Source organism: Podarcis raffonei, chromosome 2, assembly GCF_027172205.1.
Source record: "Podarcis raffonei isolate rPodRaf1 chromosome 2, rPodRaf1.pri, whole genome shotgun sequence".
Taxonomy (NCBI): domain Eukaryota; kingdom Metazoa; phylum Chordata; class Lepidosauria; order Squamata; family Lacertidae; genus Podarcis; species Podarcis raffonei.
Genome location: NC_070603.1, coordinates 39,072,455 through 39,133,267, shown reverse-complemented (window position 1 = coordinate 39,133,267; position 60,813 = coordinate 39,072,455). Strand labels below are relative to the sequence as shown.

The 60,813-nt window shown below is 41.6% G+C and overlaps 1 protein-coding gene and 1 long non-coding RNA gene across 3 annotated transcripts; one reads left to right on the top strand and one right to left on the bottom strand.

Moving 5' to 3' along the window:
- Positions 1 to 5,427: 5,427 nt before the first annotated feature.
- LOC128407573 (myosin-3) lies at positions 5,428 to 38,401 on the top strand. 2 transcript variants are annotated; one of them, XM_053376084.1, is made up of 41 exons: positions 5,428 to 5,734; positions 6,031 to 6,091; positions 9,771 to 9,982; positions 10,447 to 10,590; positions 10,672 to 10,828; positions 11,028 to 11,055; positions 11,165 to 11,279; positions 13,049 to 13,141; positions 14,244 to 14,307; positions 14,387 to 14,485; positions 14,696 to 14,799; positions 14,875 to 15,013; positions 15,327 to 15,445; positions 16,140 to 16,289; positions 16,678 to 16,848; positions 18,101 to 18,410; positions 18,937 to 19,016; positions 19,615 to 19,702; positions 19,789 to 19,906; positions 20,304 to 20,427; positions 20,508 to 20,644; positions 21,821 to 22,076; positions 23,437 to 23,679; positions 23,984 to 24,160; positions 24,719 to 24,864; positions 24,952 to 25,042; positions 26,531 to 26,920; positions 27,287 to 27,413; positions 28,805 to 28,923; positions 29,818 to 30,014; positions 30,536 to 30,719; positions 31,991 to 32,156; positions 33,294 to 33,418; positions 33,813 to 34,121; positions 34,348 to 34,551; positions 34,776 to 34,901; positions 36,121 to 36,291; positions 36,399 to 36,503; positions 36,587 to 36,682; positions 36,804 to 36,941; positions 38,243 to 38,401. In XM_053376084.1, the coding sequence occupies exons 3-41, from the start codon at positions 9,779 to 9,781 to the stop codon at positions 38,264 to 38,266; spliced, it is 5,838 nt and encodes a 1,945-aa protein (XP_053232059.1). In that variant the 5' UTR covers positions 5,428 to 5,734; positions 6,031 to 6,091; positions 9,771 to 9,778; the 3' UTR covers positions 38,267 to 38,401. The 2 variants fall into 2 exon arrangements, with proteins under 2 accessions (XP_053232059.1, XP_053232058.1); XM_053376083.1 differs by lacking the exon at positions 5,428 to 5,734 and having other exon boundaries at positions 6,021 to 6,091.
- Positions 19,768 to 50,633, bottom strand: LOC128407579 (uncharacterized). Its single transcript, XR_008328836.1, has 7 exons — positions 50,465 to 50,633; positions 49,824 to 49,929; positions 46,047 to 46,205; positions 36,557 to 36,657; positions 35,998 to 36,171; positions 22,276 to 22,443; positions 19,768 to 19,855 (listed from the first exon to the last, which is right to left on the bottom strand). It is a non-coding gene; the product is annotated as an uncharacterized LOC128407579 (long non-coding RNA).
- Positions 50,634 to 60,813: the final 10,180 nt, after the last annotated feature.

Genomic DNA, 60,813 nt, shown 5'->3' with positions numbered 1-60,813 from the left:
TCTAGTACCATTTAACACATAATACAGGATAAAATCTACTAAAATATTATCATTTTCTGTCTCTGTATAATGTAATTATTATTTTTTTAAGACTAACTTTTATGCATAAGAGCCTAGTATCATTCACAACATTTTACAGTTAGAGGCTCTTTAGATCTATTTTTCTCTTTTCAGTAAGGCTGTATAAGATACTTGAAATGTGATTAATTGAAACACAGTAATAGTTCCAATTGAGTTTTGTAAGGTATCCAATGATTTAGGAGACTGTGAAGGATTAAAAAAACCCCTAAATTTAGAACTGCTTGATTAAAAGTAAATTATTCAGCAGAGTTTCGATCACTTCTAAGATAATAGCAAGTACCCTGATCTATAGATGAATGAACTTGCTCAAACCATTTGGGTTGTGTTATGTAGGATTATGTAGACAACTTTTGTCTTGTTGCTACTATTCCGTGGCACACCTTTCAAGTAGTTTCACAAGGTATTCAGTTCCTACACTGAAGGCAGTGTCACATAGGAATGAATGGGGAACCTACATGTAGATCAAAATGTGCAATTGCTGCATGTTTACACCATTGTACATTGAAGCACAGAACTAGATATAAATAAAACCATTAACATCAATGGTTTTGTTTGCTGAATTGCATAGACAATCAGAGATAACGAATACCGACTGCGGGGATGGCTGGCAGGAGCCTGTCCTACCTGGCCCTCCCCCCGCCTCCCAGTCAGCCACTGATTGGCCAGCCGAAAAGGAGGCGGAGTGACGGCCAGTGAGCGATGGGGTGTCACCCAGGTTTGGGAAGCCCACACCAGGTCACAAACCCCACCCACCGCTTAGATGGGTGAGCGGTAGTTTTGTATATATAGGAATTTTGAAATGCAAGAAACAGACTTTAGACTGATCTGTAATGGTTGTGGGGCATGGAGAATCTCATTTTAAGTCAGACTGTTTAACTAGATTAGGTATTTAGACTTACATTTCTTCTTCTGCTACTGCTTGGAATTAATACAGCTCACAGCTATTCTTTATAACAAGGGATAGACAACATGGGGTTCTCCAGATATTGTTGGGGTCCTCCAGATATTGACTCCAACTCCCATCTTCCACAGCCGATATGACCAATGTCAGGGATGATGGGAACTGTTGTCTAACATCATCTGGAGGGCACCAAATTGGCCAATGCCCTCTTAATTTAACAAATATGGATCTGAGGCTGAGAGAAAGAGTGATTTATTTAAGGCAGAGATGGAGGTAAACCCAGGTTCCTTCCACCCTCACTCTCATGATATAAACAGGCTTGTGGTATGATCCTAAGAGCTGTCCCATTGCCACAGAAGTGCAACATCACGTAATAGCACATAATGCCAGTTTTGGAATTCCAAGCACATGACACCAGCACTAATGTTGAAGGGTGCCAGTCCCATTTAGTAAACAGGTCTAAACCGACTTAAATCCCTCATAACATTTTTAGGACTGCAGTCGTAATAGTTCAATGTCATCTAAAGAAACATACTGGGCAAATACTTTGCTCCATCCATTTATCTGTGAATTTTTCATCTTGTTCTCTTTAGGTGGCTTGTTTAAAACAGGAATGGCTAACTATTGGTGTAAGGACTTCTCTGGCACCCAAAGCATTTGCCCCCTGACATATTACTCTAAAAGACCTTATTGCTTGGAGCTGACAACTTCAGGTGGAGTTGATTTGTGCACTAGAATAAATGTCTGGCTCCCAGATAAAACTTTGCTCTAACTTTAAGATCCAGAAGCTGAGCTCCTCTGGTGCATATTAATCACATAGTTAGAATAGAAGACACTTCAAATAACACAGAATTCACAGCAGATGAACAGCAGTTGCTTACCATGTAATAGTTTTGGATACAGGCAATAATGAAGTATTGCTGAGCCAAGGGGTCCTGGTCCTTAATGGCTGTGGCCAAGGTCTGTTGCTGAGTTCTCTTCTCTAATATTTGCTGCCCAATGGGTAACATTAACCTACTAGAAAAAAGAAGGGAGGGGTGAGGGAGCCTTAATTTGCAAAAGCAGCTCTTTGGAACCCAGATCTGTGGCTGCTGCCTGCTTGTTCTTCTATGTGGTGGGAAAGCCCCCATGTTCCCTTTCTCTCCAACCCTCGAAATCACCCTGCAAAATTCTTGTCCTCGTGCTTGAAGCCTAGCATAAAATGGATGCTTCTGGAACATCTCAACTTTCCATGGACACCTAATACAAACAAGGCAGTACATTCAAAAGACGCTTAACCATGGAAGGCTGCTGCTAAAAAAAGACAAGAGCTCATTCTCCTGGCTTAGAGAGGATTCTAAGAATTCATTTTTCATGAGAGATGGGGCTGTTTATTGACCATTCTTCAGTGACCTCGAGTGAAAGAGAAGACAGCTTGCTGCTCACTCTACCTGGAGCTGGATGGAAGTGACTCTAGGCTCTAGGCTACATCCCTACAATCTATAGTTTCTTCACCTGCCTCAGATACAAGCCACCATGTTGGTTAAATGGAAACTGCACAGCTCTTTGATGTCTCAAAGCAGGACTGCAATGTTGAATGCAGCCCCTGACTAAATGTTAAGGCTCAAGGTAGAATTCACATGAAGGCGAGGAAGAGTGAGGTATGCAAAGCTGGGAGATTGTATTCTGTATGAGTATCAATGGATTCCTGATGAGCTCTGCACTCATCTGCCAATACAGTGGTACCTCAGGTTAAGAACTTAATTCGTTCTGGAGGTCCGTGCTTGACCTGAAACTGTTCTTAACCTGAGGTACTATTTCTGGGTTAGCGGAGTTTGTAACCTGAAGCGTCTGTAACCCGAGGTACCACTGTATACTATTGTTATGTTTAGCTTTATAGCCCATGTTATTGCTAAAATAGCTTTGGCCTACATAGGAAGTTTTACCAAGTTCCCAGGTTGAAGCAGTACAGAAAGCAGTACAGATGCTTCTGAAGCATTTCTGCTTCCCACAGCATACATCTTACAATGAGGTATTTCCTCTGGAAAATGCAGTTAGTGCAGAATGCTCCAGTACTATTGCTTACAGGAGTGAAGCTATCAGCATATTATACCTGAGCTCAAAGGGATGCGAGTGGCACTGGGGTCACTGAGCCTCTGGGGCTTGCCGATCAGAACGTCAGCAGTTCGAATCTGTGTGACAGGGTGAGCTCCCGTTGCTCTGTCCCAACTTCTGCCAACCTAGTAGTTTGAAAACATACCAATGCAAGTAGATAAATAGGTACCACTGCAGCGGCAAGGTAAATGGAGCTTCTGTGTGCTCTGGCACTTGTCATGGTGGTCCTCCGTGCACCAGTAGCTGTTTAGTCATGCTGGCCACATGACCTGGAAAGCTGTCTGTGGACAAACGCTGGCTGCCTCGGCCTGCAAAGTGAGATGAGCGCTGCACCCTATAGTTGCCTTTGACTGGACCTAACCATCCAGGGGTCTATTACGTTTTACCTTTTCCTTACCTGAGCTCAAATATCTAAACTGGCTGTCAGTTTGCCACCAGGCTGAGTTCAAGTGTTACCACTGGTACATAAAGCTCATAATGGATTGGGACCAGTTACCTTGAGGAATAGCCTTACCCCATATGAGCTGACTCACTTTGACCTACCAAACTTGCACTGCTGTGTTGGTCAGGAGTCATGCCTTTAGTGTGGCAGTACCTGTGCTTTGGAACTCTCTGATTATTGACAATAGGCAGGGGCCATCATTGTATTCTTTTAGATGCCTACTGAAAACATTTCTATTTTGGCGGGCCTATTAAGACACATGATCGGTTACATGTTTGATTGTTTTAAACATTTTTAACAGTTTTAAAATGTTTTAACTATGCTTTCATTTTATTTTTAACTGTATTTTTTATTACAGATGTATCCTTTCTTCAGCAGGAAGGGCAGGATATAGATTTGATAGGTAAATAAGTAATGCTTTGGATTCTGTTTACACGCCTTTTGAAAATAGCTCCTTAAACTATAATTCCACACAATTCATTATTGCAATAAAGACTAGGAACTCCCTCCCTCCCCTGCAAATAAAAGTGACTAATTTAAATATATTTATATATTCCATTGGCAGGAGCTGGGAAGGGGGCTCTGGAAAGCGTATCACATATCATGAGCCTTGATAGCAGATTTAAAACGGTTTTTGATTGTGATATGCTTCAAATTTCTCCTACAAAATTTATCCCACAAGATAGGTAGAATATAAATTTTTAAAACAAGTAATTCAAAAGCAGTATGGGTCTGGAACCCCACTTTCTGTTAAGTGGATGACTAGCTTGGGAGTGTCCCTGCTTTAAGATACTTGCCCTTTGTTTCTCATTAGTATGTTTTGATTTACACGACGTCTGCTTTCATCAGCTGTTACCGATTCCCTCTTTGGTAGCATAGCTTTAATTCTTTGGCATGCTGCTTAGGAGGTCATGCCTGTTCAGGACAGTGGCAAGCTGATGATAAACCCTTAAGGATAAGGACAAAAGTGTCAGAGACGATAACTAGATCTTTGTTAAATATTAAGGACCTGTTCTCCTGACCTGGGATGTTGCAGGTCTTTCTTTGTTCATTCAGGGGATTCATATTTCATTTTTGACCAAAGTCCTTAAACTCTCTCCATACAAAATTCTGGCCTTTGACAGTTAAACTATTTTGTTTTGTAGAATCCACCATTTTTGTTGCTGAATCTATACTTCATTTTTGTTGGAATGGTATTACCTGTTTTTATAACTCTTTATACAGTTTCAACCTGCCCTGGTGAAGGGCAGACAATAAATCTTACAAAGCAAGTAAGAAGGGTCTTCAAAATGGCTTGCAATTATTTATTCCTGTCTTGACTTCACTTTTTATTCAGTCACTCTTTCAAAGCTTGCCCTTCTGTACCTTCTTACCCCTCTTCCCTTTTAACACAGAAAGGGAGTTAAGTCCCTTGTAGCACAGCCTACACCATTGTAATCATGCGAGCAGGACCAATTGGGATGGCAGAAAGACCCACATGATCTCCCTCAACCAGATGGAGCATATAGTCACACACACTTTCCTGCACTTTGTTTGTGTGTGTGAATGGACACATGACCATCTATGCTTAATTCCCAGTGTTCTGTTTTCTTACTGTCATTTTTACCTGAGGCTTTGCTTAGGCAAAACAAAAAAGAAGAGTTTTTTTAGTGTCAACATTCCTGCTGATAGTGGATGCTTCTTCACACATTACTCCAGGAAAATACATGTTTCCACATATAGGTTCAAACTGCAGTCAAATGCATGTATGAATATATATTGCACATGTGTTTGGGGAATCTCAAATGTTGCATTTTAGTGCCTAAAATGTAACTGATTCTTAAAATGTAATTGATAAAATAGCTGTTTGCCAGGCTACTAAAATGCAAGTATATTTGCAGGATTTGATCCAATAAGAGCGCCAGATGGAAAAACTGCCACAAACTCTCTTTTTTAAAGGGATCAAACACCAGATCTCTCCTGCACTGGCATTACTTCCCAAGTTTAAAGAAATGGTTAGCTTCCATTCCAAAGTATCACAACTGATAAATAATGACTAAACTTGGTCATTTCTATTAATACATTTTCTGAGGGTAAATAAGTGTATAAGTGGCAAGCAGGCTTTAGGACCAGTCTCTGATTTCCAAATATAGAGAGGGGTTGAGCTAAGAGAAGAATCACAGCCTATAAAAGCTGGAGGAGATGAAAGGCTTACTGGTGGCTGCGAGCTGTGAGAGGTAAGTTTGATAATCAGTCTCTCTCCCTCCATCCTCATCCCCTACCCCCTTCCCTCCTGCAATATGGGCAACATACTCCAGAGCTTCCCACTTTGGGAGAGATCTCAGGGCAACCAAGTGTTAATTTAGACAATAAGGGCAGCTATACTTTAGCTGAGCTTAAAGGCACTTTGCTCTGAGGAGGAATTTTAGGGGGAAGAGGGTCCATTTCTGTAATGTATTTTGAGATTCTAAAAAATTCTCAGCTGTTGAGGATACTGGACTCATGAATGCTTACGCTGTCTGCTCCTTTCTAGATTAGACGTCTTATTTCATCCAGTTCCTTTCTTCTTTCTGTTGGGAGTGGAAAATAAAAAGGTGAGAAGTCAAGGTGTGGCGCTATGTGTCCCACCCCTACCCCATCTCCCAAATTACAGTTATTGATACTTTTTGTGTGATGCAATTTCATTTCCTCAATCAGTCTGCTGTGGAGTGATAATAACTGCAGTGCTTCTGTGCTTGTGTATTGAGGAGAGGGAAAGTACCTCTCTATACTTCGACTTTCCTGCCTGCAAATTGTGGGTGAAGGAATGACATTCTAAGAAATAGGTGGACCATTTCTTGGAAAAACCAATCTCCCATGCACTTCTGTTATCATTTTCCAGCATTCAGTATTTGACGAAGAGTCTTACGGCATCTTAAAGATGAACTAATTTAAAATGGCATGAAGTTTTATGGACTACAATCTACTTCATCAGATGCATGAAGTGTTATCTTGAGTTATACGTGTATATACACATGAGTTGGGATGAGGGGGTTGTGTAAAGTGAGGTCAGAGAGAAATAAAATGTAGAAAAGTACTTAGTTACTTAGGTTTTTTTAGTATACCACCCTTTACCTGTTCGCAGCAGAAAATTACATTATAAAAAACACAAAATGCATAATGAAAATAAGAACAAAAACAAATCAATAATCCCCCCTCCCACCACACATTTAAAAGGGCATCAGATAAATAACAGTTCTCAATGACCCTGACATCTGTGAGCCAATTAACACATGTATTGTGCTACAAAAAAATCCTTTGTCTCAGTTCAGTTCACAAGTGATAGTCAATGTTTGTCACATTCAGAGTAGACCCACAGAAGTCAATGGGACTACTCCTTTCCAAATGAAAATGTTGATAAATTGTAATTCATTGGTTTCACACAGCACTCTCCCTTTGAAGGTATTTTGCTCTAGGATGACTACTTTAAGAACTTTTGCAGTGTCTTTGAAGGCTGAAATGTACCCTCATTCTTTCACAGGCCTTAGGTGGTAGGTCTATATACTGACATTCAGATAGCACCCCTACCAAAAACAGCTACTTAGCAGCAACAACAGCCCATATTAAAAAGATACTGACATAGAAAGCAGCCCCTTTGGCAGATCCAGATGCCTTGGGTAGCTGAGCTGGTAGAGAATAATAATAATAATAATAATAATAATAATAATAATAATAATAATAATAATAATTTATTTGTACCCCGCCCATCTGGCTGGGTTTCCCCAGCCACTCTGGGCAGTTTCCAACAAAGATTAAAAATACATTAAAATGTCACACATTAAAAGCTTCCCTAAAGAGGGCTGCCTCTTAATCATGGGTTCGAGCCCCACATCGGGTAAAAGATTCTTGCATTGCAGGGGGATGGACTAGAGGACTCTCGTAGTCCCTTCCAGCTCTACAATTCTATGATTCTATTGCTCTCTGCATATCTACTCCGGAAACACTATCGCAGGACCTAATAATGTCACCCACAACTTCAGGGTTTCATTCGCCCCCACATCTGCTAAGGTGATATGTGTCATCATCTGCCCACAATGCCCATCTGCATTTTACAAATAGGCCAGTCCCTGAATTACAATACATCAGGCACTTGAACATTATCACTTGTGGATGGAAGCGAAACAAATAATGTTTAGGTTTTTATGTGTTCACTGGCTTACCATTGCCAGGATGTCTGTGTCATTGTGAACTATTATGTGAATTACCATTGTTAAGTATAAATAATTGTCACTATCTATACTTCTTCTGCATTTCATTTCTCTCTGACCTCACCTTTACAATCCTCCCCACAAACACACACACACACACACCTCCCTATAAGTAAGGAGAACACTTCACGCCTCTGCTGAAGTGGACTGTGATCTTTGAAAGCTTATCGCCAATAAATGTGTTAGTCTTTTAAGCAGCCACAACACTCCGTTGTTTCACTGCAATAGAGGAACATGGCTACTCCTCCGGAAGACGTTTAGTATGATCTCTTTCCCTAATCTGTCATCATCAGAAGCAGCAGCTCCATCCCCTGAAACTGCCTGCAGCAGATGGTTGAGGGTTCTTTGTTTCTCACTCACAGCACATGCAGACACATGCTACTTCCCATCCACTCAGCACAGAGACTGCAGAATTCAATCAACATTCTGCTAAGCACAGGTGCCACTTCATATCTCAAGTAATCTTATAGTTTCACAGCCACTACCCCTTCTCTCCTTCCTCCCCTTTCCCAGTACACAGGGACATTCAACAGCAACACAGACACAACCTGATGAAAGGAAAGGGGGCTTCCATTTACACTGAGTGCAGGAATGCTGAAAGTGGGAGTAAACCAAAACTTTCCTCTGCCCAGGAGTTCCAGTTACCATCTTACTTGTTCATCTCATCCCATGTTCTAAGCCAATAAAACGTAACTTGGAAAGTAGGAGGCACAACAGAGGTGCTTCCTCACCAAAGAACTATGCTTAAGGAATGTGTAGAACTAAAAAAAAACCACCCACCCATCTCAGGCCTTGCTGTGAAAAGCAACATATGCTAGATGCCTAGATTTAAAAGCACTCAAGGAAGCAAGCAAGCCACATTTGGTCTCTTTGGGTGGGTTTGGATGGCTCCAAAAAGGGGAGTGATCCTACCAAGGCTAAAGTAAGCAACTGGTTTTTTTTCCTGCACCAGATAGGCCATTCACAGAATTATAATAATATCAATTCTATACCAAAGTAACTAATTTGACTCGAATATAAAAATCAGGCTATGTTACATGCAATTGTTTTGCATAATTTATGTTTTCTGTCAAAATTATCACAGGGCAGGATGTAATTGTGATAATTACCGTACTTCTGTATTTCATGAGGCTCTTCTTTCAAATTATTATGCTTCCTTTTGAAACTTTTTTAAAAAAATCAATTGCAAGGTGCTGCATTCTTTTCTAGATTCCAGATTTTGTATTTGTGCAACTATTTCATGGATGCTAAACTATCCTCACTATTGTTATTTGCTTCAAAATGGCAATTTACTTATATTCATTCTTAATTCTCCTTGGTATTGATATTTTGCCCTTTAACAAAGTTCTTAGGACAGTTGCAGATAAAAATAAAGCAACGTAAGAAGCATATTAAGGGCAAATAGGCAGACATAGGTAAGCTAGTGATCTTTCAGGAGACAGAACGATTGGATTATAGAAAACTGAAGGGAGAGTGTGCCCAGAATTTAGTGTGAGCTATCCAATGCCACATATTTCAGGTGTTTTTGGACTTCAACTCCCATCATCACCACTGGCTTGAGCTGATGGGAACTGGAGTCCAATAACACCTGGGTGGCACTAAAGGCAACAACTGTTTTTAACCTGTCCATGTACATTGGCCCAAATCTGAAAGTGACCCAGACACATCACAAAAATGTCACAAAATGGGTTGGAACGGGGTGGGAGCAGAAAAGGGTGGTGCAGTGCGGTCTTACAGGGCCCACTGACATGGGGGGGGGGCGTGGTCTGGGATGTAACCCCGGTCCCTGCCTGTCCATTGTATACCCCTGGCGTAGTACATAATGTCAGGATTACAGAGAAAATGGGAGTTTGTGGAAATAGCTGGACCTTCTGTTCTGCTTACAAAAGGGATCATTCACGCTGCTGTACACTCTCTTAGATTTAGGAATAGGGACCATGTCTGGTATTGTCTGAACATGATGTCTCTAGTTCAAGTTTCCTAGGCTTCCACAGAATAAGGACTGACCCTCCTGTCTCACTTTCAGCTGCAGCAATGAGCAGTGATGCAGAAATGGAGGTTTTTGGGGTGGCTGCCCCCTTTCTCCGAAAATCTGAGAAGGAGCGAATAGAGGCTCAGAACCAACCCTTTGATGCCAAGACGTATTGCTTCGTGGCTGATCCAAAGGAGGAATATGCCAAAGGGAAAATCAAGGGCACTGAAGGTGGCAAAACGACTGTGGACACAGATGATGGCAGGGTGAGTGTCTTTGAAGATTTGGTGTGGGGTGTGGAGTCCTCTTTTTCCACAAGCATGTGCTAAGATTTTCCAGCTGAATTGTTCTGATCATAATTGGGACAAAATTTGCGAAGCACTTAAGCTGCTGGGATGAGCTACTGAAAACATCTCTATAAAAGGTATATTAATTTTTACACATAGAGTTTTCGGTCTGTCCTGAAGATAGGTGGTGGTATTATCATTATCATTATCATCATCATCATCATCATCATCCTACATTTCACCCCAACATCCTAGGGTGGGTTACAATAATTTAAAACACAACATTAAAAAGTTTTTAAAACTTACAATTATTTTAAAAATCACAAAAATAGCGTGGGTCCTAAATATATGCCATCACTATTGAAATAATTTCATTTGCATTGCAAACTTGCATTGTGGCATAACCATTCCTCATCGAAAGTCCTTCCTTCTTTGCATTTCAGACTCTGACTGTCAAGCCAGATGATGTGTATTCTATGAATCCACCTAAGTTTGACAGAATTGAGGACATGGCAATGCTGACGCATCTGCATGAACCTGCTGTTTTGTATAATCTCAAAGATCGCTACAGCTCCTGGATGATTTATGTAAGTGGTGCTATCCTGGTCCACAGAAAGGAATCCCCAAAGGGAAAGGGTCTAACAGTATTTTTATTGGTTTTCATGCAGACCTACTCGGGCCTCTTCTGTGTCACTGTTAATCCATACAAATGGCTGCCTGTATACAATCCAGAAGTGGTGGCTGGCTATCGGGGCAAAAAGCGCACAGAAGTGCCTCCCCACATATTCTCCATCTCTGACAACGCCTATCAGTTCATGCTAACTGGTACGTATACTTCACAACTGAAAGGGGAATAAGGTGTTATAAGCAGAATGGAATTGGAGGAACAATCAAGATACCATCAGGCTTAGTAAACCTTTATCACATGCCCAGATTTGAAGGAATTTATTCCAGTGGTTGAACCTGTAACTCAGCACATGCCTCTGCAGCATAATGAGCATGCTCCTCTCTTTCCTTTTGGCAGATCGCGAAAACCAGTCTATCCTGATCACGTAAGCAGATGCTTTGGGTTTGTCCTACTTCATATTGCCAAAGTACAATTATAACATAAGTAATGGTCCTCCATTTTTCTTTACATGATGCTTGCTTTTATCATGACAGTGGAGAATCTGGTGCTGGAAAGACTGTCAACACCAAGCGTGTCATCCAGTACTTTGCAACAATTGCAGCTACTGGAGAAGGAGCTAAGAAAAAGGAATCTCAATCCAAGATGAAGGTAGGACGAGATGGGCTGGCATTAGTGCAAATAAACCTGTGGTTGTAAGCATACAAAGGGCACTGCTGAAGAACCATAGACTCTGAACAACTTCCTGATTAGTTATACAGTCATACCTTGGAAGGCAAACGGAATCTGTTCCGGACGTCCGTTCGACTTCCAAAACATTCGGAAACCAAAGTGTGGCTTCTGATTGGCTGCAGGAACCTCCTGCAGCCAATTGGGAGCCCTGTTGGACGTTTGGCTTCCAAAAATAGTTTGCAAACCAGAACAGCCACTTCCAGGTCTGTGGCATTCGGGAGCCAAAACGTTCGAGAACTAGGCTGTTCGAAAACCAAGGTACAACTGTACTCTGTTCTGTTAAGTGATCAGGTCTATAGAATTTCCTTCATCAATTAAGAAACAATGGCGCTAACAGCCAAAGTATCACAATCCACCAAGCCCTGAGACTTCACTTACTGGATCCACATTGGATAGCCTCATGAAGATTTTTTTAAAGCATGCTTTTTCTTTAAAATAAGGGCTGTGGATTTCTAAGCAATAATTACCATATTTTTTGCTCTATAAGACTCACTTTTTCCCTCCTAAAAAGTAAGGGGAAATGTGTGTACGTCTTATGGAGTGAATGCAGGCTGCGCAGCTATCCCAGAAGCCAGAACAGCAAGAGGGATTGCTGCTTTCACTGCGCAGCGATCCCTCTTGCTGTTCTGGCTTCTGGGATTCAGATTTTTTTCTCTCTTGTTTTCCTCCTCCAAAAACTAGGTGTGTCTTATGGTCTGGTGCGTCTTATAGAGCGAAAAATACGGCAGTTCATTCTGTGATCCCCTCATGACGCTTGCTTCCAGAGCTGTTACAATAAAAAGCTATGTAGCACTTACAGCATAAAGCATCTCAGTAATTTTCACGGCAACTGCTGAGAAAGGGAAGTGGTTGAAGAGTATGTTGTTCTTTTTTCTTGTTCTTTTTCTTGCATTACCTATCTTCCTCTGCCCGAAACGGGTTGTAAAATGTGGCTATATCCAGCCACTAGTCTAAGGGTGCCTCTAAGGCTAGGCAACACAGGACCATGGACAGCTGTCCAGGTGGCAGAAAGGACAAATCATTCCTCACACAGGAATGGTTCTAGCTGAGATGCACAGAGAATTTCCTGCTGTTCTAGCCACACTTTTATATCTTGTTCCAGGAAAAAAGGATGTAGTATGAAAGGCATGGCCACAAACTGTTTCTTAATTCACCTTTAGTTTCTTACAGTTTCCTGTCTCCTGTCTCCCTTCCTTTCTTTTCCTCCCTTTTTCATTCTTTCGTTTCTTCATTCCCTTCCTCTCTCTATCAGAGCAATTCAGAGTCAAACATCCAAAAAAACAAACAAACTGGGAAGGGATCATACAGTAGCTACAAGGATGCATTCAACAAACACATTCTCACTTGAAGCCTTGAGTCACTTTCAGATCCCTGCTTGGTGCAAGGAATAATTAACACACCACCTGTATCTGAATACCCAAGACCAATCACTTGTCCTAAAATGAACATAAATATGACTCAAGGTCCATTCATGACCCAGGCATTCTTCACATTAATCAGACTTAAGGATCTAATTAAGACTTGGTCAAATTGGAGAGTGAAAGCTAACACTTAGCTGTAGAATATAGCATTTTGAGCATAGCATTGTGCCCAAAGTCTTGTGTATTTATCTATGTACATTCAATAGCTGTTACTTCCATTGCTTTATTATTCACTTTTCAAATATTTCCTTTCCTTTCCTTTTATAGGGGACACTTGAGGATCAGATCATCAGTGCCAATCCCCTATTGGAGGCCTTTGGAAATGCCAAGACTGTCAGGAATGACAACTCCTCTCGCTTTGTGAGTGGTGCATACACTGCAGGATCTAAAAGTCGTTATCAATTTTTTAGCCAATAATATCAGCTGTCTCATTATTGTGTTTGCATTTCACATCCTGGGACTGATCATGAAGGTGTTGCCCTGGAGGAAGTCCCGCTGAAGGAATGTGGCTTGCTTTGTAGTTGCTGAGAAATTAACAGGCAATTCACATATCAGTTTTATGTAAATATTTCAAATTCTTGTTTGTCTTTGATAAGTTGTACACCAGTGCCAAGACTTTTAAGTGCTTCAGTAGCATCTTTTCTTCTAAACTTATCTTATTTTAAGAAAGCAGCTTGCAAATTGATACATTTCAGAGAAGGAAGTGGAGCTGTGCACATCAATAAATGCAAATAGCCAAAAGCTGGGATTCAGCTCTAGCAGTAGAACAGCATTTTCTAATGTACTTGAGGTTAGTAGACTAGCTTAGGAGGCACAGGACAGGCTGTACAGCACACAGATTTGTCCTTCAACACCTCTAGCACCAGTCCTCAACATTTGCTACCTGAAGCAGCTGCTTCACTCCGCCTACTAAGAGGGCTGGCCCTGTTTACAGAAATCATTTGTTTATTGAAATAGTTACCGTATTGACCTGAATATAAGCCACACCAGCAAATAAGCCGCACCTTTAAAGGGAAAAAAGAAAAAAATACAATACCCAAATATAAGACGCTCCCTTAAAATTCTGCAGGCACTCACACCCATAAATGGCAAATGTATTAGAAAATCCTACAGCGATATCGTAAAAGCCAATTTTTGTAAGGTCATGAATTTAAGCCACACTTTAATTTTTCACGGTCGGAATTTGGAAAAAAAAAGTGTGTCTTATATTCAGGCCAATACAGTATATCTCATCTTTTGGTTTTTCAACTGAGCCACCAAAGCAACTAACACCTTCCATTAAAAATAGAAACTTAACACAGAAATCAATGCCCCTTCCATCCAGAAACATAAGGAGCAATTCCCATAAACAAACAAGCAAAAATGTTAAAATGAAAAATCCCTAATAGATCTAATCCTGGTAGTTGTGTTTTCTGAAAGTCTTTGGTTCTCTGTTATGACTTTTTTCCTCTGTACTTTGCAGGGCAAATTCATTCGGATTCATTTTGGTGCCACTGGAAAGCTGGCCTCTGCAGATATTGAGACCTGTAAGTATCCAGATTGGAACACAGCCAGTCAAATATTAAACCGGGTTTACAAACATTAAATTGTGAATCTTTGTTGCAGATCTGCTGGAAAAATCAAGAGTAACTTTTCAGCTGAAGGCTGAGAGAAGTTACCATATTTTCTATCAGATTCTCTCCAATAAGAAACCCGAACTTATTGGTAAGCAGGATTCTCATTTATTTCCTTCCTGAATGTCTCAGATTATCTGGTAAAGCAAAAGAGGATTTTATGCTAGTTGCTCAACCAGCGCTACACAGAACTGGGTGGGGAGAGGGAGAGAGAGAATTGCTCAGAACCATTTACTCTCCTTCTGTATCTTAATCTAAGATGTTATGTGGCGATTATCAGACTCTTCTAATTTCATTTCAGAAATGCTTCTCATCACAACAAACCCTTATGACTACCCATTTATAAGCCAAGGGGAGATTTCAGTACAAAGCATAGATGACCAAGAGGAACTAATAGCTACAGATGTAAGTATAAGTGCTGCTGCTAATATAAATACTGAGTAACAATTTCAGCTAATTGCTGCCTGAACTATCTTACAGACGGCTATAGACATCCTGGGCTTCACTGCTGAAGAGAGAGTTGGAATCTATAAACTAACTGGGGCAGTGATGCATTATGGGAACATGAAGTTTAAGCAGAAACCACGAGAGGAGCAGGCAGAGCCAGATGGCAGTGAAGGTAACAGATCTCTGGCATACACCATTAATGAAAAGCCAATTTCCAGATCTCATGGTGGTGCGTGGGGAGAGAATTTTCACGTGAGGTGTGCAAAGCATCCCTGGAAAGATTTCACATTAAAAGAGATTATATACAGTTCTTCCTCAGCTTTTGGCAATTCATCTGAATCACTCTCCCTGTCATAATTTTAATGAGTAAATTACAATTGCAGTTACAACTTTAATTGTGATTATCCCATTCTCAAATGATTATTGTTTTCTGGCTGTCCTGAAAGAGTTCCATCAATATTTGCTTCTCATATGTTGTTTTGTAGAGGCTGACAAAGCAGCTTATCTGATGGGCCTGAATTCTTCCGATTTATTGAAAGCCCTATGCTTTCCCCGAGTGAAAGTGGGAAATGAATATGTGACCAAAGGTCAAACAGTGGACCAGGTGAGGCCATGCATCAGATCAAAAACATTTATTAGCTTATGTGAGGGGCTCTTACTCAGGCAAGGTACATTTCTTCCTTTCGGTATGCTGCTTAGTAAGGATTTACAAGTTTTGGGGAAAATCTGTTTTCTTCTGGTAACATCCATCTCAGCTAGATTAATGCCACTGGAGCACTATTCAGAAAAGGTCACACCAGCAGGGAATCGATAGGGCATTTGCAGTGGTTTGGGATAGATAGAAAGGAATTTCTGGTGAGATGAGACAACATCTACATGGCACCCAGTACCATCATCATCTTCTTTCAGGAAGCCCTGTGGTCAAGCAACTTGTATTCCCCACCCCAACTTGGAAGGAGAAGTTTGAAGCAGAAAGACCAGATATTTAAACTACTCACCTCTTGTGGTGGGTTTCTGAGCTGTGATCATTCAGTTTCCATCTTAACTAGCTAACACTATTATTCCTGGGTCATTCCATATCCTAGGCCAGACAGTGATTCATAGAATCACAATTGGAAGGGACCACAAGGGTCTTCTAGTCCAACCCCCTGCAATGCAGGAATATTTTGCCCAACATGGGGCTCAAACCCACAACCCTGAGATTAACCATTTTATGCTATACCAATTGAGCTCTAACTTGTGCAGTAACATTGTTTAACTATGTAGTGGCCCCTAACTGTCTGGACTGTTGCCTGCAGGTGCATCATGCTGTCAATGCCCTTTCCAAATCTGTCTATGAAAAGCTATTTTTCTGGATGGTACTTCGCATCAACCAACAGCTGGATACAAAGCTGTCCAGGCAACACTTCATTGGGGTCTTAGATATTGCAGGCTTTGAAATCTTTGAGGTATGTGGACCCATTGCAACTTCTTGCCTCTCTTGTAACAGCCAAATTAACTGCCTAGGCTGAACTTGTTCCAGAAAGTCGGCTTTATATAAATGTATTTTGCCTTGTGTACTCTGTCCCAGAGTATGGTTGTAATGGGTGATATGGGGAGCTGGGGAAGGGGAAGAATAATTTCCCCATGCTCACACCTTCTCTTCCCTTTTGGAGAGGGACAAGTTCCTCCCTAACCTCAAAGAGGTACCATTAATTAAGAAAATATTCCACTATTCCCTTCTGCATAGCTTCCTTCTTTCCTCTAAAAATTGTGAAGAATTAATTCTAAAAACTGCTTACCTGTGTACTTTTGAAGCCAAAGTCATCGTATTAACATAATATATTCTGGTGTTAGTTCAACAGCCTGGAGCAGCTCTGCATCAACTTCACCAATGAGAAACTGCAACAGTTTTTCAACCATCACATGTTTGTGCTGGAACAAGAGGAATACAAGAAGGAGGGGATTGAGTGGACTTTCATAGACTTTGGAATGGATTTGGCTGCCTGCATTGAGCTTATTGAGAAGGTACATTTGCCATATTGTCTTGCAGTGGCGGACCTTGATTTTTGAGGCCCTGAAAGTTGAACTGTTATTGGGACCCCTTCACGACCAGCAACAAGGTCTGGGTAACCGCTGTTATCTTCTTCAGTGGGGTTGTTCTATGACAGATCACCACACACACACACACACACACACACACATATGAATTACTACATCTCAGATTTTGGGAGTCATTTTGGACTTGCAGCTGTCCATGGAGGCACAGGTCAAATCTGTGTCCAGGACAGCTGTCTACCAGCTCCATCTGGTACGCAGGCTGAGACCCTATCTGCCTGCGGACTGCCTCGCCAGAGTGGTGTATGCTCTAGTTATCTCCTGCTTGGACTACTGCAATGCGCTCTACGTGGGGCTACCTTTGAAGGTGACCCGGAAACTACAACTAATCCAAAATGTGGCAGCTGGACTGGTGACTGGGAACGGCTGCTGAGACCATATAACACCGGTCTTAAAAGACCTACATTGGCTCCCAGTATGTTTCCGAGCACAATTCAAAGTATTGGTGCTGACCTTTAAAGCCCTAAATGGCCTCGGTCCTGTATACCTGAAGGAGCGTCTCCACCCCCATTGTTCTATCCAGACACTGAGGTCCAGCACCGAGGGCCTTCTGGCGGTTCCCTCACTGCGAGAAGCTACAGGGAACCAGGCAGAGGGCCTTCTCCATAGTGGCGCCTGCCCTGTGGAACGCCCTCCCACCAGATGTCAAAGAGAACAACAACTACCAGACTTTTAGAAGACATCTGAAGGCAGCCCTGTTTAGGGAAGCTTTTAATGTTTGATGTATTAAAGTATTTTAATATATATATTTTTTGGAAGCCGCCCAGAGTGGCTGGGGAAGCCCAGCCAGATGGGCGGGGTACAAATAAATTATTAGTAATTATTATTATTATTATTATTATTATTATTATTAAAATTGCTGTACTGTGACCCTTCACCTTTACAACATCTGTGCTACTGACTCTCAAACTTTGGAATTGGTGAAATACATACAGCAAAAAATTAATCCGTTTGAGTCATGTGACTGAAACTGGATCTACTAGACCCATTTTTTTCAAAGCAATGTGGAATAACAGCACTTCTGGGACCCCTCCGGGATTAGGGCCCCTGAAGCTTATGCTTCACTAGTTTCATAGTTGATCCACCCCTGTTGCCTTGTAAATAAATATCCACTTCATAGAAATATATATTTGAAATAAAACTTGTTTGTTTTTCAATTTAGCCAATGGGCATTTTCTCCATCCTGGAAGAAGAGTGCATGTTTCCTAAGGCAACTGACACTTCTTTCAAGAACAAGCTCTATGACCAGCATCTTGGAAAATCTGCTAACTTCCAGAAACCTAAGCCTGTCAAAGGCAAGCCTGAGGCCCACTTCTCCTTGGTCCACTATGCAGGGATTGTGGACTACAATATTGCTGGCTGGCTGGAGAAGAACAAAGACCCTTTGAATGAAACTGTTGTGGGACTCTATCAGAAATCATCCATTAAGATTCTGGCCAATCTTTATGCTGCCTTTGCTACCATAGAGGATGGTATGTTATCTTCATCTATTACAGAGTGGTCCAACACATGGCCCTCAAGGCCTTTTCTGGCAACATTTGATGCACCCCCCAGTTCTCATGCTGCCTTCCCAAAGCTGGCTAAGCAAGGCACTGGACTTTGGGCAGGAGGTGTGAGGGCTCTGATAGGGTCCTAGAGTTCTCCCTCCTCCTTCCCAAAGCCTAGTTAGTGCTTTCCTAGCTTGGGCAGGCGGTGTGAGGGCTCTAGATCCAAGCCAAAGCCTCCTCCCCAAAGCCTGGTGCCTCACTTAGCCAGCTCTGGGAGGACACTGTAAGGACTTGGGTGGGTGTGTCAAATTTTGGCCTCACTCCCCACCCCACCCCTGTGACAAGACAGTGTGTGGCCTGTGGGTTCCGTGTCTTTTGACCCACTTGGGCCACCATGATCTATTATATTTGGCTTAAAACTGTGTGACCTCTTGCACTGACCATAGTTAGAAGGATAGCCAGAATGGCTGACCAGAAATATTGCCAATTGTACTTACGTCTTGCTTTGCAGCTGAAAGTGGTGGTGCTACTAAGAAGAAAGCTGCCAAGAAGAAGGGGTCTTCCTTCCAAACTGTTTCTGCACTTTTCAGGGTAAGGCTTGCAGGCATCCTCAGAAAGACAGGTGCCCCGCTGCAATAAATATATTTTTGTGGAAGCAAATCTCATTAATTGGATAGTCAATAGTTTGTATATGTGGTGCCATTAGCTCAAATGGTGGACGGCTTATAGAAGTGCCTAAGAGCATATATCACCCAGTGGTGCATTTGACTTTGATCCTTTGTTGGAAACTGAATGCTGGACTAAACTGATCATGCATCTGAGGTGGGTACATTATTTAAAACAACAACACACCCCAATAATTTTGCTTTTTTCATGTGATCATCATCTACTTAAATTACAAAGGGATCAGAAAATTTAATAATTAGAAATGATAAAATAAACAATATTAAAGGTGTGCTTATGGGTATTAAGCTTGTATATAATAAGGAGTGGGGGTAAGTACAGTAAATGTAACAAATAAGTTAATCTTATTTCCATTTTTGGGGAGCAGACCTTATTAGCCTACACATTTCAATTTTATTTTAGGGCATGTGGAAGAAGAAGAACATTTGTAAATAAATATAATATGGCTCTTTTTATCAGAATAATAAAATTTTAACAGCATTTAATATAAATTTCCAAATTACAGGAAAATTTGAACAAACTGATGACCAACTTGCGGACAACTCACCCACATTTTGTGCGTTGCATCATCCCCAATGAAACTAAAACTCCAGGTAACTAAGACAATCTGACATCAATTTCCAGCAGGAGTTCAGTCGAGTATCAGGGAAAGCTGCTATTTAGGTTTTCTCTTCCACAGGTGCAATGGATCACAGGCTTGTTCTGCACCAGCTACGGTGTAATGGAGTGCTTGAAGGCATTCGAATCTGCAGGAAGGGATTTCCAAACAGAATCTTATATGGGGATTTTAAACAAAGGTCTCAGCTACATTTATTGTGATCTTCCTAATTTGCATTGAGGCAATTTGTTAGGAAAACACTGTCTAGAATTCTGGATAACAATGACACCTGTGTCTGCTTGAGCATCACTTTATATACTATAATTTAGATACAATGGTATTTTTTTGCAGAAAATATGCTTTTTAATGCTGCCCTGCCCTCACTGTTTTTGCCTGGGGAACTTCCCTTTAGGATTTTGTACAATACAAATAAATATTTGGATAAAAAGTATCGCAGCCTCCTCAAACTAACCACAATCTTGCTGCCTATTTATGGGCAGTTACCTAAGCTGTTTAGAAGTGTTTGCTAGTGGGAAAGAGCTTCTTCCTTCTCCACTGTTTAGAGCGCTAAAACCTGTTTGTGTTTAAATGGACAGATACCGCGTTCTGAATGCTAGTGCTATCCCAGAGGGCCAGTTTATGGACAGCAAGAAAGCCTGTGAGAAACTGCTGGGATCTATTGATATTGATCACACCCAGTACAAATTTGGACACACCAAAGTAAGCACTTCTCTGTGCTGAGAAGAGTACAAGCAGTGGCTCTACTTGGGCAGCGACTATACTTTGCCTTCTCTTTTTAGGTGTTTTTCAAGGCTGGGTTGCTGGGCCTTTTGGAAGAGATGAGAGACGAACGTCTAGCATTGCTCATCACTCGCACACAAGCTATGTGCAGAGGGTACCTCATGAGAACAGAATACCAAAAAATGGTGGAAAGAAGGTATCATGTTTCTCCCCAGGTTTACACCAGGGAGCTTCACTTTACTATATGCAGAGCCTCCCCCTCCCGCCCTTACCTTGATTCCCCAGAAGTGTTAGAGGAAAGATACCCTACAAATGATATTTTTGAAACACTCCTTAAAATTTCCACTTCTTCCACCCTCTCTCTGTTGTGCCTATGTAATCCTATCATGCTGCTATAATCTCCTTGGGCTATAGGAGCAGACCTCACCTCTTCTGTTATACATAGAAATGCTGGCAAACTGAAACTAATTGCTTAAGCTGCAATCCCAACCTCACTTACCTGGCAGAAAGCACCAATGGACTTACTTCTGAGTAGCTATGGTTGGGCTACAGGTCTCTTGAAATTCTGTTAACTGTAGGTGCTAAATCAGCTTTTCAGAAGAGGGGTGATGCACACTATTTTGCTCAAGTGAAGGGAGGAGTGGGCAACCTCAGGCTTATCTGACCCTCTCCACCCATCACTGGGCCTGCTTTGCATCCTTCTGAGTGTTTTTGCCTGCCTGGAATGTGCCCTTGAACTTCAATTTGCTTTCCTGGGCGGAGAACAGGGTGTGAATGGAGAAACTAGCCTACTGCGCAATTGTAAAATTTCATTGCTCTATCTCAGGCATGTCCAACAGGTAGATCGCGATCTACTGGTGGATCACGGGGTGTTTCTGGTAGATCCTGGTGGATCTTTGGCCCCTCAGTGATCTCCCACCCCCCAAAAAAAAGAAAAGAAAAGAAAGCTAAAAACAAAGCTCAAAAACTCTGGCTCCCCCCAAAAAAGTTCCACAACTTTGGCATTCCCAAAAAAGTTCAACAACTGTGTTCCATCCAATGACAATGGGTAGATCACTGCCAGTTTTTTTATACTGTGAGTAGACTGCAGTCTATTGGGAGCTGGATGTCCCTGCTCTATCTAGTTTTGCCTCTGGCCCCATCCACCCTCTGGCATGTGGTCCCAGAAGGGAATGTAGCCACTGGGCTTAAAAGGTTTCCGCACCCCTGAGTTAAGGGAAATAAATCGTCAAGTAGTTGCATGTTCATTTAATTATTTGCAGGCGAGCCTCTTGAAATTTTGCAGTTGAAGCCTCATTAAGGAGCTCCCGAGCTTTGCTTAGGAAAACTAACTTTCCGCAATGAGTAACTCTGTGAATTGGTTCCATCACAGGGAAGCTATCTTCACCATCCAGTACAACATTCGCTCGTTCATGAACGTCAAACACTGGCCTTGGATGAAGCTGTTTTTCAAGATTAAGCCACTGCTGAGGAGTGCAGAGGCAGAGAAAGAATTCGCCAATATGAAAGAAGAGTTTAAAAAAACCAAAGAAGAACTTGCTAAATCTGAAGCCAAAAGGAAGGAACTGGAAGAGAAAATGGTCTCTTTGCTGCAAGAGAAAAATGACTTGCAGCTTCAAGTGCAGTCTGTGAGTAATTCACAAATATCTCCCCATGGTCAGTTTTAGGAAATGTGGTGCTCTAAGCAAATTATTAAATTATCACGATCTCATCAGGCCTTTCCCTCTCCTCTTCAGTTAGCTGTCCCCAGTTGAGATCTGTAGCTTGCGTCAGCCGCTTCACAGCAAGCTCCCATTAAGATCTGTACTCTGACATGCCGCTACTTACCCTGCTGCCCTTCACATCCATCTCGGGCTGTTCATGAGCTGCCTTTTTCTGCTTTGGGGCTGTTTTGCCTCGTGTCACGCTCCTTCCTATTGCTGTCATCTTGCATTTGGCTGGTCCTTCCTTTGTTTGCACCTGGCACCCTGGGCAGCAGATGACCAGTCACCTTTGCTGTAATTGAGAAGGGAATTGACCTTCCATCAGGTATTGCAGGAAAACTTGCTACAGCTAGGTTGCCTATTGGCTGGACCCTTTTCAGATCCTTCCTTCCTTCAGCCAGAACAGTTACTTATGCTAAGTTTGAAGAACAGCCAGTTAAAGTCAAATGGTAACAAAAGCAGTTGAAAAAGCTTACAAACATAGCCTTTATACTCTCTCTCTCTCTCTCACACACACACACACACACACACACAGCAACCCACCATGAATTATTCTCAGTAAACAAGAGACATTAAACAGCATACAGTCTTAGAGGTCACACTGGCACCACAAAACTCCTCCCGTCTTCTTTTGTATTGCATTTCCTTTTTGGCTATATAGGTGCAGCACAGATAATCCCATCTTGAACTAATGCTACAGTGTCACTTGCAATATATGTGTGTGTGTGTGTGTGTGTGTGTGTGTGTGAGAGAGAGAGAGAGAGAGAGAGAGAAAGTGACCACCAAATCTTGAAATCAAACACAGAGAGGGAAGAGAAGGCATAAATATAGTGGGAAGGTGGAACTGATTATGATGTTGGATCTGAATGGTCCATCTTGCAGAAAGATACGCACTAATGGGCTGAGATGCAAAGACATGCTTAGGAATTTCTATGAATTTGTGTCCAGCTGGTGTGATGTTTGTTTGTTTGTTTGTTTGTTCTCCAATCCCCTGGAACAGAAGACATCCCTCATGCCATAACAGAAATTGTCTTTGAAAACCTTCCCTCCCCTTACCAGTTTTTAAAGCAGCATGTCATGTGTGGCTGTCATTTGACAAACACAAGTCTAAAGCCACCTTGATGACCTGGAATTGGTTTGGATCCCAGTTATGGAGATAAAATGTAGAGAAGTCAAAGCTTTTAGCTGCCTTTAAAGGGGGGGAAGCAATTTAGAAAGTGGTATACTGTTATACTGCCTGATGGAGTTGAATGATAATATATATGATACATTTTTCTCTAACAAGGAAAGTGAAAGTTTGGCAGATGCTGAGGAGAGGTGTGACCAGCTGATCAAAACCAAAATCCAGCTGGAGGCAAAAATCAAGGAGCTGACGGAACGAGCGGAGGACGAAGAAGAGCTGAATGCAGAGCTGACAGCCAAGAAAAGGAAACTGGAAGATGAGTGCTCCGAACTGAAGAAAGATATTGATGACCTGGAGTTAACACTGGCTAAGGTTGAAAAAGAAAAGCATGCCACTGAAAACAAGGTAACCTTTCATATTGCCTTCAAAATGCTGTTTCCCGTACTATCTGCCAAGATACTCAATTGCCATATAAAGTTTTGAAAAATTGTCACACTTTTCACTCTCATGTTACAAACTGCTAATTTCTTATGTAAAATGGCTTCCCATCTCGTGCCTCTACCTCTGCAATTAAAGACAGTAAGTTAAGGACAAACACAAAGAGTAAGTTTACAATGATCCTATCCTTACAATGTCTGCCCTTAATCGTCCTTAATCAGTATTTCAGCTGATCTCAACACCATCAACAATCTTATGCTGTGTTTTGTAGGTGAAGAACCTAACAGAAGAAATGGCAGTTTTGGATGAAACTATTGTGAAATTAACCAAGGAGAAGAAAGCCCTCCAAGAGGCCCATCAACAAGCTCTTGATGACCTACAAGCTGAAGAAGACAAAGTTAACACTCTCACTAAAGCGAAAACCAAGCTGGAGCAGCAAGTTGATGATGTGAGACAGCTAATCCCAGTCATTCTTGAACTTTGCATGATATTTTTTCATGATGACTTACTTGCTTTGGGCTGGATTGTTATAAGCTGCCTTGAGTTATAGCTATGTAAAAAGGTGGTATACAAATGAAAATGAAACATCTCTAAGTTAATGAAGTTTGTTTTTGAGCCTGTTAATGTGCCCAAGTGGAACTTGCACATAACAGGATACAGGGTTCTCCTGCTAACATACAAGTTTCCCCCTGAATAAGCTGGTTTAAAGGTCCCTGAGTTCAGAGGAGATCCTCTGGAAGCACATCATTAGCAAAACAATAGTGGATAAGGAACACTACCCTTAGTTTGTACTGATATTTGTGTGACGATGGGGAAGGAGCATTCTGAAGGGTGTTGGGGGTTTTTTTTGCCTCCCATCTTAGCTGGAGATACAGAAATGCTCACTTTCCTGCTAGCAAATGTCCATTCTTCATACTTTGTTAATATTGAGTTTAACCCAAGGAATTAGTAATTTCCCATTATAAAAATCTCTGAGACTGGCACTAACATTAAGCTTTTGTTGCAGCTGGAAGGCTCGTTGGAACAGGAAAAGAAAATCCGCATGGATCTTGAAAGAGCTAAGAGAAAGTTGGAAGGGGACTTGAAACTTGCCCAGGAATCCATAATGGATCTAGAAAATGATAAACAGCAGCTAGAAGAAAAGCTGAAGAAGTACGGAAATCGTAAATTGTAGTTGCATATTAAAATATGTTTATGGGGTAGCTTTTTAATTAAACTGCCTCTTCAATTCCTTTATAGAAAAGACTTTGAGTACAGTCAAATGCAAAGCAAAATTGAAGACGAGCAAACTTTGGGTATCCAGCTGCAGAAGAAAATCAAAGAACTTCAGGTATAAATTGTTTTCTTCATTCTAGTATCCCAGCTCATTTTCACTTGGCAACAAGAATTAAAATGTTTGGTTATAAATAATCTTTGATATGTAAACATGATAAAATGAAACATGCCCTCCTTGTAAGACTGCTTCCAGACTTCAGCACACTTTTGTGCAGATCTACCACCCATTTGGGTAGATGCTGGTATATGCCCTTAGCACAGTAACTATGCTGAGTAAACAGGTTGTCTGGAAGCAATGAAAGACAGAAGTTTAATAGGATTAATTTGTTTCAAATATATGTTTGGTAGGACACAATGAATTAGGACCACAGTGGCTCCATTTTCAAATTGTTGTTGTTTTGAATAGTTTGTTTTCAACAGCCTCATTACATTACATTACAATCTATTTTCAAATGTGTGTCTCTGAAGCAGCTCTTCTGTGTCACTATGCTTCTCATTTCCATCCATGACCAGTACAACCCCCAACATGACTTTCTGCTAATATTTCCCAATATATCCCTGGTTTTGTCCTTTGCTCCTTGCAACTCTCTCACCCTTGATGCCAAAAGTCTCCTGATCCCTTGCACAAGGGTGTCATGTCCCATTTCGCCCCCTGAGGTGAAATAGGAAGTGCTGCCCTGCCACCGCACTGCACCTACTGAAGACCCCTTTCCTATGTCGCTGGAAATTGGCGCCAATGCCAGCATTGCTTCTCCACCAGCAGCAGTGGAGGTGTGGTGCCCGTGGGGGTGCTGCTGCAAGGGCTTCCATCACCTGAGGCAGGGGTAGGCAACCTAAGGCCTGGGGGCCAGATGTGGCCCAATCGCCTTCTAAATCCGGCCCACGGATGGTCAGGGAATCAGTGTGTTTTTACATGAGTAGAATGTGTCCTTTTATTTAAAATGCATCTCTGGGTTATTTGTGGGGCCTGCCTGGTGTTTTTACATGAGTAGAATACGAGCTTTTATTTAAAATGCATCACTGGGTTATTTGTGGGGCATAGGAATTCGTTCATTATTTTTTTTCAAAATATAGTTCGGTCCACCACGTGGTCTGAGGGACAGTGGACAAAAGTTTGCTCACCCCTGGCCTGAGGTGCCTGCTTCACTTCGCTTTATGGGCGGGCCAGCCCTGCTCTTCCATCAGCTTCACCCATTTTTCTCACTGCCCCTTTTACTTGGAATTTCCTCCCTGAAAATGTAATGTCTCTTTTTCTCCAAATCCCGCCTTCCAAATTCTCCCGTTTTACAAAGCCTTTGCCTTAACCTCTTGAATTCTTATTCCCAACTGCAGCCTTGTCCAAGTACATGTAACTGCATTTTCTCACATTTATCTTAGCATCTTCCATCTCTCCACTGCTGATTTTAGATTGTGAGCTCCTGGTCTCTCCTTTCCTTATATCTCGTTCTTTGATTTATGAACCTTTGTGAAGCAGCATCTTCACATAACCAACAACTTCATTATCAATTACTGGTAACCATAACCACTTCCTCCTCCTGTGTAGGCTCGTATTGAGGAACTGGAAGAGGAGATTGAGTCTGAGAGGGCAACTCGGGGGAAGGCAGAAAAGCAGCGGGCTGAATTGGCACGTGAACTAGAGGAAATCAGCGAGAGGCTTGAAGAAGCTGGAGGGGCTACTTCGGCCCAGATTGAAATTAACAAGAAGCGGGAAGCAGAATTCCAGAAAATGAGGCGTGACCTGGAGGAATCTGCCCTGCAGCATGAAGCTACAGTTGCAACTCTCCGCAAGAAGCATGCTGATAGTACGGCGGAGCTTGGGGAGCAAATTGATAACCTGCAACGTGTCAAACAAAAGTTGGAGAAGGAAAAGAGCGAGTGCAAAATGGAGATTGATGACCTGGCCAGCAATCTCGAGTCCGTTACCAAGTCTAAGGTATTTGAAAGTAAATTTGAGTAGTTCACAGTCCAGACTACAAAATGTACATTCTTAGCTGTGAACAAAAAGAAGAAATGTATCTCAAATATTCTGAAAAGGTGATCTTTTGCCCAGCAAGGTCTTTGAAGCAGATGATTTTTGGGCAGAAACATATAAGCCCTAGAAGGAGGCACTTGAACCAAAACTCTTTGGGCTAATTTAATAATAAACATTCATCCATTTCAGCATTTTTGAGATGTATTTTTCTTTGTTCACAATAAATTCTTCCTTTTGTGTGTGTTTCCTTTTGACTTTCTCAGTAAACACACATACATGACTGACTGCATAATGTATCCTGTTTCATTTCACTTCTTACTACCACAGGCTAATTTAGAGAAAATGTGTCGTACGTTAGAGGACCAGCTCAGTGAAATAAAAGCCAAATCTGAGGAAAACCAGAGATCAGTGACTGATCTAACAACACAGAAAGCCCGTCTGCAGGCTGAGTCAGGTAAGGAGGAAAACAGTGGGGATGCAAGATGCAAACAAGGGCCATTCCAGGGTTTTCTTTCCATCATTTGCTTCAAGGTGAACGGTTTTTATTATTTATGTTCTGTGGAATCTATGCAATGTCTCATGTTCCTGTAACACATTTTTAGTCTGTGCTTCTGAGGTTAGCTTTCAGAAGCACCAATAAAAAACACAAATCAGGCTATCATGGGGCTAAACTGTTTTAAATTCAAGTATTCTGCTGGCAGAGCACTGAGGTGATAATCTGGTGGTTGAGTGTGGAGGTAGATTTTCATTTTTTAAAGAGTATTCTTGGAACTTCAGTCTAGCTTGTTGCTGAAGTAACAAGGGAAGCTGAATAACCGGTGCAATGGCAGATGAAGAGAAAACAAAATGTTAGACTAAACCTCTGAATCCATATTGTGAATGTCAGGCTGAGCCTTGGAACATGCGGGCTAATAAAACACGGAAGGGAGTTCATCTGATGGCCATTTGTATGTTGCACAAAAGAGGGAACACAAATGACTTGCGCTTCTTCGTTTTGTGCTTCTGGTGCAACTTGCAAGCTGCTCGTTAGTGAGAAATGAGCTGCACCCACACTTCACTCACAAATATCTCACCATGGGAGCCGCTGTGCACACTTCTGCTTTGTAAGATGCACTGAACATTAAAAAAAAGAGGCATTCAAAACTGTCTCCAGCAAATTCAGAGTGAATTTCAAGCATCACTGAGCAGCAAACCCCAAGTCCAGTATAATAGGGATTAGACTTTTATGTTGGAGTGTACATGCAGGTCCTGTTTTACGACCCCAATGCATTTCCTGGAAATTGTTAGGTGTGTCTACATATAACGAGTCCACAATTTCCATTGTTTCCTATGGAAACATTTCTAACGCCGGAATTGTCTGATACCTTCCCCACCTCCATGGTTTCTTCTTGAAATGGCTGCAACTCATCAGCAAAAAAGAGACAGAGGGGAAAACTGATTTGTCCTAACTCTCCTGCTCCCTGACTTGTCCTGTTTCCCCTGCTCTCTGATTTATCCAGTCTTGCTTCCCACTCTCTGTGGTTTCTGCTTGAAAATGGCTGCTGCCAGCCAACAAAACACAAAAAACCAAGGAAGTGGGCTGTTTGGATAAGTGAATCTGTGGTGCATATAGCAAGGTTTGGGCATAATTTTGAAGTGCGGATGGTGGGACCTGTGTGTATTTTCTAGGAAGGTTCACGCCCTGCTACTTCTGGACCAGCAGATCTGTGAAAGGAAGATTGTTGCGGGGGGATAATTCTTAAAGGCATATGGTTAATAGAGCTGACACTGTGAATTAAGCCTGGGAGATTTATAGTGAACATCACCGCTATTAGCAAATTAAGAATTTGTCTTCTTTGGTCACAGGTGAACTGGCACGTCAACTTGAGGAAAGGGAGAGCATAATATCCCAGCTTTCCAGAAGCAAGCAAGCATTTACTCAGCAAATAGAAGAACTAAAGAGGCACCTGGAGGAAGAGACCAAGGTATTCATAAGTCTATACTGCTGGGGAACATTTCTCTTGATTCATTAAAAGGAATACATTAACATAGGAAGAATTTAATTTAAATTTTCAACACTTTAGTGGACACATCTGTCAGCAGGATCTCAACCCTTCCAATATGCAACACAACTGTACCATGATGAGCTGTCATTGGAACTATGTCTAAAAGTTGAGAGGGGATGTATCTGCTTATGGACTCAGCGGAAACCATGAATACATTATGCGAATTAATTATATCTCATGCTATCAGGCTAGGTTTACAGATGCACTGGGAATAACAGCACAATCCTATACAACTACTGAGTAGTAAATGGCATTCAGTTTGGTGGAGAAAATGGGTTTAGATTACAGCCCAAGACTCATTGAACTCACTCCTTAGCAGATATGCACAGAATTGTGCTCCAGTTTTTAATTTTCCTCATATCTGTCAAACAAAATACCAACTCACTATTTGTGAATATCAAGGTACCTTAAAAAAAAAATCTAAACATTTCAGGTGTAAGTATTACTGGCATAAACAAATATTTTAACTCACTCCAGATCAGTATGATACTTTCTTGTATGACACTGTCACAATTAGGTAGCCTACCACATATTACAGCAGTGAGTCTGCTGGTCTTGCAGGCGACATGATTAATTTACAGTAATCCAAGACTTGGAATACTTTCTTGGGCACTCATAAGTCTCTTCAGTACTGTAAACTGCTTGAGTTTTGTGTGAATAAAGTAGCCTCTTGCTTCATCCTGACTTCTGTCAGGGTAGCTTTACTCTGAGATTATATATGCAAAACACCACAGGCATTGTTCCAAGAGCACCAGTGTAAGAATCTATGGAATGAATTCAGTTATAAATGGATGCATGGTTTACGGTTCTTAGGCGAAGAATGCACTGGCTCATGCCTTACAATCTGCTCGCCATGACTGTGACTTGCTCCGTGAACAATATGAAGAGGAACAAGAAGCAAAGAGTGAACTCCAACGTGCCCTGTCTAAAGCCAACAGTGAAGTGGCCCAGTGGAGAACCAAATATGAGACAGATGCCATTCAACGCACAGAGGAACTGGAAGAGGCCAAGTAAGTGTTGGGGGTGAGAAGTGGCATGCTCATAAGCCATTTTCACACATTACATTCAACCACACTTTATGTTCATAACAGTAACCTATCCATGTGGGGATACCACTACAAACTGGGCACTTGGTTCCTCATTCTTAGATGAAGGGACAAACATTTATGATCTTCAGCATATATTTCAGCACGGTGGAAATCATGAAAGTGCTGGGATGTAGAGATGATAGTACCCATGTGACTGGATTTTAGTCCAATTAATTTTGTCACATTAAAGAATAAACTAGAATTTGACAACATAAATTTCTGATTAAAATCTGACACCCCACCCAAATGCCAGGAGGACTCACATTTTAATTAATGATGTTGCCAAAGTGCATAATAACCTGATTCAGAATATGAATTTACTTGGACTTGCCTATCAGTTCTACAAGCATGCAGGTGGCTAAGATACTGTAAGCTATACTGTGCTACTAAGGGCAACCTTAGTAGTTAAAGGGGCATCATCATTACAATCTGACTTCTTTAAGGAAAAAGCTTGCTCAGAGGCTTCAAGAAGCTGAAGAACAAGTTGAAGCTGTGAATTCCAAGTGTGCTTCCCTGGAGAAAACAAAGCAGAGGCTGCAATGTGAAGTGGAAGACATGATGGTGGATGTTGAGAGAGCAAATGCACTAGCAGCTGCTCTGGATAAGAAGCAAAGGAATTTTGACAAGGTGTGTTTCTCCTCTATAGTATCAGCCCTTAGATGAGAAATAGGCACTCTTCGACTCAAACTAGCAGATACACTCACTTGCTTCTGAATTTGAATCTGACTCTCACTTCTACCTACTACTACTACTACTACTACTACAATAATAATAATAATAATAATAATAATAATAATAATAATAAAATTATTACTTATACCCTGCCCACTCTGGGCAGCTTCCAACAGGGGATTAAAAATACATTAAAACATCAGTCATTAAAAAAAAAGCTTCCCTAAACAGGGCTGCCTTCAGATGTCTTCTAAACATCAGATAGTTGTTTATTCCTTTGACATCTGATGGGAGGGCGTTCCACAGGTCGGGAGCCACTACCAAGAAGGCCCTCTGCCTGGTTCCCTGTAATTTTACTTCTAATAGTGAGGGAACCGCCAGAAGGCCCTCAGCGCTGGACCTCAGTGTCCGGGCCAAACGATGGGGGTGGAGACACTTCTTCAGGTATACTGAAATATTTAAGCCCAATCTCTGATGTCAGAGGGACACCAGCAATTTGGCCCAGATTTGAGGAATGAGGGCACCATGCAGAGCTCATAGCCTGTGACCCATAGCCTTTTGTGACAGAAGGATCTTATAAATGTGTTTATTAATGGGAAACCATTCAGGTTTCCTGATTCAGGGATGCATCACTCCTGTACTTATGCCCAGCATGCTTGACATGATTTTGGGCTGTATGACTACTTTGCTATTGAGAATTGGTCTGTGATGGCTGATTCACAGTTATGTTAAGATCCCAACTTTCTTCTATCATGAAACTTGAGGCGGCACATATAGAATACCTAGGAGTTGTTCCATCCAGGCATGAACTAGAGTTGCTGCTTAACTTTAACAAGGTAGATGTGTCATGTGCTTTCTGACCATGCCCTGGGATATGCGTGTCACATACTGATGTTGCCATGATCGAGGGACATGTGCCCTGACCTTCTGCTCTGAGGTCAAGAGTGCTATTGGGTGTTTGGGGAAAAAATTGTCAGAGAATTGCTGGGGGACAGAGAGTGGTGGCTGGTGGAATTGCAGTGTATAGTTTTATCGGCCAAGGCTTCCTGTCACTTTGTTTGGATTTCCCCTGGCACAGAAAATAAAGATAGAGAACCCCCCTGTAAACTGTCACTGCCTTCTTCCCAGCGATGTCCAGAACTGCTACTGAGAAGGCTAGTTTAGCAAAGAAAAATCATAGGCAAATAAAACGGCAACTAACTAACTAAAACACAATGGATGTTAAGATTTTGGCAGAATGGAAGACCAAGTATGAGGAGAGCCAGTCAGAGCTAGAAGGTTCCTTAAAGGAGTCACGCTCCTTGAGCACTGAACTTTTCAAAATGAAGAATGCTTATGAGGAGACACTAGATCAGCTGGAAACAATCAAGCGAGAAAACAAGAACCTACAGCGTAAGTTTCCTTTTTTGGCCTTCTTTCTATTTGTTGGTTATTTTGACTCTAGCAATGAAAATTCACAGTGCAGAGGGTCTCAGGGATATGCAAGGATTGCTGACTTTTCTCTGTGCCTTTAGCAGTGGTACAACAAGCAGAAATATCCTCATCACTGCACCTCCATATCATAGAAGCTGCACTGATTCAGAAACTGTCCTTTGTGCAGAACTGTGACTAAAAATCAAGAGAAGACTAAAGCAGGTGTATATGTTCTTTGTCAGATCATAGCACATTCTAGCCTTAAGGACTTGAGTTAAAAGCGTTCAGAATTTCCAGATCTCTGCACATTCTCATTCTCGTCCTGTGATGAGAAGGCAAGGCTAACTTGATATCACTAATGGCAGTTTTCAGAATTGACTGCCCCACACAAATCTCATAAATGTCCTTAGCAAGTATTGGCAACAGCACTTGGTTGGTTTAATTTCACACAATGCATTTTTGTCCATGTGAGCAGTTCCAACTTTCTCTGGTAAAAGGTAAAGGGACCCCTGACCATTAGGTCCAGTCATGACCGACTCTGGGGTTGCGGCGCTCATCTCGCTTTATTGGCCGAGGGAGCTGGCGTACACATGCTGGTCATGTGGCCAGCATGACTAAGCCGCTTCTGGCGAACCAGAGCAGCGCACGGAAACGCCGTTTACCTTCCCGCTGGTGTGGTACCTATTTATCTACTTGCACTTTGATGTGCTTTTGAACTGCTAGGTTGGCAGGAGCAGGGACCGAGCAACAGGCGCTCACCCCGTTGCGGGGATTCGAACCGCCAACTTTCTGATCGGCAAGTTCTAGGCTCTGTGGTTTAACCCACAGCGACACCCGCGTCCCTGTAGCTGTGGTAATCATAGGTAAAACTGACAGAATTTCCTAGGTTTGAAAAAAAAGAAGAGAGAATTTATGATGGCTCAGGCATTATATTTGGGAGCATTTGGGATATCTTTCATCATAAAAAAGGAGTTTTGTGAACTGTTCTGAAGCAGACAGAAGAAGGCACAAGTATCACCTCTGTTTGCAGAGCAGCTCTTTGCACATGTGTGTGTGTTTCTAGTTCTAGAGGCATTTCACCCTTTATCATCTCTGTGTATGTTTAATTCTTCCTAGAGGAAATAGCTGATCTTACAGAACAAATTAGTCAAAGTGGCAAAATTATCCATGAACTTGAGAAGGCCAAGAAGCAGATAGAAGTGGAGAAATCTGATATGCAGATGGCTCTAGAGGAAGCAGAGGTAAGATGCCAAAAAACAGTAGGAAATAAAATACAAATGGCAAATAACTAGGTTTTTATAAAAGTCTTTTAGAATGTGGTAGTTGGAGATGCTCATTTGTTGCATCAGATTCCCACAAACCACATACCATTTGTTTGGCAGATGGTCATCATGGCATGGTGGAATTTGTTTAAGCTAAAGGGAAATATGGATATAGGATTCTCTGAAGTCACATCACACCTAATCTTTGAGAAAACTTCTATAGTGACTTCCATATTGGTGTTAAATTGTTAACAGATATTAGTTAACTATGTTTTACAACACTGTGGTAAGATCAAGAAGGAGAAAAGTAATCTAAGTTTCCTCCAACCCCAAATCTCTGTGCTGCTTTATTTCTCCAACATTTCCTCAATAGGGTGCTCTTGAACACGAGGAAGCCAAAATCCTTCGCATTCAGCTTGAGTTGACTCAGGTGAGATCCGAGATCGATAGAAAGATTGCCGAGAAAGATGAAGAAATTGATCAGCTGAAGAGGAACCACCAAAGAACAGTGGACACAATGCAAAGTGCCTTGGATGCAGAAATACGGAGCAGGAATGAAGCTGTGAGGATTAAGAAGAAGATGGAGGGAGATTTAAATGAAATGGAGATCCAGCTGAGCCATGCAAACCGTCTTGCAGCTGAGACACAGAAACACCTCAGGAATGTCCAAGGGCAGCTTAAGGTACTTATCTTTCCAATATATCCTTTATATCAAGAGTAGTTAATCTGTGGCCTTCCAGATGTTGTTGGATTACAGCTCCCATTGTCCTTGACCACTGGCCATGTTGGCTAGGGCTGATGGGAATTGGAGTCCAACAACATACTAGTGGGTCATATGTTAACCACTATCGCTTTATATGAATAATAGAAATTCAGTTCTGCTCAACACTTTCCCCTGTTGTGTTTAGGACACACAGCTACATTTGGATGATGCCCTCCGAGGCCAAGAAGATCTGAAAGAGCAAGTGGCTATGATTGAGCGCCGAGCTAATCTGATGCAGGCTGAGATTGAGGAGCTCCGGGCAGCTCTAGAACAGACAGAGAGGGGCAGGAAGTTAGCTGAACAAGAGCTTCTAGATGCAAATGAACGCGTGCAACTTCTTCACACGCAAGTATGGGCTACAGTTGTCACTATAACAACAAAACTTGCCATGCTACATTAGTTCAAATGTCCATCTAATCTCACATTTGATGTCTGACCGTGGCCACTGACATGCTCTATAGTGGTAAACAGAGACATGCTGCCTCCAAGTATGAGGAGGAATAATTGCTTAATCATTACTAGAAACTGCGGCATAAGAGATGCTAAAACATCCTCACTGTGTCTTTTGTTTAGAACACCAGCCTTATTAACACAAAGAAGAAGCTGGAAATTGATGTTTCTCAACTTCAAAGTGAAGTGGAAGATGCCATTAAAGAGGCCAGAAATGCAGAGGAGAAGGCAAAGAAAGCCATCACAGATGTAAGAGCTTCTTTTCTCTTTCAGTGGTTGCCACAAAACCTTGCTGTTATCTATAACAATTTTTGTTGGCTCATGGGCACTTGATCACAGTGATCATTCTAGAGCTGTCAAGTCCTTCTGTGAGTGGCTAACAGTTTTTTCCTTCAGTATGCCTTCACAAACTGATAGAAGGAGAAAGAAGAGCCTCTATTCCTTCAAAGTGCGCCACTAAAGGGGCATGCATGAAAGTGTTGCCTCAGGTGGCTTCAACCCTTATATACCTTGGAACAAATAGGGAGGGGCATTAATGCAGTCTCCAGGCACTACCAATTTCTCCAGCCCCAGTTGCTCCTTTCATCTATTTCCCCCAAAGGAACAAAGCTCAGTTTCACAAGATGGTCTGCTTAAAACCCTGGTCTTTTTACTAGCAAGCTATCATTTTCAAACAGTTGGATGCATTTTCCCCATCACTGAGTTTCCATGCCATCCCTGTTGAACGTTTGCCTACCATGCAGCTGTTGAAGTGCAGAGCCTTTGCAAGAGAAAAAACAGTGGCAAACAACTCTATGTAGCCCATGAATCTAAATAAATTTTGCACAAAGTGTTCTTCAGTCACACAGCTAGGGCCACATGTGAGTCATTCTTCTTTGACCCCAATCCCTGTCAGCTGGGGAAATGGTGTAACCAGGTGGACCTGCTGATTTCAGGTAAAGACATATACGATCAGCCCTTTCTTCTTTCTACATGATCAGAACATTTCACATGCAGACCTCTACCCCAAGGAATGCCCTCACAGGAAAGCAAATCTCACATGGTTGTGTCTGATGGGTGACACACAAACATTATGAATTTGGCTCCGATTCATGAAGGTTTATGTCTTAATGAGTTAGCCTTTAAGGTGCCATAAGATTATTTGCTGTGCCTTCTGCAACCAACTGACATGGCTGCCTCTCCAAGAACTATGAAATGTGTCATTCATATAGTGTTGTTTGAAGACCTTCTCTGCACTATGCCAGTGATACTGGAAATTCATAAATGTTTCAGTTCAATGTTATATAATGAGCCCAGCACCTTTGTTAATATTTTGAATGTTAATACATTCTTTGGGATGGCTTACTTATTGAGGTGGTCCCAGCAGGCCATTTCTGGTGGTCACAAGTTGATCTTTCAAACTCTGCTGAGCTTCTGCCCTTTGCGCCGAGTGTACTTGTTGACTGGAGTCTACTGTTTGTATGTCAAGGCGGCCATGATGGCAGAGGAGCTGAAGAAAGAGCAAGACACTAGTGCTCACCTGGAGAGAATGAAAAAGAACCTGGATCAGACAGTGAAGGATCTGCAGCTTCGGCTGGATGAAGCAGAACAACTTGCTCTGAAAGGAGGGAAGAAGCAGATCCAGAAAATGGAAGCCAGGGTAAACACTGGGGTTGGGAGCTGGTGGCAAGCATCAGAATTCTCCATAGGTCAGAGGCCCCTATATCAGAGTTGCTAAGGAAATTAATATTTTGCTTGACTTCCTAGATCCGAGAACTAGAGTCTGAACTAGAGGGGGAGCAGAAGCGAGCCACAGAAGCCATTAAAGGTATTCGCAAGTATGAACGGCGAGTCAAAGAACTGACTTTCCAGGTAAGAGGAAAAGGAAGGAGCCAGTGCTTCTCAATACTTCTTTGACAACTTACGTATCACCTAATCAGGTGCCACTTTTCTAGGGCGAAGAGGACAGGAAGAATGTGATAAGGCTACAGGACTTGGTGGATAAGCTTCAGCTGAAGGTCAAATCCTACAAGAGACAAGCAGAGGAGGCTGTGAGTTATTTGAAAGACACAAGCTTCATTTTTGGTCATTTGTACAAAATGCATAAGGTCTCAGCTTTGACATCAGAGGTATGACTTAGGGTTTTTGTGTGCTATTGCTTTCTGATTATAGGACCAACAGGCCAACGTTCACCTCTCCAAATTCAGGAAAACGCAACATGAGCTGGAAGAGGCAGAGGAAAGGGCTGATATTGCTGAGTCTCAGGTCAATAAGCTTCGGGCAAAGACCAGGGAAGTTTCTACCACAAAGGTAAGTGCCTCCACAGACCAGATGCCAAATAATTTGTCCCTCCTGAATGATGCAACTGTGTTTTTACAAATCCCTGCTGCAACAGTGGATGTATGAAAAGGAATCTGAGCATCCAGCAAGGAGCCATTAAGAATGCTGCACAGAGTGGAAGAAGCAACACACTTAATAGCTCTGGGTACAAATTCGCCGTGGCTTCGGCATCAGTGAAGCCAATGGAATTAGGCAAGGAGAGAGTGCGGCTTCAGGCTACAGTGTATTGATAAGAGGCTTATTCAGAAAACCAAAGTGCCCCCTTGCTTTTGCAGGAGTTAGTATTGTAAAACCCCAGTTCAAAGACACAAGTATATTATCCATTTAAGCCAGGGATAGTCAACATGGTGCCCCCCAGATGTTGCTGAACTACAACTTCCATCAGCCCCGGCAAGCACAGCCAGTGGTGAGGGATGATGGGAACTGTAGTCCACCAATGTGGAGGACACCACATTGGCTAACCCTGATTTAAGCCCTAGTCACCCAAACTTGCACAAATGGTCAGGTCCCACATCCCCTAAATCTGCTCCAGAGGGTTGGGAGTTCTTCAGAGCAGATTTAGGGGAGAGCCTGGGGAATTGCAAGTAGAAGGAGCTTCCTTTCCTCTTCCATTGATAGAAGCCTTACCATTAGCTGAGTGGCACTGTTGGATTCAAATATATTTGGTCTTCATTTATTTAGACCATTTGCACCCCCCTCTTCAGCCAAAGAGGCTTCTTGAGTATTCTTAATCTTTGTTGGAAGCCACCCAGAGTGGCTAGGGAAACCCAGCCAGATGGGCGGGATACAAATAAATAAAATAATAATAATAATAATAATAATAATAATAATAATAATAATAATAATAATGTGACTTACATACAATGAATTAAAACAAGACAGTCTGGTTACAATATAAAAAGTGCTACAGGCATGGGAAAAGGAACAGGCAGGGAAGAGGAAAAAAGCAAACTCAGGTGCCAATTGTTCAACAGTTGTTCTTGTGATGACAGCTGGCTGAGAAACAACTCAGGGCCGCAAGTGCCTCATGGAGCTGGACTTTGGGAAAGGCAAATGACTTTGCTTCTCATCTTTCCTACTAAGGCAGCCTGATAGAATGTCTTCTATCATTCTGCCAGTTGATAAAGAGGAGGCATGGTGGAGCTGGTTTTTCAGCAGTGCTGATGGTGTGAGCCCTGCTTCCCATTTCTCAAGAAGATAGTGGCTGAAACGGCCTATTGTTTTCCTTGCATTTTAACAAGTACTGAGTTTGTTTGTTTTGTTTGTGGCAGGTAATCATAGAAAGTGAAGAATAAATCTACTGCAGGACAGAAGAAGCTTGGAATGTATGCAAAATGCATATATGTCCCCATGATGTTGCTTGAAATTGTAGTAATCCTGTGATCTTTCCTCAACAGTCCTAATAGAAAATAAATTTTGCTTTGCTTAAAGACTTGGTGAGTTTTGTTCTTTGTGTTGTAATCTGCAGACAAAATAAAAAGTGAAAGTGATCGCAACACTGATACCTCAGGTGTTGCTTGGTAGATGCTACTTGCTATATTTCTTCTTTACCTAAGAGGCAGCAGCTAGCCACTGTCTATGAGGACACATCTGGATTATGTCCCTATGGTGTTTGCTTGCCAGCCAATGATCCCAGTGATACTGCTGTGATGGGCAAGGTTACTTATCTTGCTTCTTACCTATATTCTGGCCAAACAGCCGAAGGCTACAATTTCAGCCAAGCAACAGCCAGAGGTTTTTATGCACAAGATATACACATGCCTTTCCCTTCATATAAGCAAGAGACTCCATCTCACAGTTCAAGGACACTTCCAAACAGGCAAAAGTGAAGGAAGGAGGGCGAGGTGTGTTGCCTGGGGAAAGGGCGTCTCAAGGGCCAGATAGAGAAGCATGGAGGAACTGCATTTGGGGCCCCAGACTTGAGGCTCCCAATCCCTTCCTTCAACATATCACAACTGTTCATTGAAGTGTGACTTCTGGTGGCTGAGAAAGGAAATTGCCAAATGCAGTGTTTGCACACAAAGGCATGGACAATCTGTAGACTCTCAGTATTTTGCAATAGGGGTTCAAGTGCATACTAGAACTATAGGATTGCATTATCATTATTTGTATTAGTCACTTTTTTAAAAAAAAAAAAGAATGACACTCAAAGCGACTTACAAACACACAAACACAAAAAAATAATAATGGAAAGGATAAAAACAAAACAGGGATAAATCAACCTAAAATGCACAAGTAATATATTGCTGCTCACTTATACAGGGTTCAGTTTCCTTGGAATGAGGGACAGTGGAGACTGTGGTGCATTTATAATATATGGTTTATTTACACACATATGTGACCTGAGCATTAACACCCCAAAAGGGTCTTGCTTCTCCCATAGCCACAGCCTTGTGAACCACCCTGGGATCTTCGGATGAAGGGCAATGTACAAGTTTAATAAATAACAACAGTAAGAGAAATCAAGCATGGCTCAATCTCTTCCAGTTACCCAACTTGCCACTTCCAGTGTCTAGCTTCTTGCTCACATAACTCAACTCTCAACTCTGATCTTTGTCTTTCTAACAGTGAGTTGAGGGAGGCCCACCCATTTTCAGTCTGGCACAGCACCAGTTCCTTTGTTATCTTAATAGCCCATACTTTGAGAGCCATTATCTCACAGGAAGATAGCCTGGCTATTCCAGCAATCGAATTTGTGATGGATCCAGGAATTAGAAGGGGGCTCAGGCATACAGCTTACTGCTCGCAAACTCATAACAATATATAAAAAACAAGTAAGTGAAGCAATGCAGCACAGCAGGAAACAATCCTGCCTACATAAAAACTTAACATACATACAGCTTCACAGCTAGCCCCAGAAAAGGCAGGCCCATGCCATGCCTTCAACCTCTGAGAAACAGCTCCTTCAGGTGAGATCAGATTCTTTTTTTAAAACAGCATGCCACAAATTTAATGTTGAAATGCACTGGCTTCTATATAGCACAATTACTCAGAAGAAAATACTTTTCTCTAGGGAACAGATGGGAGGACAAATGTGAATGACTGTCCTCTAGCAACAGCTACAGACCACATAAAATGTTTTGCAGAAGTTCCCCAACTAATCATATTCATAGCTGTCAACTTTTCCCTTTTTTTAAGGGAAATTCCCTTATTCCAAATAGGATTCCTCGCAAGAAAAGGGAAAAGTTGACAGCTATGCATATTGTGAGAAAAGCTTTACTGTTTCTAACGCAGAGGCTACTGACAACAGAGTGTTAAATTACGAACATACTAGGAACTCAAAACTTCCATCTCCATCCTTCTGTCAAGCTTCCTTACAGCAGTTCAGTTCTTAGTGGTGTGGGAAATCCATTGAAGTAGGGCGCCCTCTTCCCAAAGAGGCCATTCTTGTGTCACTTCCATTGCAGCCATAAAGTATGGTGCCCATATAATCAGTACTCCATATCACTATCTCCCACCACAAGTCCCCACATCCTGTCCCCCAGCATAAGGCTGCCCAGAAGGTGGAATGAGGGTGTGAAGATTCATAATATGTTTGTCACTATCTAGGCAGTTGGCATGTCACAACAAGTTTCTAAATCCCCAAACCCCATTCTGGTGCTCCCAACCCTTTTGTTAGCAAAGCTGAAGATAGGGCACAGAGCTCAACTCCCCTCTACATCTGTCTGTGGCATTATATCTTCGTAAATCATTAAAACAGTCCTCGTCACTGATGGCTGAACTGTGATAATATGAGAAGAAAACAGTATCACTTAGGGTGGAGCCTCAGTGCAGCTTGGAATCTCTGCATAAACATATGCTGGGAAACAAGAGTCTGAGAGTGAAAGCTGACACACTTGACAAGGTCCAGATGCCATCTCACTTAGGAAGGACATGTGCTTCTTCCAAAGTCTAACTATAGACAGTCTTAGAAGATTCTTGCTGTGGTTACATGCTCACTTAATAAACATGCAAGGCATTCCACAGGGCCGAGATTGCCCACAGTATCCTGTTAAAAAGGACCATGATATCATGGAAGCATTGACAGCTGTACGAGATTTTAAAATGGTGGACCCTATTCATATTCCAGCAGGCTTATTGCTACTTGCACCAATTGAAATTAGGAGGTTAGGAGGTCAGATGCCACAATTCCCCCCCCCCTGAAGTTTATTGTGTTTTTCACCGTAATGTAGTCTGCCTGTAAACAGCTTACAGTATTTGCAATAAATGTGAAACAACCATTCCGTCTGAAGTGGGTAGGCATTATTGTCCTAATTTATGGCTTCTTGATACTGTGCAATAAAAAGCAATATTGAGAAGAACAGAATAAAAAATATGGAGTAGGAATAAAGTTGACAATACTTTTCTGGGTTGGATCATTTGCCATTAATAACTGTATAATAAGGCAAATTTCAGCAGGTGACGTTTTCCCAGCATGCAGACACAGTAATGGTTCATTTGCTGAATTCCTGCCTGTCATGCAGCTGTAAAAAAGCAATGTAGCTTTCCAAGAAAAAAGGTGGCAACTAATTAGGAACAACTTTGGTTGTGTTGTTCATACAATGTCAGATAGTCAGAACAAACCACAGTGGACATCAGTAGGATTGTACTGAAATATATCCAAAACATAGATATGCTTGTTTTGCAGTACATGAGAGAATATTGCTTTATAATGGCAGAGAAAGCAAAGGTGTGTTCTAGATAGAGGATGCAGTACTGGCTTGATCAAATAAGACAGTTATTTATATTGTGCAAAGGAATGTATAGGATTCATTCTGAGTATTTCTATGCCCATGTTACTCCTTGCTATTCAGCTTCTAAATATGAAATGCACCTTGTATTAGTATATGTTACTGGATGTTTTCTTCCTAAAACTGGGCAAGGGCTGCAGGATATATTACAAATCCCAGCAAAGTTGGCATGGAGACAGGTATCTGTATGCTCAGAACTATTTTGATTAAGGCTCTTGAGAGACAGAAGACTGGATAAGTCAAGTGTGAAACAAGTTACTGTCTTTCATAGCCTCTATCATTTACCATCTCTTTCTTGCTATTTCTGTACTAATCATATTCAAAACAGAACAGCTTTAAAATTCACAAACTGCACCCTGAACTAAGCTTGGAAACAAACTGAAAACCAATGAAGTTGTTCCAAAATATGTATCATATGTTTACAGTATTCTCAAAGCTACAAACATGAGTCTGACCAAACTGTGGGAGGCCGTGGAAGACAGGAGTGCCTGGCGTGCTCTGGTCCATGGGGTCACGAAGAGTCAGACACGACTAAACGACTAAACAACAACATGTTTACAATAGCCTATGGTTGATAACTTACAGGCAGCTACGTTTTAAAGCCATTTAAGGTTTCTGAATCACCTTGAGCGACAGCCATGTATGCAACACATTACAGTAAGTCAATCTAGAAATTACAAAGGCAGAAAAGAGGGTAACTAGTTATCATAGGGATGGGATGTAGCTCAATAGAGCACATGCTCTGCATGTTAAAATTTCCCTAGACTCAATCTCTCATATCTCTAGGTAGGATTGGGGCGGAGGGATCCCATCTGGATTGCTGTTGCCAGTCAGTGTAGACAAAATTGAGCTTAACAGATCAAGGGTTTGACTTGGATGACTACAGACTGTATTTCACAGGAGGGTTTCAAATGCATATCATAAATTTAAGTTTGTATAATTAAAGTGCTCTGCCGCCCTAGCATAACAAATCTACTTTTTAAAAAACCCTGGACTTTTTGCACTTATTATGCCTCCTTCCCATAGCTATTTTTTATTCTTATAGCTTACTTAATATATTCTGCTTTTGCCCCACTTGTTGTTTGAGTTGCTCAGGCAGATTATCTGTTGAGACTTTTTAGCAGTGTGACAGTTAAGTTTTCCCCATCTTTGTAGCTTCATGTGTGGATAGTGTGGTTACATAGTTTAGTCACTAGATGGCACTGGAGTTAGTTGTATCTTGGCTGTGAGAAGCTTCCTTGTCCCGTTTTTGTTGGGGAGACAATAAACTTAAGAGTCTAGTTTCATGACTGGTGCATACTTTGAGCCAGTAGCCTTCAACTATTTCAGACCTTTCACCCAAATGTGCATTTGGGGACCAGTTTACAGTATTATTATTATTATTATTATTATTATTATTATTATTATTATTATTATTATCATCATCATCATCATCATCATCTATTTGTATGATGGTAGTGCCACTGTTGCAACCCAACTTAGGAAAAGCCCTTCTGGCAACAAAATGTGCTCCCTGTCACCACTCCAGCACCACCTTTTGCCTCCAAACCACCCTCAAAAATCCCACAGAAGACATATAAGCAGTCCTATGTTTAGCTGCTGCAACCACCAGACTGTCAGAGTTCCCTTCAAAGAGAACAGGAGAGGATTATTTCCCAGCTCATCAGAATGGAAGAAAGGACCCGTCAGACTTCTTGAACGGCTCTGCAGAGCAATACGAAACCTGTGACCCTACGTCTAGTCAGGGTGCACTTTTTGATTAATAGCTCACCTTCCAGAAGGGCTAGAGACTTTCTTTGGGTTGTTGTTTTTCCCAATGAAAGCTCAGACTCTAGAGCCCCAATTGCACCATGAATAATTGGCCTTGTGGGGGCATCCCTTTCCTAAAGTTCTCTACTCCGTGATGCTTGGTGGTTCTTCCAAGCATTTAACTGAAATATTCACACATGGAAATATGGCAGCAAGTGAGCCATGCCTAGTATGTGTGTACAGCATAAGTGCCAGGGAACACATATAATATGCAAATTGATCTAAAATATGCTGTTCCTAAGCAAGAAAACGCACACATGCACATAATACAAGATACCATAAATTCTACTTGAATTCAACAACCCAGGAAAATTGAAGATCAAAGCACTGCCTTCAAGTTTGAATTTTGCTTTATCTCAGATTATTATCCCCCGCACTATGCCTGTGTTTTGCTGACAATGGAAAGGCGGTAGCAGTGCTACTACCAGAAGTGAGACCAGGCACACTGCTATTTATCTTCCTTCCAGACTACATTCAAATGATCAGAAATCACTCCACACAAACACTCCACAAATGTCCTGTAAATGCAATGCCCCTCAAATGCTCTGCACATGATTCAGATTACTGAAAGGAGGTTCCTTTGCCAGATATCTTGATACATTGGGAGAACAGCACAAGGCAGGGTTGGTGGGGGATAACAGTGACTGACAATTATTTTTATGCAAGCAAAGAAAAGGGGGTTCCACAAAGTTTACTTCTTAATGCCAGTTATGTCCACAACAAAAATCAGAGCAAATGAAAGTCCACAGAATACACAAAGGCAAAAAGGGGCATCTTGTTATATTCTGCATAAGGGGGAAGGGATTTTCTTCCCTCTTACCAGTAGAGGGACACAGAGTCCCTTGAGACACATTAGCCTGTTGCTGACACTCTCTTTGGCAACCTGCCATTTTACCCACACACATTGAACTTGTGCCCAGTATCCCGGCTCCTTCACTGTAAGCAAAAACAAAGCAACAAAAACACTCTTGGGGATGGGATAGGAACACGTTCCATCCTTAATGATTTGATGCATAAACCTTATGCAAAGATACTCATATTGCAGAATTCTAAATGACAGGGTTGCATTGCCAAACCAAGGCGCTTGGAGCCATATAGCAGGATCACTTCAAATGTCACTAATGTGCACTTTAATCCAACACATTCAGAGTAACTTCACACGTGAGCCTCCTTCCAATATCAGATACATGTTATTTAATTCTTTCATGACAACTGCAAACCATTATCATCCTTTTTATGTTTATTTCACAGCCGTCTCTAAGCGATTATGTGCGTGATTTGATATTCTCATCATCACAACGGTTTGCGGGGACTGTGGGGCCGGGGCCGGGTAGGAAGTCCAGTCCTTGCCGACTCTTGGACATTTCAGCCTATGATAAGATATCACTTGCCATAGATGCAGCTTTGAGGAAACAAGGAGCGCTGAAGAGGTCATCTGACTGCTACAGTAAATGCCCTTTGTGATGAGGGGAAAGGATAGTATATTTATATGTCTATTTCTAAAATGCATATCGTTCAATAAAACAATATTAATAAATATCAGCATAATTAATATTAATGTAATTCCATTAATTAAAAGAAAAGTATCATAGCCATAATGTGCTAACAGCACTGTCTAGGTGTAACTATCAGGGTAGGTTTTCAAACCCTTAGTGTGTGAGTTTCACAACAGGCAGAACATGTAGTTGAGAAGCAATGGCTTCTCAATACATCCAAAGCACACATCTCAAGAATCCTGGGAACTGTGGTTTGTTAAGGATGCTGGGAACTATAGCTCTGCACTTGATAAACTACAGTTCCCAGGATTCTTTAGGGTGGGGAATGTACTTTAAATGCATGTTGTCTACACTGCCACTGAAAACAACTTCACAATAAACTGAAGCCTAGGGTGACCTTGATGAGAAGTAATACATGATATCTTAAACCCATCTCCACCTTGCCAATTCCCTCCACCCTCCTTCCACTCTCTCTTTCCCACCACCTTACTGCCGCTGCACGCACCCTTCAGCTCTCCCCTCCGCTACTTCATATTTTGTACTTCAAGTGCCTCTGCCTTCCCCTCCAAACACAAACCCCAAACATGGTTCGTTACAAAAAGTGAATCCTTTCAACCAAAGGAGTTTGAGTTAGTGCAAGCTGAACTGCTTTCAGCACGGTCTAACACATTCTGATGTCACTGGGTACCCTTTGTAGAAGGAAACTGGGAAAGTTCAAAATGCTCAAGAGAAGGTGAATGGAAATGGCCCAGTTTGCATGTAGTGCTAGGCCGAACTATGGCTTCGTGCAAACAAGCAAGCGTGCGGGTTTCCGGATAGAATATCATGGCTGTTTTGCTCTTCCTCTGGTCCTGCTGCTGCTACGCTGCTATGAGCTAAGCCATGGTTTGACTTAGCTTTATGTATGAACCCAGGCTTGCAATTTATTCCGTCCCCGCAACAAACCACGAATGTCACAGAACAAACCATGGCTACACTTTGTAGTTTGTCTGTAATGAAATAATTATTCAGATGGAACACTAATGCAAACTATGACTTACCTCACAACAGTGCAGTAGTGGCAAGACAGGAGGTGCAATCTTTTCCCTGGGAGCCAGCACGTTTGTTCATGGTATGGCTTGGTGTTACATGTGAATCAGGTGACAATGAGAGTATGCTGAAACATTCAGGCAGGCAGTTCAACACAGGCAAATTCAAACCTGGAAATAACACATTGATTCTTTTCAGGGTCAGGTAGTGATGCAAATGTTTATTTATTAACCAAATTTGTATACCACTTAATTGTAAATAAACCCTCTAAGCAATTTACAAAGAATCCAATCAGATGACTTCTCCTTCAGAAGCTTATTGGCAATTCAGACGTTCTCCACCATCAGCAGAGATGATGGAGAGATATCCTCTACATATCTTCTTGGGGTCAGTGATTTATGTGAGGTGAAGTGGTTAGATTGGAACCTGGGATCTAATTCCAACTCTCCTGTGAAGCTCACTAAGTGATATTGGGACAGCTGCTATCTCTCCCAGCCTAATCTACTTCCTATGGTTAGTCTGATCTCAAAGCAAAATAAAGTGAGAGCCATGTACATTGCCCTGAGCTCTTAAGAGGAAGGGCAGGATACAAAAGGAATAAATAATTACCGAGTGAATTACCCTCAATTTGGTGCTATGAATGCACCTTCGGTACAAAAGTGAAAATGGCTTAAATAGCTAAACAGCAACGGCACTCATAAAATTTTAGGAAACATGCTTTGAGCTAAAGAAATCTCCTCACTTCTGAATCATGTTACAGCAGCCATCCGGGATGCTGCTGTGGTTGGTATATGATCTTCATAGCTCCCCTGAGAATGTTAATCTCCTTAGCTCCTTGGCATGTGATTCTGTTTGAGGCTTTCTTTCTGATTATTTCAAATTGTGGGGGGAAACCCAAGCATTTCCTTCATATTGTAAATAGTATTTCCACATGAAAGTCACTCGGGGCTGAATAGTGGGTAGTCTCATATGGTTGTGCATTTGAGTGGAAGAGCTTGCAAATGGATTATCAGGTTCAAGTGAAACATTAAGGAGGGCAGGATGGAAAACAGATTTCATTGCCATACATGGAGGACAGGAGTCGCTCGGCATTGACACCCTATTTCTGTACTCAAGTCTGTCCACCAGCTGGTAAGTGCTGATGCAAAGGTAACTGATCTCAGGAAAAACATGGGTCCCGAATGTCCATAAAGGAACATTACTGGGTGAAGGTTTAAAAATAGAGGCAATCAATGTGATGCACCCAAGGCTGTCCTGAGAGCAGCTCTACTCTTGTAACAGTGCTGACAGAAAAGAGTGACATGGGTTCCAGTTTTCCATGCAAGAAGTGTGCCTGTTAAGATTACCTTATGAAGGAGTGAGTGGATATTCCTTACACTTGAGCAGCAAGTTGCTTCTGTACCTGACCAGCAATAAGTCCTACAGGTGATGTGGGATACCTTTCTGTTTAACTTTTACCACCTCTGTTATTGACGCAAGCCACCTATTTTTGAGGGCTGCAGCCTTTAAACAAAAAGTAGGCAACACACAGCAGCACTGGAGGCTGGACCATTAGGGGGGAGAAGGAACTGCTCCACCAACTTAAGGGCTCATCCATACTTTCTTTGCTCTGCATTTCTAGGCACAGGTTTATGCTTCAAAGCTTCCTGTCTTCTTCTTCTTTGCCTCAGCAATTTCCCCACGAAAACCTACTCTTTCCCTGCCAAAGCCTACTCTTTACCACCAAATTGGAGCAAATGACAATTCACAGAAACCCTGAATTGCTGTTTGTTCTGATTCAACGTTAAAGAGCAGATTTTCCTGGAGAAAGCAGCAGAGTGGGGAAAGCAGTTGGATATGGACTGGGAAAATGCAGACCTCTACCTAAAAAGCTTGGGACAAAAGGTAAGAGTGAATGAGCCCTCAGTCTGGTATCATTCAGCCTCTATCTTCCTGCCTTCCTACTTACACCCAGTCCAAGGAGTAGCACTGCCCATCAGCTTCTTCAGTATCAGTGTTGCCCTTGTAGAATTCAGCAGGGAGCAGGTTGGGGACAAAACTAGAATTGGCGCAGGCTCCAAATACTGTTGGACTTCCAACCTTCTGCCCTACAAGTCCCAATGGGCATCAGCCACAACCGCACTGCAGTGTTCCCTTCCAGCTTCTCACTATGGAACCAGATTTCTTCAAGCTACTACAAGACCAATAACAAAATAGTAAGATCAATTACTTAGCCACTTCTTCTGGTATTGTGATGTAATATGTATAAAACATATGCGGTATAAACTGGTGATAAAAGACACAGCAAAAAATAAAGATAAGAAGGTAGGAAATAATCTAGGGCACAAATTATGTATAAATGCAAGCAGGAGAAAGGGAAGGAAGAACAACTGCAATATAAATGTGATTAAGAAGATCAAAGTGCTTTGGGTTTTTGTGCACAAAGGGCAGGCCAACCAGGAGCAGCTGTAGTATTTAATTCAATAGTGGACATGATCTCTCCTGCAAGAAAAATAGCAACCAGTTCAAAGAACTCAAGGGAAATAAAGAGCAGATGATGGAAAGATAGATCTAGGTCCCGGAAACCTGCATTTGACTGGCATGGCAATGTATGATACACACCTGTCAACTTGTCCAAGATTAAGTCCTCACAATCAAATGAAATTAAGGAAGGAGATGTTTAATCAGATTATCAGAAGAGAGCTAAGAGGTCTTTACTGTTTCAATGAGAAGCAACAGCAATGTGCTCAAGAACTGGTTGCCGCAGCACCACACTGTACGGGGGCAGATTTTATGCATGCAGTGGTCAAGAAGTGGGGAGAACTCATCAATGCTGATGTTGGCTCAGCATTGCTGAGCCTCTGTAGAGATGTTTGGCAGCCTGCACCACCATCAATAACTATGCCACTGGGATATGCAAACCATTAGAGGCTTCTAGGCAAGAACCTCCTAGATTAAGAAACAGTCTGAAAATGTGTAGTGCTTGCTTAAAGCAGGGGTGGCACTTGGACTAATTTCATGCAGGTGAATGGGAAGAAATGGGTGGCAGAGAGAGAGGGGTGGGAGAGAAAGAACGAGACAAAAGGAGCTACCCCATCCATTTATGGCTCAGGCCCATGCATCCACCGATGGATTGACTCTCAGAATGTGCACTTCCCAGGAGAAAAAAAAAGGTTCTCCACCCCTAGCTCAAAGTTTAGAAACAGGAGCAGCTGTGTGGTGCTTCCTATGGTCTATAGGGTGGTCTGTCCACATGTTTCTGCAATATATCATCTTATGCACATCCTGTATGCATCTTTTCTTCTCATCTCCATAAATCCCTATACATTATTATTCCCCTTAAACTATCATTGAAGGATGCCCACCCATGAACCCTTGGTTTGGACATTTCTGACTGAATGAGAATTTTCTCACAAATAAAGTGTAAGAAATTTAAAAGGAGGTTGGAGAAAAAAATGGAGAGCACACTCTCCCGCAGGTGTTCTGCCTTATCTCCAAGAATCTAAGAACCATGAAATATGGGTACATCAAAGATTCAAGCATGGGGAAATTCCAATTTTTTATTAATGAGCTGAATCCAGAGACAATGTTTAAGAGCCAAGTCAATCCACCTAGATCCTGAAATGTATATAATTTCATTGTGTACTAAACAGCAGAGACGGAAAACGTCCGATGGCAGTTTTTAGATCACACAGTCTTGCTCTTATTGCACTCCTGTTCTACTTTTTGCTGTGCTTCTGCCTTAAGCCCTTTTCTCCGTTCTCCCCCGCCCCCCAGCATGAACTTCTTAGCCTTGTCATATTACTCACCAGCTGTGTAACAGGAACCCTTCAGCTGTTTTGATGTATGAGGCGTGAGCATGTCTGAGCCTCATCCTGTCCTTTTGAGACCCTGTGTCCAAATACCTGCTGCTGGCTAGAGAGACAGGAGAAGTTTATTAACCCTCCCAGCTATGGTGAATTATTTGAAGTCGCTCCTTCTATATTTCCATTTCCCTGATGTTACCTCTGTCTTCATCAGGATGATGTTTTTTGGTCTCTCTCATTCTGTGACTGATGTTACTCTCACATGTCATCGGTGCCTGGTTCAAAATCCCAAACCCAGCGAAATGGTACACACATCATCTGCTGTGCTTGTGCCCATGCCCACTGTTACACGAGTGTGCCCAAGTGGTTAACAGTTAACACTCATGGTTAACCAACAATTCAAAGCTTAGAATATCACAGTGTTTCCTGATTAAGTCAATTTAATGCTTTCAGTCCTACTTTTCTTGCAACAGTTATAGTTGTTAGAGGAAATCTCCTCGAGGATGCCCCAATTAAGCACCACAACATCCTGGCAAAAGGAATACAAAAAGTCCTTTTTTAAAAAAGGTTAATCTAACCCAACAGTACTATCTCTGCAGGGCAAAAAAAAAAATTATTTTAAGCGGAGAAAAATCTAGCCTTACCATCTTCATGGTGCAGAGCCTGGAAGAATCCTAACAGAAGTGTGTAGAGAGGAGACATTCAGTTTGGGAGCAGGATGGCTCCAGTACTTTTTTGTTTTGTTTTTGTTTACCCAGCGCCAAGATTCCTGAGCATTCTCTGGTTACAGGACAGCGGCTGAAGTCCAAGGATGCTGTTGGAAAAAGATGATCCCTGGAGGCATTTCTGCTAATACTGAAAACATGGTTGAGCACGATTCTATAAAGCTGCAAATCCCGCAGGGAATGTTTTTAGAAACACATTAATGCCTCGGCTAAATCGGAGGCAGGCCAAAGCCTCAAGTCAAAATTTCAGAGCAGTATCATAAGGAATAGGAGGCACACAAATGCCATAATTCTACTTTTTGTGTGTGAGAGAGATACCTCAACATGGGACTTGAACACAGCAAACTAGGCTCCTCTTTCCATTACTGCCATCCCTTCCCTTAAATTGCCTCTCAGTCCTGAGGAAGAAATATGGCATGTTCTTAGTCAGTGATCATGGAACTAGGCCCTTAAAGGTATAGTGTTGTATTCAGTGCTTTTTTGTGGTGGTAAAGCACTTCCTTTTGTTGCCCATGGCAGCCATTATGTGCTGCCACCCATGTTACTTTACAAGTAGCAGCACCTCATTTATTTATTTTTACCAGAAAAAGCACTGGTTGTAGTCAACTAAGTTTTACTCAGTAGACCTGTTGAAATTAACAGTTTTAACTTAGTTATGTTCTTGCTGGGTCTACTCTGAGTAAAATATAGTTGAACACCACCCATTTTCTTGGGGATTTCCACCTGGCAACTCCACTTCTTTTTAATTTCCTGCACCAAGTTTACTCCTGCTTCCCACATTTTTTTATTTTAGCTGTTCTGATGATGTAAAAAGAACTTTGCTCCTAATTTCAAAGCAGTTAGGACCTCACCTTTTCAACTGTTAAATGAAGTGAATGGAGGAGTTTTTATTTGTCCACATACTTTCTGATTAAATTATTGATTGCTTATTTGTCTGAAGAATTTTGGATCACACACTTTAGCCCAGCAAGTCTTCCAGGTCACTACAGATGAGAGATGCCCTGCCTTCAGGCTTGCAATCTAAAAAAACCCCATGAGATTGAGAGAGAGGTGGAAATAAGCAAACTCAAGCACAAGTTCTTAATTACAAGTTCTTTTAATGACCAGCTGGGGTAGAAAAGTTCAAGAAGGGGAGGAGCCAAACATGGCTGGCTTTTCAGCTGTGTCATTGGAATGGTTGCCGTCAAATGACGAGGAAGGAAGGAGCCTGGGTTTACAGCAATTCTGATGATGGCCTTGCATCACTTTTCTTCCTTCCTCTATTACAGCCTGATGTAATGGCTGCTGCCAGGTGACAGTTCGGAAAGAGGGAGGAGTCTAGATTCTCAGCACAGTTTTTGGTGACCCTGCATCTCTTCTTTTCCAGTGTTGCAAAATCACATCCAGAAGAGGAGTATGCTACATAAGATGGTTTACAATTTGAATTTGGATACTTATGTCCAGGGGTAATATTCACCTTGACCTCTTAGGTAGGCCTTCAATCTCTGGATGACACTTAATGATGGGGTGTGGGGAGGGACTATCTGTGGAATACATGACATAGCTGGATCTGAGTTTGCAGCTCAAGCATAGGAAGCATGTCAGTTTTCAAAATGAACTTTTTAAAATCTCTTTTTAAACTATTTGTTGGTTGGGGTGTATCTACCAGATGATTACCTCTATCAGCTTTTTTTCTTTCTTTTGTGCCATTCTGTTGTATGATTTTAAAAATATAGTTACAGAAAATCAGTGTTGGGCAGAAAAGCAGTGTTTGACAAAAACTGTAAATGGTTCCAAATAAAGTATGCGTTAACAAGTGTTATTTCTGAATTCTTCCAAATTGCATGTACCACATAGAACAAAATTCAAATTGTAATACAATAAAATACAGTATCTAAGAAATAAATATTTCTTAGCGCAACACACTATAATTCCATATAAGACCAAATCCCCAAAAGCGTCTACTGGAGGGCAGGCCCACTGTAACTAAATAGGTTCCTATTTAACTGCATTGTTTTCAGCTTTCCCTCACCCTTGAGCTTTGAGACCAAAACAAATTTATTTTTAAGTAACACAATTAAGGGTCTGCTTATATGATCCATTATCCTCACATGGAAAACCCACCAACTCATTCCAACTTATTATTTATATAGGAACATAATAAGCTGCCTTGGTTAGGGGTGTATTGAGAAGAAAAGCAAGTGAAAGAATATGAACAACTCCTGGAAAGGGCAGGAACTTTTTTAGACTGCAGTCCTAATCCCATATAGGATTAGGAGTAAACCCCATTGAATTCAATAGGACTCCTGAGTGAGCAGACATGGTTGGGATTGCACAGTTGTGCTCATTTTTCTTTCATGAGAAGTCACTAAGCAGCAACTAGAGCAGCACACGGAAACGGCGTTTACCTTCCCACCGGAGCGGTACCTATTTATCTACCTGCACTTTGACGTGCTTTCGAACTGCTAGGTTGGCAGGAGCAGGGACCGAGCAACGGGAGCTCACCCCATCGCGGGGATTCGAACCACCAACCTTCTGATCGGCAAGTCCTAGGCTCTGTGGTTTAACCCACAGCGCCACCTGTGTCCCTAAAGGATGTAATACTCTGTTTCTGTTTCTGTTTCAGAATTTAAAAATGTAAAGCACCACTGGTAGGAAACTTAGGAGAAAACTGCAAACCTGGTCCTGAAGTCAGATATGCCCCGAAACATTACATGGATCTGCTTAATCTACAATGGGAAAGAGATGGCAAACGGTTGCAGTGGAGCTTAGTGGACAGGATGAATGCCTCCAGCCTGCACTGCCTGTACCCACATTGTACAGAAAACAATCTGGATACTTTGTATTATGCTGGAAGCCAAACACTGGAGTGCGAAACGTCCATGTTATGCGAATAACTCCCTCTTTAATAGATAGCGAGGCATTACAAATATCCTCAAACAATCCCAATGGCCTTATGTCTGGATTAGGCCTTCTCCATGTGTGTAGAATCTATTCCAAAAGGAATGCCTTTGGCTGATTCACAACACAAACATAGCCAGAGAATGCATGGCCTGTGATCCTTGTCAGCCTTACAACAATGAGCAGACAAAGGCAAACACGACGTGCTAATTGAAAGCAACACTTCATGCATTTATAGGTCAGGCTATCTACCAACTGCTAAAATGTCTCGCAGAGCAGCTTGCCCATTTCCGTGGGAATATTTTCAGAGATTTTGAACACATGCCCCCTCTTCATGTAGCATTGAAAGCTTGCATAACTTTTTATTTGTTGATCACATAAAACAAATGGCCTTCTAATGTACATCACAATATAAACTCTATGTGTGTGGGGGGGGGGGGTTTGGGGGGGAGTATAATCAGTGGGGCCTGTATAGAACACACAAAAAGAAAAAGCAGTCAAAAGAAGACACAGATTTGGGTAAAATTTGCATATCCTGATTTATATGTATAGTCAGCAACCATTTGGCATGGGGGTTCCATTCCTGGCCCCCATGTGCGTCAACGGAGCACGCATAAGCCCACTCTGCCCCATTCAACTCTTCTACACCCCATTCCATCCCCTGTTCTGCCTTCTTCCATGTCCAAGAGGACCTGTTTATCAGTGGCCGCACGTTAATTGGACAAGCACAAAATGCTCACCGCCTGTATCAAAGCCAATTTAAAAATGATTGCAAATTCAATTTTTAAAATTAAATTATACATCTCATCATAATTGGAGAAACTGTGAGCAAGTGACCCAGGTGCCTGCTTGTTTGCTATCTGAGTGCAAATTATTTCTGGGCAACACCAAGGCTGCTGTTCTCCCTTCTTAAAGTTATTTGTTTTTAAAACAGTTTCGGACCAATGAACTCTTCAGAGAGAGGGCTGTCCTCTGCTGTCCCCTTTATAGAAGACCATCCTCTGTAAAGTAGGACACATGGCTGCCCCTAGAAACAAGCCCGATCTTAAGAACTATTGCTGCGTTAAAAATCAGCTAAAATTGGAATTTTAATGTTTCAGGAGGGTACCAGGTTAAAAACAACTAAAGAGGATTTACAGGGAAAGACACAGGTTGTACAAGTTACGTAAAAGTTAGTATTTTTCAATCTGTAGACTTGGAAAGAGATGAAAATAATGTAGGATAAATACATTAAGATAAATATACTTAAGATGAATGTCTCCCTGCCCGGTTTTCCTCAGGCTCGGCAATTAAGGGTCTGATGGCAATTCAGTGGCGTGATCTGGAAGAAAAGAAAGTAGCTGAGAAATGCTAACATCCATAGGCCTGAAGGAACCAGAACTCATCCTAGTTATTTCAGCAGTATTCATACAAAATGGGGTTTTGAAGTACTTAATTTGGAGATTATCTGGGAAGAATATTACATTTTGCAAGTTTCTTTCTTTTCCTTTTTTTTAAAAAACAAAAAACTAAATTTGCTAGTTTCTATGAAACATTTGGAAAGATTTACTCAAATGGTCAATGACTATAACCAGAATTGTTGGTATGAATTGGGTATTTAATTTAATGCTGACTGCCTGGCAACATGTAACTTTAAAATTTATTCTTACTCAAATACTGCCTTAGGAGATTATCCTGAAAAAAGGAGATAAGGACATATATAAATGTATGCTTATTTCCTATTTTCAGCCTGATAGCGTTGTTCAAATTACTTTACATCACATTAGGCTTGAGCATATAATAAGCTGTATTGGTCCCAGAGTCTGAGAATATAAAATTATTTCTGAAAAATCACATTGTGATGCATGCTGACTGCTTGCCCATAAAGAACAAGGAGTAAATGTCAAGGCTGAGTGGAATAGGATAGGGCCTGGGGAAAGCCATGATATGCTATAGGTACCATTGGGATTTTGAACTATGTGGTTGTGCAAACATCAGGGGCACCAACTGATGAGAGGTTACACAACTCGCCCCCCCCCCCCCGGTAATGCCATTATTTAAGTCTTAACATCCATATTTGGATGTTATAAAGGAGGCTTGCATGACTTGCCCTACGGCAAAATCTGGAGAAGCTCCTTTTCAGTTGAAGTCCTCCCTCCACAAAGTGAATCTTGGGGCTTTACCTTAAAAACTTTGCAGAATCTTTTGGCTGCAGAGGGGGAAAAAATGACAATTCTCTATACACTGTCTTGAGATTTAGTGAGTTTAGACTCTCAGGCAGCCGAGTGTCCACTTTCCAGTTCTTCCCCTCTTAGGTGGCAGCACACATTAACCAGCCCTTAAAAACCAACAGCAAAAAGCATGGGGTAGGATGAACAAATCTGTCATTTTCATTATTCTGCTCTTAAGTTTAGTTTACCACATCAGTTTGTGATAAAAAAAAATTTGTAAAAAATTCATCAACATTTTAGTGCAATTTCTTCTAATGTGCACATTTTTGTATGTAATTTTACCTATATACACATTTTTAAAGAAATGGTACATAATATAATGCATTTTAATCTTATTTTCACTAAGATATGAGTTCTTATGCATAGTGTCCCATAATTTAGTGGTTCCCAAACTCCACCCCTACTTGAAAATTGCTGAGGGTATTAAGATCATCATCATCATTATTCATGCTGTAGCATTTGTAATGCACTGTGTTAGATGCTGTAGGGTTAACTGTATTTTAATTGCTTTTTATTTCTTGTATTATATTACCATTTGAATTCCATAAAATTCTGCAATGCAATAAAATTTAATATAAGAAGTAAAAGATGTAAAATAAATACAATTAAGAATCCAGAGGACAGTTTAATGTGGACACGGCACAGAACACCTGAGAGAAGCTTGGAAGCCCCTGCCCTCATTTATGTACTTTTGGACACTTTTTTTTTGTAAAAAGAACCTGATCCCAAAATTCAGTGAAGCGGAAATTTAAAAGGATAGCCATGTTTTGGTTTGTGTACTGTTTTCAGAGGAGCGAATTAGGTAGATTCACATTTAAATATGTACCAAAACCAAAAAACCCATATCCCTAGGCAATGGAGACAGCAGCTGGGTCCTAAAAGTGGCACACAAAGAAACCTGTTCATAATGAATTCACCAAATGTTACACCAAACACTTATGATAGCCAAGACCCTTGATTATGGGAGATAAGGAGTGAATTAGCTACTACTGCAATATTATGTTTCCTAATCACCTAAAAAAATGTGAACAATAATCTCTGTCAGCAATGGCTCTCTTTGAAAGATTGCAGCAAGAGCAGTTTCAGCCCTTTTCAATCAAAGAAATCAAATCTACTTTATTTCTGAGAGGTGATGATCGAGCAGTGTTTCTAAACAACACGTTTTCTTAATCCGCTCACTCTTAATGAATAGAGGATGCAAAAGGAGCCTTCAAAGGTCTTTTTTTACCTGCCTATCTTCATGATCAATCTGAAATGAAGGCTATTCATTTTTTTCCCCTCAGGCTGGCAGGAAAGCAGCCATCATTCATGGTACACATATTAAAAGGCTTCTGACCAAAGAAGGCCCTGTGCGTTATACTGCAACAGCAATATCTATTCAAGGGAGAAGTCTGTAAGCACTATAGATGGTCTATGTGAGGGTATCATTTCTTTAAATGAACCTGTAACGTGTAAAACAAATGCATAAATCCCAGAGTTCTTATATTTGGCCCAGATCATATTCCCTCCACAGCTGATGGGCACATGCTGCACTCACTCTATTGAGAGCTTCAAACACCCACCACAAGTAATAACATGTCAGCGAAAAATAAGCTTCTTATGGCTGAAACCTAACCCTGGGGAGCAGTGAAAATGACATCGGTAAAAATAGCTCGACTGAATGTGCTCCTTGGAGATGGGCTTGTAAAGGAAACGCTGGTCCCAGGATAGGAGCACAATTTTTTATGCCAAATTGAGTTCCCTTCTAAGGGTAGTTTCTCTTTTGTGCAGGGCCTTTCCACATACAAAGCCTGTGCTCTATCACTGTACTATTTTTTATCTTATTTTTTGCAGACAGGACATACTAATTTATCAACTGCAGAACAGTCAAAAAGGCTACAGAGGAAAGGTAGACGTAGTTTGCTAGGCTGGAAAAGTTAAAAGGCATACAGAGGGCAACTTGCCTTGTCACTCTGCATTCAGGAAATTATTAGTATACCCTTATGCTACCACTTAAACATCAATCAGTTCCTTTAAAAAATCTCGTTTTCAGAAACAGCATTTTATGTTTGAGATGGGACCGTCTGGATATGCTATGTATTTGAGCCTGAATGTCAGAAACAGAGGAAATTGGAAGCTCCTGCACTTTGGTTAAATTACCAAAGACCAGAGTAGGAAACCTTTGCTTTTACTAGAAGGATATTATAGCTGGTGATAATGATTAAAGTCATTTTAGCTTTGATTTTAGTGTCTAAACTGAAGCTTAGCTCTTTGGAAAATATTACTCTCTAACTGGCAAAACACAGTGGTGCAAAGTGGAGATAACAGGCATTCTGTATCGTGTTTCGGAACTGTGTGCTTTTCGAAGAGTATCACTGGCGCTAGAATTTACAGAAGGTGCACAGAGAATCGGGCCCCTAATCTCAATAAGAGAGGGAAGCTTCAGCTCCCAAGCTGCAAAACTGCTTAGGATGCATTGCTAACAGGTCCTTCCAAGAAGGCAAAGAAAAAGAATTTAAAGGGTGAAGAAAGGGAAAGGAATTTACTACAGATGCAAATTGAGTCTTGGGATCTTTTTAGAAGTCAAGAGGCAGTGTGTGGGTATTCTTATTTTATCTAATTAGAGGAAGAAGTTTCTTAAAGCCTGCTTCAGCTGTTAGCATATGGAAGATACGCTGTTATTCTAAAGGTCACCATTCTGCCTCATGAGCAACTGTTGTATCCTCTCAGGTCTTACTCTGACCTGACAGTCTTTCATCTCCTGACTTTGAAACTCCAAAGCTCAACAGCTTCTCTGGGTGTTCCTCTTCCTTGGGGATGAAAAAACTTTGAAAAAAATGTTATGCTGTGCAGCAGCAGAAATGTACTCCTTGCCATGCTTTAAAAACTGCTCAGAGTCAGTTTAGAGACTGCTTAGTTCCTTCTTCACATCACAGCTGAGTTACAATGGTACAATTCCAATATTTCCTTGAGTAAACAAAGTGTGAAAGATATATGTCAGTAAACACTTGAGGATGTGTGCTATGGACAGCTTTCTGATGCATGTCCAAAATGTGCTTAGGGCCATTTTGCCACCTAAAGTACTTAATTGCTTATGCTCTAGAAGAGCTCTCTCCAAACTACAGGCACAGGTTTCAGTTCGGTATCAAATGTTTTGTATCAAATCAGCTGGTGCTCTGTATATACTCTGCTTCAGATGGAACATACCCCGTCACCCCCCCCCCATTTCTTATGAACTGCCATCAAACCAACACAGAAGGCTAAAGGCATGCTGACAGTTTCTGCTCAAGAAGAATGCAAAAGCTACAGAATTTGTATTCTGTGCATCACAAATTTTAAACACCCTACAGATCACATAATTGTATTGCATTTTATACTTCAGCGTGCTACAACATAATGTCACAACATTACATAAGTTTGCATTTCATCCAGTGTGTTAGTACAATATAATCAAATTTATTCTATCCAGAGTGGTAAACACAATGAACAAATTTCTATTCTGGGTCTTCTCAAATTACCCTGTTCCTGAGCCTTAGCAACGATGCTTGATGATGGTCATTCCCTCCAATGATTCCATAACTCAATAGACCTTAGTAACTGCAATATTTATGCCTGCCAGTTGCCAAGTTTATGGGGCTTTATGTAATTCACCATGTCCATGGTCCATAGGATCCTATTATATATTTGTTGTGTGAAGTCAAGGTACATATGTTGAATTGGTGCTGGAGTTGCTACCCCAAAGCTTTACTGATGTCAGATGCAGTGACCACTTCCTTTGCCTATCTATCTATCTATCTATCTATTTATTTGTTTATTTATTTATTTATGTCCCCAACTTTGGGAAGCAGTGGCTTGGACTATTGTCCCAAAACTCAGATTATCAGAGAAAATAGGGGAACTTAATGGAATCTACAAGGGTCACCTCCTAACTTCTTGTAGATTTAGCCAAAGTAAAAACAGCCTCCTAAAAACAGCAGTCCTGTTTACTTGTATCCCCTTGATTATCATTGCAGAGGGTGGGTGGAGTGGGGACAAATTAATTGCATATCCCTGTCACCATTCCTACAGTCCTTTTTGAGCTAGGAACTGACTGACTGACTACAGCAGAAAGCCTATTTGACTCAAGTATTCTCTCTGCACGATTAACAAGCTTGGAAAGGTTCTTAGAACATGCAGGGAGATCCACTCAAGTAGTGCTTGACTGCTAACATTCAGCCCTAGCATCTGAAGTGGGCAGCAAGGACGGTGACAGGAACATATCGGAGGGAGCAGGGTCAATGGACATGTCCCTGATTTCCCATCATGGGATATGAGACCTGGGCTAGTAGGTAAAGAGGATACCGCAAAAGATTCCCTCTTCTCCCCTGCATTACAAGCACCGTGTTGCAAATCAGAACCTCCTAGTTGTATCCAGCATCCTCTGTACCAAACCATCTCTCTGTACTCCCTAATCTACATCAGGGACAGTATTGTTGCAGGAATTTATGTATAGGTTGGGGGGGGGGTTGCCCCTCCAGCAGACATCATGCACATGCAGCCCACTACCAAAATCAACACAATCACTTTGGTGACTTTTGTGATTTGTCCCCACAAAACACTTCATCACAGTTTCTTCCTATCTATTCAAAGTTAACAGTATAATGGATATTATAATGCTTTCAGAAGTGCCATTTACAATGCTGAAGGAAAGGACAGGAAACAGGAGAATGTTTTTTCCCCCAGGGCACAAGCTTTGGCTTATCGGAATAAAGGCCAGAGAGACCAAAACTATCTCAAGGAGACCCCTTCATCATTAATATTTATTATTGCTCAGCATGACAGCTGGAAATTAGATCTATGTAATTACTATACTTTGTTAGCAACTTAAGCTAGAGCAGACAAGTCTCTTTAGCAGGCTTTTTGCAACTCCAGGCACAAACTTGGCAAAGGCGTAAGGGCCCAGTAAAAACTGATATGGTTCCCAGACTTGTCTCACAGATGACAGGCTCAGAAATGAGGCGACTCCTTAGAGATGGTTTATGCTGAGTCTGAAGCAACTTATCCTTCTGGCCAATTTGAGCAACTCATATGGTGTCCTTTGCACCACTGTAACCCCATGCAATATTCTGTAATGCTGAATTGCTTGGCAGTTCATACAGAAAATAATTTGATCGGTGCTTTGTTTTTAACTCTTAGTGCTTGTCAAGCAGAAAACAAACC

Coding starts and splice junctions, on each gene's coding strand:
- LOC128407573 (XM_053376084.1), top strand. CDS start 9,779: ATGAGCAGTGATGCAGAAATGGAGGTTTTTGGGGTGGCTGCCCCCTTT. Junction 19,907..20,303: donor TATGGGGATTTTAAACAAAG/GTCTCAGCTACA, acceptor TTAAATGGACAG/ATACCGCGTTCTGAATGCTA. Junction 25,043..26,530: donor AGAAAATCAAAGAACTTCAG/GTATAAATTGTT, acceptor CCTCCTGTGTAG/GCTCGTATTGAGGAACTGGA.